Raw genomic sequence first — 55,251 nt, 5'->3', positions numbered from 1 at the left:
AATGAATTTGAATCCGATTAACTATTTGAACCCGTTTAGTGCCCTACTATAACACCCGGTAAATTTCATATTAAATTTCATATTTTATTTACTTGAAATTATTTTTGCACTAAATTGTAAAACTTGGAAACTTAAAGGGTTCAGATGTAAAAAAGTGCAATACTAAAAAAAATAAAAAAATAGAAAGATTAACCAAAGTGGCATTATTGCCACGTGGTCAATAGTGGATCATCCTTAATATCTTCTAAAGGAAGCCATCTCTCTCTTTAAGACTTTTCATTTTCATTTATATTTTTCTTTCCTCTTTCCGTTCGGCAACAGACATGAATATTTCTTGAAAAGAAACTATGTAATTAGATTGGTGTTTATTCTTTGTTTCCCTTTGAAAATTCAAGGTTGGCACTATATAGGTATTTCATTTCTTTCTCTATATCGTTCTTCCATAATTTAATTTAGATTTTTAGTGAAATATGAAAAATTAACAAGTTAAAGCTTGCTCTCGGTGTTGAAATAAATAAAGAAAATTAAAGAATGGTTGTTTAGGAGGCTGCTAATGCTTGAAGGATTATTGAACCTCTTTGTCTTCTCTTGTTTTCTTGTCAGGTTTGAACTCAAGTATAGTATCACATTTTATCCCTATTCTGATTATAAGGGCTGATTTGTAAGAACATAAAAAAAAGGTTAAATTTGCTAAATGATACTTAAGTGATAATAATTTGTCAAGGGTTTAATTGAAAAAGAAAATGGAAAATAAGTGTGGATTGATTTTGGCTTTCGGAACTGTATTCTGATTGAAAATATGTGGCTTGGTCAAGAAAATATGAAACTGAAAAAGATATAAAAAGATTTAGTTCAATTATGTTATGGTTGATAATAAATTAATTCGGATCTTAATTGATTGGATATATGGACTGAACTGCCGGACTTCGATTGAAATTTTATTGAATTAGGAAGGATAAAGGACAAATAAAAATTAAATAAATATGAACTTGGAAATTAAATATTGGACCATATAAATTATTGAGTATGGCTAATATAACATCAGTGTCATTTCAGTCTATATAACACCAACTCCAAAACCTATCAAATCGAGTTCAAATGGTGAATCCAAACCGTTCAAACCGATATATTTCATTAGTTGTGCGTTTACATGTAAAATTTATAAGTTTTTGAGTTTATTTGGTATCAAGTCAAGCGGTCAAAAGTGTGAGTTTTTAAGTTAATTTTAATACATTCATTTTAAAATATTTTTACCGCTTGATTTGATATTAAAATAACTCGAAAATATAAAAAAAAAATTATATGTAAACGCATCACTCGTAATGTAAATCGGTTTGAACGGTTTGGATTAGTCGTTCGAAGTTGATTTGATAGGTTTTAGAGTTGGTGTTATATAGGTTAAAATGACACTGATGTTATATTAGCCAAACTCTAAATTATTGTGTTATATTATAAGTATTGATCAGAATATATATAATTCTGATATAGGCATATATATTTACGAATGAAACTGACAAGATGAATATTCAAGAAGAATAGATTGCTAAAGATCTCGCCTATTGCCCTACAATATTAGGTGCGAGGTTATTGGATTAGTATGAGATTCATGACTATGAATTAAATTGTAACTCGTTATGCATTTTGAATATTTGATTGACTGCATTGATTGAACTGTTGCATCATATGCATAGTCCAATACAACTAAAACTGAATTTCAGGTAAGTTTGTTGACTGTCATGTTGATATTGTTTATCGATTTGTTGATTTTTATTGTAAATGATTGATTGAGACCATAGTGATTGAATTAATTGAATATAAAATACTGTAATCCTTGAACCTCCATATAGTGGAGAAAAAGGATTAATATATCGTAAAGTCTAGCTAGCTACTAGACTTGACTCCGGGACTTTTATGCGCATATGGTGAATGGTCCCAACTGAATCCAATACAGGTTGGATATGGGATATTGAATAAATGTAAATTATGACTGTAAGACTAATGAACTGTGGTAACTGTCTTATGATTGATTTTCTTTCCGATAATGACAGTATTGTGATATTGATTTCGTATTGTATTCGTTAACAAGTTGTCATGATAGTTAGAATGGTATGAGCCCTAACACGACAGATACATGTTATAGTATCTTTCAATGTTACCAAACTAGAAATTGTAAAGTTAAGAAACCAAACATTTTCAGACTTAGCGGTCCTAAAGATTAGGTCCCAAATATTACCCGACCTTATGGTTTAAAAGATTTTGACCCAAACCATTTATTCTGATAAGATTCTTAGAGTTCTGATTTATTTCTGTAATTTTGGTTATTCAATTGGATATTGTTATTGAGCATTTGCATTCGTCATTATATAATGAACTGTTTATTTCTCGTGCGGTGATTTCATTCTGAATATGGATTTCCTTCGAATTCAATAATCTGAGTGGCAATCAGCACTGAGAAATAATTTATTATTTCTCACTCGTTTCCCTTTGTGGGTTACAAGTTTATTATACGAAGATAAAGAGCGTTTCCGGGTAATTGACAGCAGGGCTACCTAAAGGTATGAGATTTGGGTTTATTATATCTGACAGGGTGCAAAGAGTATATCTTTAGCATCATCCACTATAAAATGTCAGATAATTATTGTAAATAAATTGGGATGTGACAAAAATAATGGATGCTATTGGCAATGCATAAAAAAAGAGATTCATGTCTTGTGTTACGTATATTGAATGGTAAATAGACGCGGTAATAATCGTCGCACCTCCGGATCGGGAGTGTGACACCTACCCTGGCTTCCTGGATCCGCCCCTGTCGGAGGCTGCTCAGAGTGTTGATCGGAGGTTGATCGAAGGTGGATCGGAGGCTGCTCAGAGTGGAGGAAGGGAGAGATGGAGAGGTGAGGCTTCATTGACGGTAAAGGCTGCTCAGAGTGGAGGAAGGCAGAGATGGAGAGGTGAGGCTTCATTGACGGTAAAGACCGGAGACGTGCTATGCGTCGTAGGAATAGAGAGGAGAGAGAATGTACTATCCTCTTGCTGTGCTTTCTATGGCGATCATTATTTAAGCTTCTTTCTAGAAAGTTCACTTTTTCCTTTTTATTAATCAAGCGTTGCCAGTTACTGCTAGTCTTTCCTTTTATGAAAGTTAATTCATCGCGGGGACGATTAGGGGACCAGCCAGCGGGGTACAAAATCTTTACTCTATATAATAAACGTATCGTCTTCGAATTTTTTTGAAAATTACCGTATCGTATCCGATATGATACCCGTAATTGTTTTCATGCAATATAACCGGAAAGTAACAAATATTAGTTTATTTTACACTTTAATTTTTTAAAATTAAGATAATACAAAAAAATAAGAAATTTAATCGAGTTCAAATTAATCTGAACTCGATTGATCATTTCCAATTCATAATAATTTCGGTTGGACGTTTCAAGCAAACTATCCAAGAGTTAGGATCAATTTATTAGCAAAGAAGGGTAGAATTGAAGGTTAGAATTGAAGGTTTATTTGTAAGCATGTCAGTCGCTGCCACAACGAATTGGCAGATTTTTTAGCAAAGAAGGGTAGAATTGAAGGTTGGGATTATATAGGTCATACATATCCTGTTTTCTTAGAAGCTAGTTCCTAATCTTGTTTTTGCTTTATCTTGTATCCTGAGCGATTCTATTACTATGTAACTGATATCCAGTTTGGATACTTGTTTATCAATAAAATGATATGCCTACGGGCTTTGGTTGCAAAAAAAAAAAAAAAAAAATTATTCAAGCTGAATTAATTTGGCATTTCCATTTATTGATTTCCTTTTAGTAAGGATTAATTCTCTGGACCTCCTTAAATAGCATGGCCGACAAATCCAAAATGATTCTCAATAAACAAAAACACCTACCGATCTTAAAAATATATAGGGTAAGGCTAAGGTGCTATGGGTTGCATAGCGACCTACGGTGCTACGGTTCAATATTTGAGTTTTTAAAATTCAAACGGTCGATCTGAACTATTCATCTTGTTCTTCATATTAATATGTATTTGGAGACCAAATTTTACATTTTTTTGGAAATTTTTACTATTTTTTTAGATATGTAAAAAATCAGTTGATTTAAAAAATTTTGCACCATTCAGATATTTGATTTTCTACCTATCTAAAAAAATAGTAAAAAATTTTCAAAAAATGTAAAATTTGGTCTCCAAACACATATTAATATGGAGGAACAAGATGAACGGTTCGAATCAACCGTTTAGATTTTGAAAACTCAAATATTGAGCCGTAGCACCGTAGGTCTCTATGCAACTCATAGCACCTTAGCCTTATCCAAATATATAATACAAACAATGCCAAGGTCAGAAATTGGTTTAGCTAATAATAGAAAATTTTATCCGGTATCATTTGAGGTGTGGTCATATGTCTCCATCCCCATGGATTTCTTTCATTCATCACCAACTAGTTATTAACATTGTAAAGTACGAATGGTCTGCCTTTTGCATTAATACATAAAATTTGGTTTGATTGAAATAATAAAAATGTACTTTTTTATTTTTACAAAATGACAGATGATAGAAGTGCGAATTTTCTTTATAAACCATAATTCATCACCAACTAGGTATTTATTTATTTTTATTTTTTTACAGAAATCATAAGCAACAAATAGGCTATGCATTACATATTATTTAAATCCAAGGTATACCAAATAGCCTCTATTCGGTACCTTCCATCCCATAATTTTTTCGTCACTAACCATGTAACCTTCCGTAGAATGGCCCTATACTGAATAGGTTATTCATTACGGTTTTTTGTTTTGTTTTTTTTCAAATTTTCACTGCCATAATTATGTGGCAAATCCAGATTGGAACGAATAGCCTATTTGGTACATAAAGGATATGGATCTTCTATGGACACTGTCAAATAAAAAGGTAAAACTGGAAGGTACAGAATAGGCAATTCAGTAGTCAGTACACCTTAAATTTAAATGGAAGGTACCGACAGTCTATTCAATACTTGCAATTTTTGTAAAAAAGAAAAAATCATCACGTTAGTTCCCTAATTAATGTAAAAATAATAATTATTTCAGTACTCGCGCTATAGTACCCGCAATGTATCCAAGCTAGAGTATCCGCACTTAGAGGAATGATGTATTATGGTTCTCACTAATTATATGGTCCTTACTAATTATTATTCTAAAGAGATATTATATGGTCCTCATTAATTATTATTTTAAAATTCCAGCAACACCCTTCCTCTATGGTCCCCTTTCATAGTTCCCACAATACCCGCATCAACCTTTATAAATATAAATACCCGCGTCAACCTTCGTAGATATAAATACTTGGAAGATAAGATATTAATATTTTCAGTGTCATATGTCAAAAATACTTGCAAATAGGTATAAATACTTGCACGATGAGATATAAATACTTGTGTGATGACGAGCCTGAAAATACTTTATTATGGATCTCATTTGAAAGATAAAATTGTTTTGGTAGTAATACTTTAGAAATTTTTTTTTTTGAATTTTAGAGTTTTTACAGTCTCTGAAGGAAGTTATCTTTCTACATTTAATTTTCGGTGCCCCTCCCCTCGCCGGTATAGTGCGGGTACTGTTATCTTCGTGCTACAGTACCCACACTATGAATAATTGGTCAACTCATAGATATAGATATTTCCGTTCATAGGTATAAATATTTCCGTGCATAAATATTAATACTTTAGAAGAAAAAAAAATTGTATTGTGGAGTTTTCGCGGTTCCCACATAAAATTATCTTTCCACATTAATTTTTTGATAGTCCCCTCCACAGGTACAGTGCAGGTACTGTAGCGCAGATAGTGTATCAGCTCCTTTGTAAAAAAATCCTAGAAGTGCTCTATAAAATGTTCATTTTTTGAATGGTGTTTTATGTTGCAGTTGCACATTTTTTTGGATCTCTTCCAATTACAACAAAAGTGCTCTATAAAAGTTACATTTTTTTTTTAACCTGTATGCTTGGGCAAAAAGAAACAAAGAAAGTGGGTGGTGTTCTGACTATTCTTGTATAAATAATTTCACCTTTTTTGTTTGTCAAATTAAGAGTGTACTTTTAAGATGAAAGGTGTCTGCAAAGAAAAATTTGCCAGATTTAAGTAATGGGAGTGCTATTGAATTCTAATTTTGAGTGCTATGAGAATTATTTTGATTTTAATCCAATTTTACCTCTTATTAAATACATTCTTATTTTGCTTCTAATTAATTCCTGCTATTAATTAAGAAAGTTAATAATGAGTATTTCTCCGAATAGAAAACTTTAATATATTTGGTAGGAATGACATGCTATGCGCTGCACTGATGTTTGCTTGGCCTTGCATTTTGTCTGTAGTGCGAAATGAGGATTCATCGTATCTAGTTGCTCTTGAAGAAGGGATGCCCTCTCTATTGCGAGCATATTTTAATAACTTCTTGGTATCTATCAGCATATACTGAAGATGCAAAATTTTGGAGGGCATGTTTAAAATGATTAATTAAATGTTAAAACCAAGCTAAATTAATATTTGAGAGTTGCGTATTATTTTTGTTTGAGCTACTCTGTTACTTGAAAAGGCTGGTGAAGGAATATTATGAAAATGATCTAGCTGTCAGAGTTGACTTCTCATGATCTCGAGGAAATTTCTTCATTTTAATTTGTGATATAATTTTGTACGACAATAAATTATATTTATTATATCTTGACAGGAAGGAGGATTTCAATTCTAAAAGTAATAATTTGTTTTGAAAATTTTCAAACCGCAAAGCAAGGTAGAATCTTTGGTCCGAAAGACTTGTCAGAAATAAATCTATAATTAAAGCAAAACTGATCAAATCTTTAAAAACGATGGTAAATTCATATGGAATTTATAATTGTTGTAAAAAAAAAAAGAAAAAAAAAAAGGAAGAATGAGAAAACCGACCCGAGTCTTTGAATCAAAGCAACGATTGAGATCAAATATTTGATTTTAGCTCTAAAATTATAAGGGTTCTGACATGGCCCGTGTCATTTGAACAGCAAAAACTAACCAAAAAAATTGTATACCATGAAGGAGAAGGAGGAGGGAGAAGGGTCTATTTGTCAATTTCATTTATTAAATAATTAAATAAAATGTTAAATAAAATAAAGGAGAAATAAGAAAGGATTTTAAGTTTGTATGGGGATATTGGATATTATGTTGTTTTAATGGACAAATTGGTTATTTTGAAAGTTTGCATGAGTACACCAGAAATTTTTCTCTATATAGAGTTGGGCTAAAATGAGCCATGGAGTAAAATAAGTTTTTACTTCATGGCACTATATTTTCATTTTGAAAATTCAAACAATTGATTCGAACCGCTCAACACGATCTTCATATTGAAATGTGCTTAGAGACTAAATTTTACATTTTTTGAAATTTTTTTACTATTTATTAAGCCATTTTGAAAATTGATGATCCGATGGTCCAGAAATTTTTACTGTTCACAGTAAAATAGTAGTTTTCAAAGTGGGTTAATAAATAGCCAAAAAATTTCAAAAAATATAAAATTTAGTCTCCAAGCACATTTCAATATAAATAACATGTTGGAAGGTTCGAATCGGTTGTTTGGATTTTCAAAATGAAAATATGACGTGGAGTAAAAACACATTTTACTCCATGGCTCACCCAAGTCAACCTATATATATATATATATAGGGTTGGCTATTCTACTTCCATAAGCATATGAGAGCATATGGTTATAACTCGTTTTTGCGTTTTCAATGTCCAAATGGTTGATCTTAAGCGCTCAACACGTTCTCCATATTAATATGTGCTTGGAGACCAAATTTTACATTTTTTTTAAAAAATTTACTATTTTTTCAGAATTTTTCAAAACAGCCATAAAAAATTTTAAAAAAATATATGAAAAACCCTGTTTTGGTCTGAAAAAATAGTAAAAAATTTCAAAAAAAATGTAAAATTTGGTCTCCAAACACATAAATATGGAGAACATATTAAGCACTTCAGATCTACCATTTGAAGATTGAAAACGCAAAAACGAGTTATAAGCATATGTCCACATATGCTTATGGAAGTAGAATAGCCAATATTTTAAGTTATTTAATGATTGCTATTAAAAAAGAATTCTCAAAATAGATACAACTTTTTATAAATTAAATGTATTAGAAGGATCATAATATTTTCTGTATTATCTAGAAGTGACTTTTAAACCGGAATGAATAACTCAGAATTCAAGCATTTTTATTTTTTTCAATTACTCATAAAGAAATATATTAAATTTTTTTACAGCCGCAAAAAAATCCGGCATGAAAAATGTTGATCCGAGTTATTTGTAGCAGACTTTCTAATAAATCAAATTATATAGTATTTCATCTATTTTTAAAGAAATATGAAAAATGTTGATCCGAGTTATTTGTAGCAGTCTTTCTAATAAATCAAATTATATAGTATTTCATCTATTTTTAAAGAAATATATTGAATATTTCTAATATTTCAATACAAAAAATAAATAAATTTAAAATATTTCTATTTAAATAAAAAAATCTGAAAAATGAAAAAAAAAATGGAACCGTTGGTTTTGGTAAAACTGCAAAAAAAAATTTGCAGTTTTCTTTTTAAACCGCTGGTTTTGGAATTCTAAAACCGAAATTTTTTTTTACTGTTTTAGACTGAATTACTGAAATTTTTTTTTGCGGTTTGAGTAGATTTAGAAATCCTACACAACTTTGGTTAGTTTTTGAAATTTAATTATTTTTTTAGATATTTATAAAAAATTCGGTTAAATACTTTTATAGCTGTATATCTTTGAAAGAGAAAGGTATTATATAATTAATTGGATGGACAGTTTTGTAAATTATTTGGATGAAAGAAATCGTTTGATTTGTAAGGGAACAATTGTGTAAGTGTCAGAGGTTTAGGTGGATCTATCATTGTAAAAGTGCCAGTTTTGGAATATTTTATTTTATCTTTTGATATTTACTGGAATGATGTGTTTTCAACTGGATGTAGTCACTGTGTGTATAGGGGTGGAATAAGAAAATTGAAATTGAAGAAGATGAACAAGTTATTATAATGAAATTTTATTTTGTGAAGAGGTTAAAAATATTTATACTTTATAAATATTACAAGTATAATGGACAAAAGAGCAAGGTATAAATGTGTAAATTACTAATTTTCAATTTAGAGGATATTCATATCATTGACTTCATAATGGGTAGTTTTGAAATGAAATTAGAGGATACTATAAAAAAAAATGTCTGTTCTATAAATTTTCTTTTTAACTTTTCTTGGATGGTTTTAAAATGTCTGTTCTATAAATTTTGCATTTTTTTTCTCACAGTACACAACACTCCAAGTAGATATTAGAACCTGCATCTAAATAGTAGATTAAAATAAACATTTGTGTTAGTGTTAAGCACCTAAAGGTGCTTCCACTACATGTAGACAACTAGACATGCCACCCATGCGGCCATGCCAATTCTTAAATATCTTTGTCTGCTTTACCGAGGTTTCGATTCATTTTTTTTTAAAATAATTGTTAACGATGTGACATTGTATTGTTATTATTATTATTTTCTTAAATCTGGTTATTCAGACATTTGCACAACTAATTGCAAGCCCAAGAGGCCATGCCACATACTCTGGAAACGGACAGCGTGCTTTTAGGCCTATTACAAATTTGGAAAAAGAAAATACTAACTAGCTCAATAGTTCTTGGATTGCAGTGACTTACTACACTAATATTATATTCGTTATCGCCACAGAGGACCCAGACTAAAAGAAAGGTAGTGTTCAAGTGAAACTATTATGTCTGTCATTGTCCCAAATGGGGGCATGTTTGGAATTATTGATGCGTCTTTGAAGTTTGAAGCACTATAGAGATACATGGAAGGTAAAAGTAAAACAATACAAATTATTTGGTCGGTGTGGTGTGACTTAATGTACCTTTCTGTGAGTTTGACTGTTTTTAAATCAAATCAAGTTTACTTATAAAATACTACAATGCACTCAATAAGACAACAAACTTGAATAATTTGTTCATTACACTTTTTACCCATTAATTCTTTTAAATAATGTGAGAATTGTATTATAGTAATTCACTGTATTGTATTCTGTATGCATTTATTTATTAATATGCACACGTTTTTGACAAATTATATTTTAATATGGAAATCTTAAGGAAACCATAAGTAAGTACCAGTTTTGACTTATCTAAAATATTTTATAAGAAATGTAACTTGACGCAACTTTACCTTTCTTTTTTTTTTTTCAAGAAAAAGACAAATGCGAGGGTGATATTTGAGTGTTTCTGTATTATAATATCATGCTATTTTATAATTGTGAATCTGTGATAGGACTATTTGACATATTTTAAGATTTTACTGGGTTAATTGATTCTCAATAGGCTTATTTTAATTTCATCAAGTATATATTGTTTTCAGTCCCAATCAAATAATTCATTTATTTCAACAACAAAATGGCATCCGTTTGTTGTAAGTTTTAATTTTATGATCCGGAAAGATGTTCTACCTTAAAACATCTGCATTAAATTTGAATTTATGTCCTATTTATGACATATACCTCTGTGGTACAAGCTGTGGTCCCTTTATTTAAAAGCAGGGTTTAATTCCACCTAATTTGTGTTTTAAATAGTAGGTACAAATTACAAAATTTTGAAGGTTGTGAAATAATGTTTGGGCATCAATGTCTATCCTCTTAACAAAATGATATATAGTTGAGACATATATTTTATAGATTTGGTAATTTCAAAACGTTTCACAAATAAATCCAATTTAATTCAAGAAAGAGTGAGATTAGAGGCTTGGAAATTGAAGGTTGTGTAAGACTTTAGATTCATTTAATAACTGATAATGTGGTCGTTTTCATTTTTTTTCAATTTGGAATGAATTACTCAATTTTACTAGAAGGAATTAATGTTTGAGTGAATGAACAATAGAGTGATGATGAAGATAAAAATAGGATTAACTGATCAAAGATAAATCCATACTCAATAAGATTAAGGAGAGTTGATCTTCCTAACCTCTCATTTGTGCCATATCAACAATATTTTTTTTGTCATTCAACAGATAGATCATAACTCATGCATTGTATGTATCAAGGACTGTTAATTTCGTATCTTTAAAAAAAAAATGAAGATAATAATTAAATTCATTTGAAATGAAACAAAAAGGAACCTATTAGCGGAGCAATGTGAAGCAACCAATTGATACCTCAGAAACATTTGACAATATATATGTTCCCAAGTCCTAACCACTTGCCATTATGAGAAAGCGACATATATATATATATATTAGAGTATTAATTCTTTTTAGGTTTTTTGTCTACTCTGTTGGAGAAAGACACAAGTCTCATATTGTTGCAAATCATTTACAAGTTTTCAATGAGATCTTCACGTAAAGTATTGGTGCTTTCTGTTCTGAGTATACCATCATGCTTCTATACCCACAAAAGATTGAGAGATTTATCTCCAGAACATGGCAATTAACAGGTTTAATATTGCATCCTTAAAATTAATACTTGCAAAATCTGAGGTGACACTTTCTGACAAATTACTAATTATCAAGATTGCTAAATTAGCAATTGTTCTACGTCCTTACAATTCAAATTTGTGATTGCCATAGCCATTTTTTTTCCTTAATTAAGCGCATGAAAAGCTAACGTGTTCAATATAACATTTTTTTATTATTATTTAAGTCCACAGAGCAATACTTCACTATTAACTTAACTTTAAATATTTAATTATTCATCTCACTAACCCATCTTAGTTTACTCATTCTATCTAGACGTGCTCTATCTAATATATCAATTCAAATTCAAATTATTCTGCTCCGGTCCTTATAAAAAGCAATTTTTGTTTTGACTACTTATTAGTTATTACTGGGAGAGTGGGAGATCGCTATCAGATCCACTAATCCAATTTTACCCTTTAATTACAATATTATACTAATAGCATTACAGCAACCATCCCAAAGACAAGACAAACTTCTCCCGGCCATAAACCCCCAAAAGAGACACGACAGCGCAACATAGCCACACTACGCCTCTTCTCCTCTCACGCTTTCCCTCTCAATCGCACGTGATGGGCATGTGCATCTCGACGGAGACCGCCTCCAGGCGGTGGCCGCCGGAGTTGAGATTGTCGCGAAGGAAATCAAAAACCAAAAAGGGGGCGGCGGAGAGCTGTGGCGGCGGCGCTGCTGTTGATTTCATGGATAATGAGCTCAGTCAGGTGTCACAACGGATGATCTCTAACGGCTGTAGCCACGTTGCTTGCCTCTACACGCAACAAGGCAAGAAGGGAACGAACCAAGATGCCATGATTGTTTGGGAGGTAATTTGATCTTTTCTTTTTATTCTCTTTTAGGAGAGCGATTTTTTTTATTTTATTTATTTTCCCCTTCTTTTTGTTTGTTTGCTTTATATTATATGCCTTCCAAGCATTTATTTCTTTTTTCTTTTCTTTTTTTTTTTTTGCGGAAAACCCCTCAATATCTTTTACAGAAGTAACAGAACCTGGAATGCATAATATTATTCTGTGTTTCTGTGTGGGAATTTTGAATTTTTTTTTTTTATTAAAATAATTTTGTTCCTTAATTTCTTGTTGCTACAGTAAAATGTTAGACGAAAGAGTATTTCTTTTCATTTGTATTGTCCAATTTTGAATATATGATGGATTTTGCAGGAGATTTGGTTAACCCAAAACATTAATTGGATAATAGGTTAGTTCAAATTAAGTTTCAAAGGAACTGTCTTTCTTTCCAGATTTTGCCATTTGAATGATTAATTTGATGTAGTTTTCATTTGGTATCAGCTGTGCTTTGGTTTATATGTCGTTATTCTTTTGATCTGGTGAGATGGAGGAGTTGTGTCCTCTTACTTCTTTGTATCTAGGTAAAATGATAAAGCTACCAAGATAAGTTCCTGTCCAGTAATAGTTTCATATGGGTTTAGTCAACTGATTAATTCAGCCTGATGAAAACTTTCTCTTTTAAAATAAGTTTACAAATAAAAGTAAAGAACTTCCACTAAAGTCTTAGGGTGCTAATTGCTCAAGTGCATTAAATAGGCATGTTCTTATTTCACCTAAATCTAAATCAATAAACTGCAAAAAAAAAAAAAAAAAAAAAAATCCATAATTTCCATCTTTTTTTGTTCATAATCCATCCACCTTTTATCTATTCTGGATGTGGAATCAGGACCTTCTCCCTTGCACAAATTCCCCACCAATTGCTGGTCATATCATAATATTCCATTTAACATTTGTTAACAATAAATTACTGTAGGATTATGCATCACAAAATGACTCTGTTTTCTGCGGAGTATTCGATGGTCATGGCCCATATGGGCATTTTGTGGCCCGAAATGTGAGAAATTCTTTCCCTTCGAAATTATTGGCCCAGTGGAAGCCTGAAAATGACAGTGGAAGCACTGGCACACCACCGCATCAGAACGGCAACCTCTCAGGTAGCATGAACTCAGACGAAGCAGTATCAGTTCATAGTGTCGAAGATGAATGGAGTGATGGAGACGAGAAGTTTCCAAAGACATATTTGCCCCTTAAGCGGGCCTTTAGGAAAGCATGTAAGCTGGTGGATAAGGAGTTGAAGCTTCATCCAACACTCGATTGCTTCTGTAGTGGTAGTACATCTGTGACTTTAGTAAAACAGGTGAAGTATTTGAACTTTTTGTTATAGCAAATTCTGATGATGAAATATTTGAACTTTTTGGTATTCTTGTGTTGTGCTTAATTGAGGTACATATGTAATGTATTGACCCACACTGCATCTAGTAGGAAAAAAGAAGTTAAAATTGCTCTAGAACTGATGGTAGGTTCTAACAAAAGTATGAAACCTCTTGTATATTAAATTGTACATCTTGATTTTTTTTAAATTTGCATATTTGTCTCAGTATAATGTTTTCTTTTGTTGTATTGGTGCATATTTGAAAGTATTTGTTTTACCACAGCCATGAAAAAAACTTGAACAAATGCTTTATTGCACTGATCTAATAGTCTGGCAACCAGTTGTACTGATCTGATAGTTTGGCAGCCAAATTTATTGTCCCATTTTAACCCAACTACTTTAGGCACCAAATCTGGTTGGTGGCTTTAAAAAAATTGGTCCCGTCCATCTACCAATTATGCTGGCTATTAAAAATTGTGCAAATTGTAACCATATTAGGGACATGATCTTATAATTGGGAATATTGGAGATTCTAGAGCTGTCTTGGGCACAAGAGATGATGACAACATTTTGTTACCCGTGCAATTAACTGTTGATTTGAAGCCTAATCTTCCTAGTATGTGATTCTCTTGATTAAGGACTATTACTCTGCATGATTCATGTAGGACTTGACCAATTTGGCATGGTACCAGCTAGTATGCATGGCACCAGCTAATGTTCTTTTTGGTTGGAATAAATTGTATGGCTCAATTAGGCCTTAATCAACATCTTTCTGCGGTTTTACACCAAATTAAGCTAAATTGTCTGAATTTTTTTCTACAAGTAGGTTGGACCACTGATTGGTTTTGCAGTATGAATTGACTAGAAAATAAGTAGTTGGCATGACCACCTAAGAAAAGTACATACTCCAACCATAAGACAACAAAATAACACAATTAACCTTTGAAATGCCATTATAAAAGAAAATGAAAAATCAATCATGGGTAGAAGGTTAACTTCTCATACATCTTTGTTTCACTTCCGGAATTCTTCCAGTTATGTAAAACTTTTCTTCCTTGCAATACTTTAGGGGAGGCTGAAAGAATTCAAAAATGCAAAGGAAGAGTATTTGCCCTTCAAGACGAGCCTGATGTGTCAAGGGTGTGGTTGCCCAATAATGATTCCCCTGGTCTCGCCATGGCTCGGGCATTTGGTGATTTTTGCCTGAAAGACTATGGTTTGATATCTGTGCCAGATGTATCATACCACAGACTAACAGAGAAGGATGAGTTTGTGATTCTCGCCACAGATGGGGTAATTGTATATATCTTTATTGAGGACTTAATTTGGTTGCATCAGTTTAAGAAAGTTTGGCTTGTAGTATCGGTTGGTAAAATTCTTTTTCCTGGTGATGTGTTTATGTTGTTTGTCTCCGTTTTGTTTGACCATACAATCCTACCATCCAGCATGACATAACAGTTTGTACTAGTAGGTAAGAACAGCCTTCAACTGGCTAACTACGATTTTCTATGCACGATCGACAGCCTTCATGTTCTTTTGTTGATTGGTATTGTTGATGTCTTACCAACTATAAAATGTCCTACAAGTAACCTACTTACATAATAAACAAGAAATTCTGAGGAAAAATTACTCTCTATAACATTGGTAACAAGTTGACAAAAAGAAGCAAGCAAGAATTGTGAGGAAAAAAATATATGGGATTTTGTCATTTTAAACGTTGTTACAAATGTAGATCTGGGATGCTCTCTCTAACAAGGAGGCTGTGGATATAGTTGCATCAGCCCCGTCACGCAATACTGCTGCCAGAGCTCTTGTAGACTGTGCAGTTCGGTCCTGGCGCCTCAAGTACCCCACTTCAAAAGTAGATGACTGTGCTGTTGTGTGCTTGTTCTTTGACTTCACTCCATCAGAGAAACCTCAAAACCAGAAACAACCTACACCTGAAAAGCAAGAGGAAAAGGCACAAGATCAAGATATCAACCCGGTATCACAAGCCCAGAAGTCCTCTTTAGCAAGATTTGATACCTTGTCAGGCGGGTGCAGTGAGATTGAAATCGAACCGGTGATTGAAGACCAGGAAATAGCATACAAGCAGCCAGAGAAGAGCCAATCTATGAGGAGTCTGGCTGAGTGTATTATGATGTCAGACGAAGAGGAATGGTCAGCACTTGAAGGGATCACTAGGGTTAATTCACTTTTGAGTCTGCCGAGGTTTTTGTTGCGTGACAAGAAGTCAAGGAGCCAGAGGAGAAAGATGTAGTCACCATTGATCTTCAAATTTGTTTTGATTTGTGTAAATTCAGCATCCTGGTCGAAGAGAATAACTGTATATATGGATAATAAGTATTTAAAGTTATATTTGAAAGCAGGTACGTTTTGTTTGGTTTTGTTTTTAAATGTTGTATAACTTTTTTGTTCACACATTCTTCTTATTGTTGATAGGGTTTATTTCTATTCTTTTCATTGCAGAATTTACTCTGTCATTTTAGAAAATGAGTTTTATTGGTTATGACAATAAAAACTATGGAGGCTTAACGCAATGTTTTTCACACTGCAATACTTTGTTCAAACATGAATGCCAGAAGGAATGATGAACTCATTATGTTGCACTGTGAAGGTAGAGCAAACTTTCCAATCTTTCATAGCCAAAATAATATCATTATGTTACAAAAGAATCTGACCCTTCTATGTAAAGACAGTACCCATGTGAAGAATCTGACCCTTGACTAGAAAGATTGGAAAGTTTGCTCTACATTCTGTTGAGAGCAATTTGTACAAGTATCTATTGAAAATATAGAGTAAGACAGTACCAAATCTAACATCTCATGAGAAAAAGGAACGAATGTAACATTTGTTCACCATTTTGTAACCTTACCAGCTAATTATTAGAATCTAAGCGACTTACATTGAGATTGAAGCAGCAGAGGAGGAAGATGTAAGCATGAGCGAACTATCATCTAAAAAACTTGCAGAAGTTTCACCGTTTTCACCATCTTCTTCTTCCTCTGATGTATCTTCGTCTTCTGTATCATTTGATTGTTCCTCCTCATTGGATATTTTGTTTTTTTGTGGATGCAATAATTGATCGCCGCATTCTTCTTCAATAATTTCAATATCCTCTTCATAGGGAATGTGAAGATTCTCGCTCAGAGAATTATGCAACAGCATCTTCATTGTATGGTCGCAACCGCAGATATGCAATTCTTCCAATGAGGCTGGCAGGTTATTAAGTGACTTCATCTTTCTTGCTTTGCATATCTGTAACTTCCAAAGTGATGTAAAACTCGTCATGCTTTCGGGTAGATAATGCAGAGAACCCGCATCATATATCTCTATTCGCTCGAGGGATGAACCATTTTGGAGCAACCAGTCCTCTGGTAGTGGACCTGAAACATGACCAATGCAAAGTGCCTGTACAAAGGTGAGGCTTCGCAATGGATTTATGAGTAGGAGTGAGTCACGATCGATTTTAAGATCAGTGATCTTTGAAGAGTTGCTCTGCTTGTCTGGTTCTGATAAAGAACCCAGAAAAAGCTTATCACATCCTAATATTTTCAACTCTCTCAGGGACTCAACTGCATCAATTCCACCCAACGAAACTAAATTCATGCAATCTCCAATAGCCACAATATCCAGTGATTTCAATTGAGAGAAAACTTCTCTTCCAGGAAGTGAAGTTATGTTTGCACAACCTTCTAGAACCAAAATCATAAGGGAATTTAGATGGAACAATGAGCAAAGAAGAAACACATCAAGAGCGCCGCATGATCCCATATTGAGAACAACCAATGTCTCAGGTAGTAGGCCATCACCTGTCTCATTAGCTAACAACCCCGGGCACTTCATTATATCCATGGATTCAACCACTCGTAGATTTCTGAAGAAATCTAGTGAAATATTCACCAGGTTTGTACAATTTGTTATTCTTAATTTCTTTAGAGATAACTCGTGTTTTTTCTTGCTGACCACTAGAGGGGGAAGTTCACTTGATGATGATGATGGTAAAGAGGATACCTGGTCTCTCACATTGCCAATAGTTCCTTGGTAAAATTCTGGAAATTTAACTATTCCAACATCTTCAACACATAATTCAGTAAGAGCAAAAGGCAAAGTTGGTATTGATTTCAGACCGGGACAATGTTGGATTGTCAAATATTTGAGTTGAGGAAATGGTTGCAAATAATCTATTTCATCCCATTCCTCCCACTTTTTCATGTTTTTAAATTTCAAATCCTTTAGAGAATGAAAATGCGGCCCATTTCTTTCTCCATAGAAGGAACGGTCTATTCTCTTTATGGATGACATGTCAACAAGAACTAGATTTTCAAGAAAGGGTAGGTGGCCAAGAGGGGGGAGTTTCTCCCAGTTGGGACAACCTAGAAATGAGATGGTTATCAAATTAGAACAGCAATTTTCAACCATCCAAAAAGGAGACCTGGTGCCGTTATAACCAATAATAGATAGTTCATTTAGACCCATTTTTGGCTGGAGTTGGTTGATGAGCTCCTCATCTGCCTTTGATTCTCTTGACAAATCTTCAGACCAATCTAAAAGCAATGATTTAAGATTTATTTTCTTCATGAGATTGGCCTCTTTAGCTTCATATGTGTTTCTTATCTTTTCAACATTCCATAGAGAAAGCTCCCAAATGTCAGACAGATTCTTTAGCTCATGTATTGTGTAACCATCCTCTTCTCGAATTTTAAAAACAAGGGAACTCTGAAGATATGTGAGCTTGCCAATCCGAGGAATTTTAACCATCATTTTACTGGGAATGAGCATGTGCCTCAAATTAACCAAGTTACTCATGCCATCCAGCTTAATACCCTTGGAACTTACATGTGCTAGATCTGAAACCTTCATAACTTGTAAGTGGTAAAGTGAGTACACAGTTTCAGGGAACCAGCTTAATTCAAGGCCAGGTATTGATTGCTCAAGTGAGAGATAACGGATGTGTATTTGATTACTAATTTCATGAGGTAATTTATAAGAGAAGTTGGCAATTATGCTAAACAAACGAAGGCTTTTTATGTTTTGTAAAATTTCATGGATAATGGGTAATTGATGTTTCTTTGCATTTTCACCTCTGAGCACTATAACAAGGGTTCTCAAGTTCTTTAAATGGGAAATCTCTCTCAAAATCTTATAATTCTCTGTCTCATTTACATACAAATGGCGAATTGTTTTTGGAACACCGAATCTATGATTATATCCAATCCGCAAGCACTCATTTTGGGAAACATAGCGTGCCAAGTCGTGCAGAAGATCATGCATAACATAAAGCTGTTCTTGTTTTAAATCAAAGAATGATTTCTGAACAAGTTCATCAAAATACACCTCTGCAGTATCCTCCAGTCTTTGTTGATTATACGGGATTAATCCCGAACCCATCCACATAAGGACCAATTCTTTCTTTCGAAACCCATAATTTGGAGGAAATATACTACAATACCTAAAGCAGTACTGCAAGTTTGAGGATAGATGGTTATAACTCAATCTTAATATCCTCACAATGTCATCCGTGCAGTTACGCACCTGACAAATATTTTCCTTCAAGATTTTGTCCCAGTAGTACTCATCCAAGTAGCAATTAAGCTGTCCCCCCAAAACTTTTGCAACCAATGGACAACCACCTAGCTTTTTTGCTATTTGTTTGCCGATTAATTGCAAATGTTTATGCTCTTCAGGATTGACGCCGGCAAAAGCATGCTTATAGAAAAGCAAAAGATAGTTGGCCTCTTCTAAACCCTTCAGTTTGAGGCATTCCTTTTTCCCTTTAGTTATATCTGTGATTATTTCTGCTACTGAGTCCATTCGACTGGTCACGACAATTTTGCTTCCTCGTTTTCCACATTTCAGGGGAGCAAACAATTTATCCCATTCAACCATCTTATCATCATCATCATCCCATACATCATCCATAACAACACAAAATTTTTTAGATTCTAGTTTATCTTTAAGAACTTCTTGCAGTGTTTCTAAATTATCAGTTGAAGGGCACTGCTCATTTGCTGCTTCTAGGAGCCTTTTTGTTATAATTTCCAAATTAAAATTATTAGAGACACAAACCCACATCATAATGCCAAAGTGTTTTTTTACTCTGACATCATCATATGCAAGTTGAGCAAGAGTGGTCTTCCCAATTCCACCAATGCCAACTACTGTTAAAGCAGACAAGTTGTTAACATTTGTTTCAGGTTCTGATTTAATGAGCCAATCTACTAGATAGCTTTTCTCCTCGTTTCGACCAAACACCTTATTTTCAGTTAACAAGGATCCAGTTTCACGAGCACTACTGAGCTTCCACGGTTGTTGGTGATTGGCATCACCACCATGTAGCCCAATTGCAAGTGCAAGAAAGAGATCCACTTCAGCGACAACCTTTTCTAATCCCTTTATTGCCTCCCTCAATTTCTCCAGTGAATCATCTTTAAATGCATGGTTAAAAAACTTGACAAACTTTCTCTTATAGGTATGGAGAGAGCCACGCACCTTATCATCGCGAGAATTCACTCTCTCTTCAATTTCATAGTACTCAAGCTCATCAAGAGCATCCTCTGCAGCAGCAACAGCATCCCTGAATTGCCAGATCCATGCATCTAGCGCCTCGTTTTCCTCCATTATGTGGTTATTGTTCTCAACAGCTGACAAGACCTTTTTGACTGTTGGAAGGTTCTCTTGCAAACTTGCAAGCTCGATTTCAGTGTCTCCTGGTAACTGGCGTGCCTTCAAGAGAGGTGTGGCATTGCGAATGAGGTTATCAATGATTTTTAATGAAACAGCAAAAATCAGAGACATGATGAAACTCTTGTAAGATTATTGCTTGAAATTGATTCTTTTGCTGGAAAGAAATTTTAGAGAGAGGTATGTTTAAAGTCTTTGCAGATGGATGTTGGAAAGAGGATTTCATGCCAAGAACAAATATTTAAAAATGGAAGCCACATGGACTTGCAGAGAGAAATTTAGTTTCGTTGACCTTTGGGGATCATTATTGCCCATATAACCATATTGTATTTCTAAATTCTAATACAGGACTGTATCGCTATGCATTTAATTCCACATTATAAATATAAATATAATCTATGCGGACCATCTCACGAGCACCAACTGCTTTGATTAATAGGTAAATAGAAAGAAAAATGCATAACTCAACTATTTTATTACTTTTTTTAGGAAAATACAATCATGAGATGAACTGAAGAAGTAATGGCCGTTAAAAGGTACACCGAATGCATTGACAAGGAAAAGGTGAACCTTTTAGATTTAGCCAAAAATATATGGAGCAGTTATTGACTTATTGGTTCATTTTAGAATTTGATTGGTGATTTTATGATTGCACAAGCGTTCTGTTGAGGTGTTTCCTGTAAAGATGTCTCTAAGGCATGTTGAGAATAGTATATGAAGCAGTGTGCAATTTTGTGGAGTTGACTCAGGGTTTGGGGCTCGAGCAATCTGTAACGGGTCTTAGCCGGGCCCCATGTGTAGCGGGTCCTAGTAGGGTCGATCTCAGATTCTATCCTCGTCCTCTAGCCGAGTCCAATTTGAAAGGGACCGATCTGAAACCCCTGAACGGTTTTATTATGCTGACAATACGGACGAGGATCCTGAAGAAAGGGAGGCAGAGGCTAATTGGGATGATAATGGGGACGGTGGGGTATCAGATCACAGTGATGAGGATACTGGTATTCCTGTGCTTGGTAGACGGAAGTGGCCTATAGTGGATTGTGGGAAAAGACATCCATTTGAGCAATTTCATGACACATCAGGGTTTGAAGCCGATAGCTCTTTTTTTGCGACTTGTGAGGTATGTTTGTTAATTTATATTTAATTTTAATTTAATTATTAAATTGTTGTTATTAAATTGATGTTGTTTAATTTTTGTTATTTCTTTTGTAAATCAAAAGGGAGAAAGACATGAATTGTCTGAGGGGGTGACATATGACAACAAGGATAAGATGAAAGATACAATTAACCACTGGCACATCAAACAAAATAGGGAGATAAAAAATACACACAACGATACCACCAGGCTGAGGTACAAGTGTGTTAGCGCCCGGTGTAGGTGGGCGTTGGTTGCAAGGGCTACAGACCTTGGTAATACTTGGGTCATCACGAAGAATGTGGCTAAGCACACATGTCACGCATCGACATCCAGGTTAGATCATTCATAATTGACGTCCGCTATGGTCGCCAATTGTATAAAATTGTCATTGGAAAAAAATGCTGATATTTCTATCCTGGTAGTCGCTGACTTATGTGCTGAAAGGAACGAGGGCATCGCTCCAAAGTACAACAAATTATGGCGTGGTAGAGAGTTAGCAATTGCTCAGGCCTTTGGTAGTTGGGAGGGGTCTTACAGGCTGATTGTCCCTTTGTTGGAGGCAATAAAAAGGTCAAATCCGGAAACCCAATATAAAATTGTTTCAAAGCCAACCACTAAGTCAGGGTATCATTTTTTCATGAGAGCAGCATGGGCATGGGGACCATGTATTGCCGCAGTCGGTCACCTCAGACCCGTCATCAGTATCGATGCTTGTTTCTTGTCTAGCTGATACAAGGGTAAGTTGTTAATTGTAATCGGATATGATGCAGAGAACCAGTTAATCCCGTTAGCATTTGGACTGGTAGAGAACAAGGATTTTGAGAATTGGGGATGGTTCATGAAGTGGGTGCAGGAGTTTGTAATTGGGCGAAATAGATACATGTGTGTGGTATCTGCCGATATAAGGGCATAAAAAAGTTTTTATTCAAGATAATTTGGGTTGGTGTGAGGAGAAAGGGGAGTGTGCTCACCGCTACCGCTCTCAACATGTGTTTGAGAATTTTGGAAAGCACACTAAGGATAATGTAACTTCCCCTTTTTTCAAGGTTATGGTTAAAAAGAAGAAGAAAAGAAGATTGCAAGAAGGACTTGATGCAATCGGGAGGCGAAATCCTGCTTGGTTGGCTTATTTGGATACATGTGGCAAATATAATGAAAATGACGAGGAAGAAACGCCTAAGCCATGGAAGGTGTATCAAGCTATGGATGATGGATCTCGTTGGAAAATAATGACTAGCAACGATTCGAATCGCTCAACCATGTCTTCAAAACTTATCGCAGGTTTGTATTTTGTAATCCTCCTATTTTTATTATCATTTTCTTCATTTAATTATAATTTTTAATTCTCGTAGGTTACCAGTTGCCGCAATCATCGAGGAGACATTCTACAAGTGTGTTAGCTGGTTTGAGCAAAGAAGAGAGATGGCTGTGCAATTGCAAGCAGCAAGTCAGCTTTTTTCCACTCGCATGCATAATAAGCTGGATAAGCATATTGAAAAGACTAAAAAAATGTCAACGCTTGCATTCGGCCATCATGAGTTTATGGTGACCTCACATGGCGAAAAGATTAATTTTAACATGGAGAATGGAAGATGGGTGCACACGTCTAGCGACTGCAGGTACAAGGTAATTCTGAAGAACGACCATGAGGTGGAATGTCTATGCCAGAAGCCTCAGATGGGCGGAATACCATGTGTTCATATGATGGCGGTGTGTCGTTTAAGATAAAATTATGTTTTATTTAATTTGAAACTTCATATTAGGGACGTTATTACTTACTAATGTGTTAACATTATAGGAACTTGAATCCAAATTACTTCGTCAATTATTATTACAACATTCAAACACTCATCGACACATAGAGTGGTGAATTTCATGTGTATGACAATCAATGTGATTGGCCGGTGCACGAAGGAGATCTCTTAGTTCCAGAACATCGGTTGGTGAAGTTGGGTAGGAAACAACACAACTGGATCCAAATGTGGATGGATGTATTGGAAGAACGACAAAGGGGTCATTGAACCATTAGAGAAACTCTCGAGAGGAATGCGAGAAGAAGAATAGATGCGAGAGGAAATACACAATAGGATAAGTTTTAAAAAATAAATAATTTTTATGAATTAACAATTGCTTTAACATATATATTTTTTCATTGCAGTTTCATCGTTCGAGAGGTGGTAATTTTAGCCAGGAATTTGTATGTTAATTTTTATTGTAGACTTGTGTGTTTTTTTTATCCGAATCTATGTGTATTTTTATTGTAGTAGAACTTGTGTTTTTTCTTTATCCGAACTTATGTGTATTTTTATTATAGTAGAACTCATGTTTTGTTCGAAGTCGAATTCTAAGAAATATAGTAGCAGACGTAATAAGCTCATAAAAGACAAGCAAGCATAAACCAAATAACAGTCAAAATAACATGATAACTAGATAATGACTAAATAACAGTCCAAACAGTACGAATAGCATAAAAGTCCAAACAGTCCAAACAGCCCGAACAGTCCGAATAACTACATAAAAGTCTGAATAGAAGCTACAGAAATAACAGTCAACTACTTGGTCGGTGGTGTTCCCAGAGGAATCTGAATAGAAGCATACAAACAGGGACGGTGCTCCCAGAGAAATCTGGGAATAACTAGCAAGAGAACAGCTCCATTATGTAAGCCCGTGTCCACCGATCTATCATCTCCTCAGACGCCTCTTCTTCTAATTTTCCACTACAAATACGAACTAATTTAGTACAGAGTATGAAGCATCACAATCAAATACTTACTATTAGAAAAATGCAACTTACTTGAATGCCGCCCACAAATAAGGGATATTGATGTCATTCTTCGATGCAAACTTTGACCTCTTGAGGGACCTTTCCTTCATCAGGTTAGGTCCCAACAGTTCTTCAACGTCCTTTGTGAAGTCCCCATACTCTACACCCGTCACAGCCCGTCCAGTAATAGGCAGTCCCCAGAGACAACTGACATCCTGGAGAGACACCGTAATCTCTCCAACGGGTAGGTAGAATGTGTGTGTCTCTGGCCGCCACATCTCGACCAACGCAGATAGAAGAGCGGCATCTGTGACAATGGGGATCAGTTGTGAGACATGCCACATACCCAAACTCTTCAACGCAGGAGCGTATCACTCGTCGTAGAGGATACTCATCTAATTGTTCCACGTCCCCGTCAAGGTATGAGTCTGCATTCAATTTCAAAACAAACAAACATATAACTTACCTATTTTTATCTAAATGAAAATGAAAATTATTTGCATTTCTCAAAACGTAAACTTACATATGCGTTTCTGATCTTGTGCGCTCCTCGAATTTATACCAGCAAAGAGGGCTAATACTCTCTTTCGTCATATTTGAAAATATGTTATGGGCCAGTGATAAATCCAACTGTAAATCATCTTGCGTACGGTTTTGATTGGTACTGCTGGTTGACGCCATACTAACATCAAATTTATCAATTTTGGCAATTTTGGCCTCTATCGATAATTTCAAACAATTACAAATCTAACAATAATACAAATATATATGGTAATTCAATAATATATCACCATTTTTGGATGAATCGGTAAAAAATCATACAATCTACGCTAATTTAGAAAAAAAAATTCTGAATTGGTGCATTTCTACTCTATTTTGGTCTAAATACAACAATGTAATAATAATAATAATAATAATAATAATAATAATAATAATAATAATAATAATAATAATAATAATAATAATAATAATAATAATAATAATATATTACAATTTTTGGACATTTCTAAATTTGTCGATTTCTAAATTGGTACATTTCTAAATTCTGAATTCTAAATATAATTTCTAAATTCTAAATACAATTCACAATTCTAAATTGGTCTAAATACACAAATATTTTGGTACCCAGCTAAACTAAACTAAACTACTATTTTGGTTTAATTTACAATATACTACTATTTAATAAAAAATATACACAAATAATAGTATATTGTAAATTACACAAATATTTACAAATATACTACAATATACTATTTTGGTCTAATTTACACAAATATTTACAAAACTAAAAAAAAAAATTGGTCTAATTTATAATATACTACTATTTTGGTACCTAACTAAATTAAACTACTTAATAAAACTAAACTACTTAAAAAAGAAGAAGATAAATTTACCTTTTACTGTGCTCTGGTGCGCAGACAGGGACGGCTCGGCTCAAGGTGGTAAAAATGAGTGCGGAGCGCCTTTTATCCGTATCTACCACGTGCGCAGATTCATGGTGCGAACGGGTCATCGGGAGCAGGTCAGTCGAGCGGGTCAGTCCGCAAATCCATTATGCGAACGGGTGGCGATCCGTCCGCAGATTTATGGTGCGAACGTGGCGGAATTTTAAATTTAGTAATTCGGGTGGTATTCATTTAATTCTAATTTATTGGGGTGGTAACTAAAAAAACGAAGGAAACTTTGTTTCATGTTTAACGAAACAAGTAGTGTTATTTTATTTTATTTTTATTTTTTTTTAAAAAGAGATATTCCATATATATCCTTAAAAAACCTAGAAATTATATATTTTTCCTTCTTAAATTCATAATATCTTATTTACCCTTCTAATTTTTAAAAACTCACAAATTTATCTAATTTATTATTATTACTAAATTAGATAAATTTGCAAGTTTTTGAAAATTAATGACATATTGTGGACACTCACAAATTTATCTCATTCAAGCTGGAGTACACTTTTTTTTTTCAATTTTAAGAACATAATATTGTGGACCTAAAATTATTGACATGTTATTAATGATCGCTTTCTCGCACGCTTACAGAGGCTTAGAGCATCTACATCCCTGAAACTATTAGAGTTTCTAATCTGACGTGACAGTTTCTAATCCAGTTTCAGGGATGTGTGAGAGTTTCTTATTTAGAAACTATGCAGGAAAGTTTCTTATTAAGAAACTGTTTATAAACTCTATGTTGGTCAAATGATTGGCTCAAATTGTTTCTCCTTTTTAATTTGTTGCTAACGTGGCTTAATAGAAACTCTAAAATGAGTTTCAGAGATGTGAGAGTTAGAAACTTTAAAAACCATAATTTTTAAAAAGTAGTTAATAGTTATTTAAAAATTATTTTGAGTTTTAGGGATGTAGATACTCTTATATAAGACATTACAAGATTTATGACTCCATTTGGGTTGTTTTACATGTAGTGGTTGATTTCCACTATTTCTCTCGACATGGATAGCATAAATAGGAGGATCGATGTTTTGAACTGAAAGATTTGGAATTGGGTCTGGGTATACCTGATTAAAAGCCTACTTAAGAAACAATAATTGTGCGGACCCTATCTGCCTCTTTTCAGTCATACGAACCTGATCAGGATAGCAAGTCGCTCTCTGGTGGGAAAGCTAATTTAGATTAATTAATTGCGGTCCAATTAATTTGTTTGAGTACACAAATCCTGTGGATATGTCCTTTTATTTTCCTTTTATTAATTACGAAATGCCTGTTTAATTCTCACAAAAAGATACCCGACTTAGAGCATCTACATCCCTGAAACTCTTAGAGTTTCTAATCTGATGTGGTAGTTTCTAAACCAGTTTCAGAGATGCAGATGAATTTCTTATTTAGCAATTTTGCTCCAATATTTTTTAATAAGAAATCGTTTATAAATTCTGACATGGCCAAATAATTCGCTGAAATTTTTTTCTCCTGTAATTTATTTGCTGATGTGGCAATTAAGAAACTCTAATTTTAGTTTCAGAGATGTGAGGGTTTAGAAACTTTCAGAGACAAAATTTCTAAAAATTAGTTAACAGTTATTTAGTACATATATCATAATTGATACATAAACATATATAGATCGAGTCATATGTTTTTTTATCCAATAAAAATGATTTCTATTTTGCATGTCTAATTAGAAATTCTAGAAATTATACAATAAGTTAGATAGAAAACTAGTCTAATTTTCTATAAAGAATATGTTTTCATTGTACTGAAATAGTTTTTTTTGACAATATAGTACCTAACATCTCACGCACTCTCGGTTGTCGGCATTTCACATGAAGTCTTGGCATTACTTGTGGTTATGCATGCAGCTCTGCAACAAGTGAAATTCTTGCACGCCCACGGGCTTTCCCTAAAAAAAAAAGCAAAAAAAAAAAAAAACTCTCTTTGGAATTTCCTGTAGTATACCAATGCTGGCAACAACTCTCTTTGGAATAACTAGAAGGTGGATAAAAGGAGTCCTTAGTAAGAGTTTGATATGGTCAACAGATAGGCGATTTAAAACTTTCAAATTAATGAAATTCATCGCAATATCCACAAAACATCTGTGAGAAAGAGCAGTGTACTTTAAAGGTCCATATTTTGGCTGTTTTTTATCTGAAAAAAAAATGAATAATCCTAATTAGAAAAGTTTCTGAAAAAAAAAAAAATTAAATAAATATAAATTGAAGGAAATGAAAAATGCAAACTGAAATCTAAGTGAAAACAAAACAAACTAACAATGTCCATTCAAAATCGAACGCGCATAATTTACATATTATATAGAATCAGTAAATTACCCTTAGAAACAGTCGCCAATTTCTGGACAGATTCACTATCGCCAGAAGGGTCATAAGGAGGATCATCTGTTTTCTTCATTCTATTATAATTCCTAATACAAAAATATATCACTCGAATATATCGGACAAATGATATCTGTTTATAGAACAATAGCGGAGAAAAACCTAAACTTCGAAAAGGTCGCGAGTTTATAGAAGAACGGCGGAATAAAACCTAAGTCGAAAGGTCGACACTTTTAGAAAATATTAAAATATTATTATTCTTTTATTTTTATTTTTATTTTAAACGAAAAGACTGATGTGGAGTTGCGCACCAATAAAACAATAAAATAAATAAATACATAAATACAGGAGCGATAATATGAACATACACATATAATTCTATGAAAATTCATAAATTGACCTGTGAACATTCACTTATAATCCTATAAACATTCACATATTATCCTGTCAACATACATTCAGTAATTCAGATTATATTTTTTTTATTTAGTTCATTCTTTTTGCAATGTAATTCACATATAATTCTATGAACATTCACATATTGTCCTGTGAACATTCACTTATAATCCTGTGAACATTCACATTCAATCCTGTGAACAAACATATTGTAATTGAAATTAGATATTATATAAACAAATTGTCTTAATCCTGTAAACATTTAGATATAATCCTGTGAACATTCACACAAAATCCTACAATTATCCGTTGAACTTAGATATTATACTTGAAATTTTATTTTTAATATTTAATATGTTAAAAAACTGTAAGTTAATTAGTATATATCATTGATTTTGAATAGTTGTGATGCACATATAAAAAACACAAATAACATGTGTTAAATTCTATAAACATATTATCCTAATCCTGTGAACACTTACATATAATCCTACAATTATTCGTTGAACTTACTTATTATACTTGAAATATTAATTTAAATATTTATTATATTAAAAAAATGTAAGTTAATATGTTGAATCCTGTTAAAATACAAAAATTATCCGTTGAGCATACATATTATATTTGAAATTATATTTTTTTACTTCGTCCTTATTTGGTCATTATTTTTTTACATCTTTTTATTACAATAAAATATAATTCCTACAAATATATATTTCTATTTGGTCATTATTTTTTTATTTGGTCATTACTTTCCAAATGTAGTGATTTTATAAAATTCATTAACAAAAAAAAAAATTCCTAGAATTATATATATGTAACGTGGTAAATAAATAAAAAAAACAAATAAACATATAAAAATCTATGAGAACATTTATTAAATTCTATAAACATAAGATATAAATTCTGCAATAGTACATATCTTATTTGCTAAGATAAACTCCAAATACAACAACATGTTTTAAAGAATTGATGTTATTTTAACCAAACAAATAATGGCTTTACTTCTTCTTGTCCATGGGATTCTTATAAGCTGATTGCCGTGGCCGACCCTTCGAAATGGATGCAAGTGGAGGAAGAATTTTTTTGTTTGGTGCAGAATTCAAAACTTCATTCTCACTACTTGAGGAATATTGGTTCTCATTCTGCGTTGCTTTGGACTTCCGTTTTTTAACAGCTTCATCGACTGTGAAGATCAGCAAAACAAAATAATTTTAAAAAAATAAACAAAAACAACTTTACAAAAAAATGCAAATAACATGGAGGAGTTACCTCCTGCTGTACGTGTAGTCAACATGGCTACTGTTCGAAAAATGGCATCCCAATCACAATTTAATGTGTCACCTATTATATCATATGGAAAATAGCATCATAAATATCATTCTTTAAGAAAAAATTATCTAAGGGTACAAATATATTACAAGTGACTGTTATACATACTTGATATTTTGCCTGTAGAATTATTAACAGCCTTACCTACAAAAATTTTGGCACAAGTTAGGTAAAGAATATAAACAAATGAACTAAATAGAAGAAAGTTATTACTGTATTACCCTTTCCTCTTCCTGTAGGTTTTTTCCTTTGAATTGTTGAACAATGTTCTTCTATAATGCCACTAGCACTACCTGTTGTAGTAACCATAGCTTCCGTATTTTTTTCATCAATCAATTGCTCAACTAATATAAGAAAAAACACCAGTGCTAATTAAGCATACATACCCAAGTGATTCTGTAATTTATATTAGTTGAAACTACAAACTATTTCACAAAAATATGAAAATTGCTTGATATTAGTTGTGCAAATTAAGTAATATATTACCTTTTACTTTACGTCCGGACATTTTCTTTGGATTAGTGGAACTACCCTTCAATCTACAAACACTTCTTTGAGAGCCAACATTATTATTCCTGTTAGTTGCATTCACAACCTCTTCATCTCCAGACCCAGAAACAATATTTCCTGATATTAATTGTAAAAAATTATAAAAAAAATACACTAATACACAGAAACAACTTTACCAAATCTTCACATTACTAAAATAAAATAGTATTAATTAAAAACAAAAAGAAAAACCTCTTAATAGGTTTCTAAAAGCTTCCAACCCATTGAAAACAATATTCTGCTGCTCATCACTGGCACACCCAAAGCTTATCAGGTCATCAATTATTGGATTAATTGACCTTGTCAAATCATACCTCCTACAAACAATATAAAGTAAACAAATGAAAATAAATGTCTCATAATAACTGGTAACCACAATATATTAATTCCATATAAAAAATAACATACAAAATTAGTAAAAAATAAGGGAAAAATACCTGTTATTCTCAACACTGTTAGTAGTGTCACATCCAGCCAAAATCAAACCTAATCGATTCTTGTCTTTCCTCCAACGATCAAGTATGTACTTATCATTAATACAATTTTGCTTTTCATGCTTTAAAACCATCAAAGCATGTGAACAAACTATACCAGAAGCCTCAAACAATTTGCAAATGCAAGAAAATTCTTTATACTCCTTGTTGTAACGCACCTCAAAAATATGACCCCTAATATCTTCAACTTCATAAATGTTCGTAGAGTCAGGTAGTTCCAATTTAAATACACAAGTCATATTAACAGAGTTTCTCAACTCATGTTGAAACCTGTAGAATATGGTAAGAGTATAAACCTTGGCAAACTGCTTCTCGAAAAGTAACTCTGAGTACATGGCAGTTGTTTTTGTCTTTGATTCGAAATCCTTGTCATTTTCTTTCTGCCATATTCTGTTCAAAGCACTATCAAAACTACCAACAAATTCAGCTAGAGTAGCCTTAGCTCTGAGATATTTGTCAAGAAAATGATTCATACCCTCCACACGTTGGGTAGTATTCATTCCAGCCCAGAATCGGTCATTTAAATAAATTGGAACCCATTTATGCCTCTGTGCAAACATACTTATAAACCACGGTGCATTTTCGTAACCAATTTCTGACATTAATGTTAACCAAGATTCTTCAAATTGTATAGGTGTTTTCGCATTGTATACAACATCTTTAACAAGCAGAATTATACCATCCTTGTTATCAGCACCACCCAATTTTTCAGGCAATTTGCGTAAAATGTGCCATGCACAATACCTATGCACTGTCTCATCACCAAAAACATGACTAATCCCTGATGCAATACTCGGGCACTGATCTGTCAAAATGCCACCTGGCTTAACACCTTTCATATAAGCTAGAAACTTCTTCATACACCATTTATAGTCGGCCTCAGTTTCTCTTGAGAGAAGAGCACAAGCAAAAATCACTGATTGCCAATGATGGTTCACACCAACAAAAAGTACAAGTGGCATATGATACCTATAAGTTATAACAGTAAGATAAATCAGTAAAATTAATCTGTAAGTTCAACTTCCTAATTCTGCAAAAAAAAATAACCTGAATTAAGAATATGAACCATGTTACATAAATATAATTTGTAAAGTAACACAAAAATATTACCTATTTGTAAGGTACGTCGCATCCATGACAACAACATCATGAAAATATCTGTAGGCAGCACGGCCACGACCATCAGCCCAGAAAATATTACACAAATGCCCTTCCTTGCTATGCTTGTATGTGTACCAGAAATCCAAATCATACTTCTTCCTTTCATCAAAATAGTCAGAGAGTAACTCAGCATCATGTCCACCTAATGACCTCAATTTACTTCTCTTGTACTGATCTAAATGGTTTTTAGCATCTTTTCGTGTAAAAGTACACTTCAAATAACCACCAGCTATCTGTGTTACAATATCTATATTATCAGCTGCTTTCATTCCTTGGTCTGCATTATATTCCATCATTGCCTTATATCTCAGTGGAATAAACCGATAACAAGGGATAAGGAAAGATGACTCCGGATTGAGATCATGGTTATGAGTTAGCTCCATGTCACTCACTTCCCATCTATCAGTAATAGTGGAATACATAATCCTCATATGCACCGGGCATTTTGTATGTACTAAAGGTCTCCGTCTCTTAGGAAAAGGTGCAATATCAGGAATACATTCCTTTACATCCTTGAATTTATTGCATGCAAATTTATAATCCACAAAAATATCACCATTCTTGTGAAATGTTCTCTTGTTTACTCCAAAACCAGTTTGGTACCCATACATTTGCCAGTATAAGTAAGCTTCTGCAATAGAGTCCAACTTATCACCTATTGCAGGTGGAGCGATGAATCGGATCTCATCAGGATCAGCTTCGCTTTCTATCTGATGGCCAACATTAACAACTTCTTCCCCCTCATTCTCAGCCCTATTCTGATTTTCACCAAGATTCACATTCTCAGTAGGCTTCTCATGAGAAAATTCAGAAGGATCCTTGTTCAGATCCCATTCATGAATAGATGATCGGGAAACTGTATCATCCACACATTCTTCATTCGGGTCAACATCCATTATATCAACCTGCCTTTACACAAACCCAAACAAACCTATAAGGACATATGTTAAATTCTATAAATACAACATATAATTCTATAAACATAACATAATAGATATCATATGGAAACAATCAGTCCTATTACCAAATAATCACAATTTATCAATTTATACTTCATCAACCAATGCATAATAAAGTTTCAAACTTCAGTTTATGTATACATAACACATTCAAATCACAATGTAAGCTAATGTATTAATTCCGTTCTACTAGAAAACTACCAGACTGAATATGTAATTGAAACATAAAAATGACAATCTAATGTAATCAATCCTATTAACACAAAAATTGAATCCTGCAAACAACAATGATCTACAAAGGAATATTAAATGAGAAAAATGACCTGTAATTTTCAAAACTTCAATGCTGTTCGTCAATGCTTAATTCAAACAACTATAGAAATCGCTACTCTTCGATTTCTGAGATTCAATACTTGATTGAAACAAAGAAGAAAAGGAAAAAAATCATATCAGAAAAGGAATGAAGTTTCAAAATTATACGAAATTGAAAAATTACATCAATACCAGAATATAACGAAGAAAATGTAGCTCTCAAAAAATCGATGCTGTTCGTCAATGCTGATGCTCCTCGATTCTGGCACTAAATAATCGATTGAAACAAAGAAAGGAAAGGAAAAATCAGATCAGGAAGGTTCAAAATCAGATAAGGAAGGTTCAAAAAAACAATTCAATTTTCAAAAAAAAGGAAAGCGATACAAGAGGAATGCCTTAAATAGGGAAAATGTCGGCGGAATTAGTGGGGACCGCGTCGCTGCCGGTTATGGAAGTTGAAAACGCGTGCGCAAATTGTACTTCTTCCGTTATTGGAGGTTGAAAGCGCGTCCGAACGACGCTAAAACGGGAAGGATTTATTAAGCGGGGATTATCCGGGGACTGAACGTCGGGGGACGTTACCTTTTCTCAAAAAAAAAAGCAAAAAAAAAAAAAAAGTGAGATTCCTGCACTTCTATAGGTTTTGAACAATGGGTTCAATTGGGCTTATATGGCCCAGCAACATCTGCCTTTTGCAAATAAAAGCAACAGATACAAATGTTACATTTAGTTCCTAAGAGAGACGAAGGGGAGGAATGGGTTAATACTAAATGTTTACGACTTTACGGTGATGCCGAGACAAACATAATTAATTCTCTCCCTATTGTAGAAGGTGCTATGGGTATTAATAATATCGTATTTATTTTTTGTTTGAATATCTGCTTGCTTAATTTGTTTGGCAATCCTGGCAGTTCTCGCAACAAAATGACAATAGAACTTCGGTACCTGTTGTCAATCTATATTTTTTTTTTCTTTTTAATCTAACCCAAAAATAATTATCGATCATTGTTGTAACACAAAGGAAATGTTTGTTGGATGCATCCAAGCTGTTCCATAAAACAATTGTTAGATCGCCATTCGCCCATGAAGTTTACAACGTATTGCTACAAAGACATTTTTTTTCATTTAAACTTTCTAGTAATACAAATCTATATTATATATATATTTGAGTGTAACCTATAGATATACAAACACCTGGTGAAAATTATTTCTCTAATAGTTCAAACTCACAATAAAAGTTTTGTACGAAATTTTAATTATAGAATCTGATCAAGACAATAAATTTGTATATGCTAGTAGATCACAAGTCTTATGAAATCCTCCTACCAAAAAAAATAACAAAGAATTGGCAATGTTATGCGACAGCATACAAAAAATAACAATTTTGTAAAAACAAAAGGTAAACAACAGAACAAGTTGAAATTACAAAACCAAAAGCATTAGTGAAAAAGCAAAATTCCAGCACATTTTTTTTTAAATGTTGGAAGAGGCTGCCGTTTAACTGCATTGAAATGTAAAGGCTACAGCACGTACAACATGCTCAACTACAAACCAGTACCACATGTCCAATTACCACCGGTACTATAAACCCAAAACCCCATTACAGCAAACCCAAAACCCAATTACAGTAAAATGGAAATTTACACTTTAGTCCAACAATATTAAAACATTGCAGTTCCTGTAATACCCCTAAAAAAGAAGTCTCAGCAAAACTTACAATCTCATTTACAGTACTTCAACAAGAGGTCTCCAAAATTCTAGCATTTGCCATCTCCAATCTTTCTTTTTCTCATATCACTGTACCTTGCTCGTCATTGCTAGGTCAAGTCACTCCGATCGAACTCGAGGTCACTCATGAATGATTGGTGATTGATACATTGGTCTTGCCGGAACTCAACAGAACTTATGTTAGACACCGCACCATTTTGGTACTGGTGCAGTGATTGATTCCCAGCACCAGTACCACATATATGTAGACTCTGCAGTGAAGTGGGAAAATTTGGAAGGGAATTAACCTGAGTTGCATTGCATATGTACAATCTCCTCAGAGAAGGAAGGTTTCTCATGCTCACTTCAAGAGCCAGTAAGGTGCTTGCATCTGAAGCTTTTCCGACTTTAATCTCTTCAACTGCAATTAGATTCCTTAGAGGCTCCATGGACAGGAGAGATTCTTTGTCAATATTCAAAATTTTGAGGGTCAAATTCGAGTTCATATTCCTTTCATCTATGAGGTTGGTACCAATATATGAATGGAGCTGTGCAGAAACATCGTTCAGTTTATCACACCCGAAAATTGTCAAGAAATGTAAGGAGGGAAGTGCTTCTATTCCTCCCAATGATTCCAGCGCTATGCACTTCTTGATCTTTAAGGTCATCAATGCTGTGAGTTTTGCAAAAACATCTACATTCGGAAGGGTAGTTATAGTTGCACAATTTTCCAAACTCAAGCTTTTGAGGGAGGTTAGGTGTACCAATGAGTTGAGTAGTGGAAGTTCAACAGTTCTACCGGATCCAATTGAGAGGTGTTCCAATATCGTGGGAAACAACAATTCAGCATTAGCTTCCGGTATAGTCAGATTGGGGCACTCACCAATACACAGTGACCTGAGGGAGTTTACATTCTTAAACCCATTTCGGCGTAAATTCTTGAGTTTCTGACAATATTTTATCTCTAATTTTTCAAGAGATGGTGAGGCTTCCTGGTTTGAACTAGTGGCCCCAGATATCTTGGGAACAGAAATTAAACCAACATCTTTGATTTGAAGAAATTTGAGTAATGGTAGTTGTGTGAGATCTGGTAACTCACTCCAATTGCAACATTTAATTAAAGAAATGGATGTCAGAAAAAACGTTTTCTCAGAAAACATTGTCACCCAACTCGGTGACATCTTACCATTGTATCCTTTAATGGTTAGCTCCCTAAGTCTTACAGGGGAACATAGCACATCAGCTACACGCTTATCATCTTCTGCGTCTCTATTAGAATCATTTGACCAAATTAATTTCAAAGACCTAAGTCTTTCTTTCTTGAATAAATTCACTTCTTTAGCTTCTCCAAAGCTCCCTATTTCCTCAAGGCTGAATATGCAAAGTTCACGGATACCTGTTAAATTCTTCAGTTCGGTTATCTTGTAACCATCATCCTTTCTAACATGAAAATTTACTGAACCCTGGAGCTGTGCTAGTTTACCAATATAAGGAATCCTGTCTTTTATTGTTCTAGGAATTTCCAGGTGTCGCAAATTAATCAAGTTGGTCAGGCCCTTAACATTTACCCCTGCATAGTCTCCACCCGACCCGCCTGAAAATCTCAATACTCGCAGGTTATAGAGCTTATACACTGCTTCAGGAAACCAATCTAGTTTTGAACCATTTGTAGTTTGATGAATAGATAAATGGCGAAGGTGTATCAAGCTACCAATTTCATCTGGCAATTTACAAGAGAAAGATGATGTTATACCTAGCACCCGTAAACTGTTTAACTCGGCCAGAATAGTACTGAGCAAAGCCACATGACTTTCCTGAGGATCATCGCCCTTGAAAGCTATAATAAGGGTGCGCAATTTCTTTAATTGCTTAATTCTTCCATGGAACAAATTGTTATCTTTTGCATCAGCAGATATGTACAAGTGGCGAATTGTTTTAGTAAAGGTTGTATTGGCTGGGTCATCTTCAATGCTCGAGCATTCTTCGACTGACACTGATCGTGCCACATCATGCAAAAGGTCATGCATGACGTAGCATGAATTGGATCCATTTAATTTTCTAAAAAATGATTGTTTTGCAAAATAATCAATGTACTCCCGACCATTGTCTTCTGAACTTCGACTCTCCGGAATTAAGCCAGATCCAATCCACATATAGATCAATTCATCTTTTTCAAATATAAAATCTTTTGGAAAGATGCTGCAAAATCTGAAGCATCTTTGCAAGCTAGTGTCCAGCTTTTGATAGCTTAATCTTAAAATTGCCTTGTACCTATCCTCTTTCTTATCGGCATTTATTTTTATCTGCTCATTTAGAATGCTATCCCAGTAATCCTCACATTTATTTCTGTTTAGTTGGTCACCCAAAATCTTTGCTGCTAAAGGACAACCTCCCAATTGCTTTGCTATTTCCTCTCCAATTAACTTCAAATCATTATGGCATTCTGGATTAGAGCTAGCAAAAGCATAGCTATTAAAAAGCGGAAGATAATCCTCATCTTCTAACCCATTTAAGATTAAAACTTCCTTTTTCGTTTCTATTACATTAGCAATAGTTTCTGCTACTGAATTCATTCTGGTGGTGACTAAAATTTTACTTCCTTTTTTGGCAAATTTTAATGGGGCCATTAGTTTGTCCCATTGAAGCCTATTATCAACATTCCAAACATCATCTAGTACCAGAAAAAATCTTTTCAACAACAACTGACCTTTAAGAGTTTCTTGAAGTGCATTAAGACTTTCAGGCAAAATTTGTTCTTTATTAATATCTTGTATGATATTCCTAGTAATCCTTGAAACATCGAATTTGGTAGAAACACAAACCCACAAAATTAGATCGAATCGCCTTTTTAATCTTGAATCATTTTTCACAAATTGAGCAAGGGTGGACTTTCCCATTCCACCTATGCCAACAATTGTATATGCATGAATCCTTCTAGCCACATTAATTTGAGGGTTCTCATCTTCATTTTTCATAACCCAATCAATTATCAGTTCCTTCTCCTTCTCTCGCCCAAACACCCGCTCGGTTTCTAATCCGGTAGATTCACGGGCATTCAAAAAATTCTCATGCTCTTGGCACCTCGCATCTTTGCTTGGTAATCCCATCTCAAGGAATGGCTGCATATCTCTAATAACATTATCTAACAGGTCAACAACCTCCTTTAACCTCTCAGCTGTTTCATTCTTTGCAGATCTATATTCGTCAAACTTTCTTTTGATGCAAGGATAAATTCTAGAATTACTCAAATATTCATCAAGCTTCCTTTTGGTGCCAGAACAATACTCACCAACCTTTTTAGAAAGCCAGCTGTCACTAGTATTACTTACCGAAACATCTTTCGGATGCAACTGCTCGCCGATCTTGTTATACTGCATCTCGTCAAGCACATCCTCTGCGGCCTCCACAGCATCCTTGAACTGCCACAACCATTCCCTAAGTTCATTATCACTTTCTCGCAATCCAAGACCTCCGTTATTGATTGCGTTAACGACAGCTTTCACCTTTGGAAGTTGGACATTCAGTGATTTTAGCTGCTCCTTGAATTTCTTCCCGCAGTAGAAGTGATCCTCTACCAAGGAATTAGCGCTATTATACAGTCCGCCGATGAAATTTTCTGCAAATTTATCGATAACGAAATTCAAAGAATGTTCCATCAGAGAGTATGTTTAATTTGATCGGTATGTAAAGGGAATAGGGAGGATCTCCTTTTTTTTTCCTTTAATGGAGATATTTAGTTGAGACAGACGAAAGGGAGGTGGGAGATGAAGTTTTTTTGCCAATCAATTTCCAAAATCAGATCTCAAAAAGTACACGAAAATGCAAATACCCAACCAACCCCTTGGCCGAGAGTTTTATTAATACCCTACAAAATAAAAAAAAATTATCAAATCAGTCCTCAAAATTATTTTTAAAATTAACCTGACCGCTAAAAAGTGGGACAGTGAGCTTTTTCTACCAAACCGCCCTGCGTTGGAGCGGTCAGCTTCTTTTTGTTTTTTTGATCAAGCCGTCTAGGGACGGAGCGGTCAGCTACATTAATTGTTTTTTTTAGAAATCTTAATATTTTCATCTAAAAATGAGAATGAGATTTTATTTTAAAGTAATTTTTAGTAAGAGAAATGAGAAATGATATTAGTCAAAAGATTGTATGTGAAATAAGATCAAAAGCATAGAAAATAGGTACCGGTAAGAATCAGATCAAAGATTGGAAGAAAAACTGTAATTTTATAGAGTTTTAGTTTTTTTATTTATGGTGTATGCCAAACAATAAGGCATTTGATATCATCTTCAATATAAAGATAATAGTATATGAAAGAATTATTTGTATTAATTTCCTCATTATTTACATGCATGTACATAGAAGGATCTTTATAGCCTTGCAAGATACTCTAACAAACTTCTAACAGAAATGTTAACAACCTTTGACTATATAGTCTTAATGTGTGTTGTCTCTAACAAACATAATTTTTAGTTTCTGAAAATAAAAAACAAAATAAAAATTTTGTATGCAAAACTTTCTTAAAGTTAGATCTACAAAATAATTGTTTCATTTTTTTTTTTGTATATCTGTAATCGAACTCTTTGATATAAAAAGACTATGATTGACCATGATTCAAATGGTTATTAAATCATGGACATGATCGATTATTATTTTTTTCCATGAATAAAATCTAAACTTATAAAAAGATTTGTCATAAACACTTCCTAAATAATATGCCATAAATTACTTTAAAATAAAAGCCACTTACCTTTCACATAAATAAACGAAGAATATGTGGATATATGCCTTTGTATATGAAAATATTAAAAAATTTATCTTCATTGATATAAGAAATGAGATTAGTAAAAATATTGTAACTTTAGTTTTGACTTTTTATATTCTAATTTATGGCTATGCCTTTGTATATGATGCGGCTTATAGGGTGGGACAAAAGAGTTACTTTCATATATATATATGTTAAATGTTTAAAGGTTTTTTTTATTCAAATAAATAATTGGATATGTTATATTTTATTTATTATTGTTAAAATTGAATTCTTTTGTTATTATGGTCTCGTACATATTAAGTCATTTTCTTTTATAGTTGATCTAATATGCGTGTACTTGAAATTTAACAAATAATCTTAATTAAAAATTGATATATTAAAAGTTAACAAATAATTTTCATTAAGGGCCTGTTCGGCCAGATCACTATTCAAGTGGGAAAAAAAAATTCAGTTCAACTGAATTTTTTTTTTCCACGGGAACAGTGTTTTTCAGTTCAAATCCCGTGCCCGCGCCCATTCCCATTTGTCGGCCAAACAGGCCCTAAAAGTTGATATAATCTTCATTTCTCATTTCTCATTTTTAGATGAAAATATTAAGATCTCAAAAAAAAAATTACTATAGCTGACCACCCCGCTCCTGGGCTATTTGGTCAAAAAAAAAAAAAAAAAGATTACTTGTTGTTACTAATTCTTAAAACCATTTCATATCCACTATTTTTAGACGAATTTTTACTAATTTGTTGTTACTAATTTTTAGACGAATAATTCGCGAATTAAACGCAAATGTTGTTTCTAATTCTTAAAACCATTTCATATCCACTATACGATTGGTTACACGGTACGTCAATGAAATTGTTAGCAAATTTTTAACGTTCGATCAAAGCGCGGGGACGAATCTGAGTGCGTATCCTCTGAGATATCTCAACTTTTGCGTGACCGACGTATCCGGTGCCTATTCGGGGTGATGTAGGGGGTCAGTGTCGTGTGGGCTTTGAGATTCGTGCATAACGTCTTTAAACGGTTAGGATTTTCCATAAAGTCACGCAAAGTTTGAGATATCTCGGAGGATACGAATTCGACGAATCTTGACATAAATCAGCGACAGAAATATATATACATACTTCTTCCCTGCTCTGAAGTCTGAATATCCGAGTACGTGTTCTCTGAGATATCTCATATTTTGCGTGACCGACGTGTCCGGTGCCTATTCGGGAATAGCGCAGGGGCCCTATTATTAAAGCTTAGAGATTTGTGTAAGACGTAATTAAACGGTTCAGATTTTCCAGAATGTAGCGCAAAATATGAGATATCTCAGAGGATGCGAATTCCTGAATATCCTCCAGGTTTTAGGGAAAATAATGAATAATCTTCCTATTTTTCATGAATTATAATGTAAGTTAAACTCATACCTTTATATTGAATTAATTCAAATTAAGGGTTAATAGAAAGGCAAATGCTTCTATGGACATAAGGACCTATTTGTAAAATGAACATATTTTTATTTTCAAAGTTCAAACAGTCGATCCGAACCGTTCATCTTGTTCTCCATATTAATATGTGCTTGGAGACAAAGTTTACATTTTCTGATTTTTTTTTACTATTTATTAAGATGGGTACAAAATTCAATGGTCTGAATTTGATATTTTTTTGTACCCATCTTAATAAATAGTAAAAAAATTCATAAAAATGTAAAATTTGGTCTCCAAGCACATATTAATATGGAGAACAAGATGAACGGTTCGGATCGACTGTTTGAACTTTGAAAATAAAAATATATTCATTTTACAAATAGATCCTTATGTCCATAGAAACATCACTCAGAAAGAAATATATAAATAATTATATTCTTTGAAGAAAAGAAAAAAGATATAGCGGCGTCCTTAATATATATAGAACAATTTTCATGGCCTTATTGGGCCCATTGGGCTTCAAGTAAGAGCAAGGAAAAAAAAAAAAAAAAGGAAAAAGGCAAACTAAACATTGCAATTACAGTTTCCTATTCTGACGGTTATTAATTACTTGTAGGTAGGACTAAATTCGACACTTCTAATTTTAGTAGCAGTAAACATGATACTTGACTGCATTGTATTAACGGAAACAAACAGCAGTTCAATAATTAATTTTAGATTAATCTGTTTATAGAAGGGTTAATTTGCATCCCACGAAATCACTAATCCACGATGCACCACAAAATGCATGTTCCCGCTATATAAACCCCTCCCTTTTCTACGCATCTTTCATCAACTCCAGATCTTCTTACAAGCTCCTCTCGCTGATATCTAGCTACTCCATCTACAAATCAATTTGTTTCCAACCATGGGTTCTCTTGGAGTTTGTTTCTTCTTCCTCTTCTCCATCCTCTCCGCCTCCTTCTCAGGTAATATATACTTACATTAATTTCCTTCTTTAGTTGATATTATTGTTGTTATTTGTTATTTGTTATTTTTGTTTTCCCGTGTGTTTGTTTTATGTTTTTAACTTGTTTAACTTGCATTAGTTTCTGCGCGCTTTAGTATGATATGATGATTAATTTTCTCCGCATCCTTCATGTAATATATACATGCATTAATTTACCATGGATCCTCTGATTTTGTACTGCAATATATACTTAATTCTTACATTATTAATTTGCATTTTTTAATTATTTTATGATATTATTGTTGTTATTTGTTTTTCCGTGTGTTTTTTTATAAAAAAAACAAACTTAAAGTGTTTGTTTTGTCTTTTTAACTTAAAGAATGTCTTGTTTTTCAGAGGGAGGAAAGATCGGGATAAATTATGGCCGGGTGGCGAACAACCTCCCGTCGCCAGCGAGCGTTGTGCAACTCCTCCAAACCAACAACCTAACACATGTCAAGATGTACGACGCCGACTCCACAGTGCTCAAGTCTCTTTCTGGCTCCGGCATCACAGTCACCATCATGATGCCAAACAACCTCCTCCAAGCCACTGCCACAAGCACCTCTTTCGCTGCCTGGTGGGTCCAGCGCAATGTTGCCGCCTATTACCCCTTGACCAAGATCCGAACCGTCGCTGTTGGTAATGAAGTCTTTGCCGACCCCACAAACCTCACATCGTATCTCGTGCCGGCCATGATCAATGTGCAAGCAGCTCTTGTAAAACTGAACCTCGACAAGGCCATCAAGGTCTCTTCTCCCATTGCACTGACAGCCTTACAATCCTCCTACCCACCTTCAGCCGGTGCATTTCGATCAGACCTTGCCGAGCCTGTGATGAGGCCCATGCTGCACTTCCTTCGTGAGACCGGGTCGTATCTCATGGTGAATGCTTACCCGTTCTTTGCATACGAGGACAACGCGAATGATATTTCGCTCGACTATGCCTTGTCCAGACCTAACGCTGGCGTGCTTGATCAGGGTAGTGGGTTGACTTATTACAGTCTTCTCGATGCACAAATCGATGCAGTTGCATATGCCATGTCAGCCTTGAAGTACGATGACGTGCGCATCGTCATATCAGAGACTGGGTGGCCGTCAGCTGGTGATGCCAACGAAATTGGTGCTAATGTCATGAATGCCGTTGCATATAATGGTAATCTGATAAGAAGGGTTCTATCTGGCACCTGTGGCACGCCGAAACGGCCGGACTGTAACATGGATGTGTACCTCTTTGCTCTGTTCAACGAGAACCAAAAACCAGGGCCCACCTCAGAACGCAACTACGGGATGTTCTACCCCGACGAGCAGAAGGTTTATGATGTGGACTTTGTGCTAGGAAATAGCAACAGCAGCACCACCAAAAACAATGATGGCAACAACAACAGCACCAAAAACAACAATGGCAACAGCAATAACAGTACTGGCAGCAGTGGAAGCGGCGATGCGGGTTCATCAAATGGAACCGGTGAGACGTGGTGTGTGGCAGATCCTAGTGCTGGGAAGGATAAGTTACAGATGGCACTGGATTTTGCATGTGGTGAAGGCGGGGGTGATTGTACTGCAATCCAACCCGGTGCAGCATGCTATGAGCCGAACACGATCGATGCACACGCATCCTACGCATTCAACAGTTATTACCAGAAAAATAGCAGGGAATCCTGGACCTGTAATTTTGGAGGAACTGCTTATGTTGTCTCTCAGGCGCCAACGATTGGGAAATGTACTCTTCCATCCAGTGCTTGACTACTAGTGTATAGACTTTAGAGACGGATAAGAGATCCATTACTGTTAGCTGTTTTTTATTATATCTTTTTCAACTGCGCATGTATTAATTAATTTATAATTTAATTAATTTAGTTATATATGTTATCATGTGAACAATGCTAATGTTGCTGTGGACACTAATTTAGTTTATTTCTTTTATATCCTCTTTTTTCATTAATTAGTTTATTATGCAACTTTTCATGAAATTAAAATTGACCAAATTGCTCATTTTTATATTCGTGACAACTGACAAGTCTTTAATTTTTTTCTTAACGATAAATTATGAATAAAACAAAGAAAAGAAACTATAGTTTTCTGTCAGTTTCTTTAGTTTTATTATTTAATTATAATAGGCTTAACTATGGCGACTCAGCAAACAATAAAAAAAAAAATACAGAAATATATGTACTCTGTTGTTGTGTAGGGGGGCCCGTTGAACTCTCATTTCCCGTTGATTTATAGTCAAGGTTAAATATTTAATATATAATAAGCTGCGAGTCAAGTTGGTCCTTCAATTAGTTTTTCGAGTGTTCCTAAAATACTCGATAAAAGGGCGAAAAATGCCAAGTTTGAAAATTTACAAGTAAATCATATATCCTTCACAAATGACAGACCTTGACCAAAAGTTAACGAACACTTGAGATTTATTTTGAATAATACTCGTTCCACCATATATATATATATATATATATATATATATATATATAGAGTGACTAATATGCATTCGGTAGTATATGGGCTGATATGCATACGGTCTAAATTTGAAATTTCAAAATTCAAAAAGTCGATATGAACCGTTCATCTTGTTCTCCATATTAATATGTGCTTCGAAACCAAATTTTACATTTCTCTGAATTCTTTTTACTATTTATTAAGCCACTTTGAAAATTGCTAATCCAACGATGGCCGCTGATTTTACTATTTTGTTAAGCCACCGTTGGATCAACAATTTTTAAAGTGGCTTAATAAATAGTAAAAAGAATTCAGAAAAATGTAAAATTTGGTCTCCAAGCATATATTAATATGGAGAACAAGATGAACGGTTCAGATCGACTTTTTAGATTTTGAAATTTCAAATTTGGACCGTATGCATATCGGCCCATATGCTACCGAATGCATATTAGTTACTCTCTCTCTCTATATATATATATATTTAGAGATGGGCTATCCTACATTGCAATGTATTGACTCTTATGTGCATTGCATTTTAGACCATTGATTTCGCTTCAGGATCCGTGCTATTTTGATGAGATCAATTCAAATTTTTTTGGGAACCGGATGTCTCCAGTTCACTTTCTCTTCCCCAACCCATTCATTCTCGATATTTCTGAGAAAGAAAAAAGACCTAAGTGACCTTAGGATATGGGCCGAGTTTGAGCGAGTTACCTCCAACTCGAACTCGGCTCGTTTAATAAACGAGCGAGCTAACTTGAATTCAAATGATAATAACGAGTTATAGAGCTAACTCAAATTCAGCTCGTTATTAACTCGAGTTGGCTCACAACTCGTTTAACCAGTGATAGTATTACAACACAAGTTTAAATATATTTTGCACAAATCTCAAAGCACAAATAACAGTCTAGAGATTCGAGTTTAATTATTTTGGGATTTATTGTGACCAATACTATGTAACTTTATGTAACTCCAGTTATAAATGAACGAGTTGGGGCCAACTAGAACTCATCTCATTTATTAAACGAGTTGGCCAACTCGAGTTGTAAATGAGTGAGTTAAAGCAAGCTGTAAATGAGCGAGTTACGAGTTCGAGCTCTTTTGCCCAGTCCTAATAGTCATAGGGGTGAAAACGGAGAGAATACGGAGCGGATAATGCTAATATCAAATTCGTATCCGTCTTTAGTAACCAAATATGAATACGGATACAAATAGTAAACATATATTAAAGTTTAAAATCAAATTCGTTTTAAACGGATACAGAGCGGATAATCAACAAATATGGAACGAATAATTGTCAGATAATTAAATTATAAACTTTAAGATACAAATATTAATTAACAAAATTAAAAATATTAAAAAATAAATTATAAAATAGAAATAAAAGATAAAATGGATGTCTCCATAAATATACAAATGAAGAAGGGGAGAAATTCAATTGAGAATTTGTAATTCACAAGTGCCAGCGAATATGAATGTCAAGAAAAGACAGTCCTAGGCTCCTAGCGTTAGCGTCCGGATCCACACAATTGTTTGTCCCACAATTATTGTGTTAAATATCGCTATATGCTATCTATATAAGTTAGTACGAAAGTTATATGTATGTAGTGAATTCGGGAGAGAAGCATGGTTTCAAAATGGATTTTGGATTGATTCAGAATGGATAAATCAGATCCGTTTTCAGCTAGCTATAGATCAATTCAAATCTTAAACTAAAAATTATAGACCAATTCAAATTTATGTTATCCTGATACTTCTGGGAGGGCTCCGACACCGATACGCCTCCGATACGGCCACTATACGTATCAGATACGTCAATTACCGGTACCTGTTGAATTGCGCCGATACGGTTGGATACGATTGGGACACTTCCAATCTATTTTTTGTCTCTGCAGACTCTGCTCATGGTCCAAGAGATTGCTTTCATAATATTGAATTAATTTTGCTCCTGATCCAATACGCTCCGTCCAAGAGATTATTGCACCCCAATAAATTCCCTTTCAATAGTTGGACTATATTTTTGCTCTCAAAACCACATTTTTGCTCCTGGTCCAATACGCCCCGCCCAAGAGATTATTGCAGCCCAAATTCTCTTTCAGGTCCGCATTATTGTTCTACTCAAGGGCCTCAATAATTAGGGGACCGAATCTCCTGCCCCCTGGGGGCAGGAATTTCCTGCTCCAAGAGTCACTGTTAGTGGGTCCCACCCACCTCAAACCCTAAACCCGGCCCCACTCACTCTAAACCCGACCCCACCCCACAGTGACTGAGGGGACAGGAAAATCCTGCACCCCGGGGGGCAGGTGATCTGCTCCCAATAATTAGACTATATTTTTGCTCCCTGCGTGATTCGAAACCACACCACTTTGTTAAGAGCCAAAACACTTGAATCATGTGATATATTCTAGTAAGTATAGTATATAATTTATATTTGAGTTAAGTCTTTCTACAAATTTAGTTTAAATTTAATATTAATCTAAATATAATAATTAAAATAGAAAAATAACATATATAATAGGTGTATCGTATCCTAGATTTACCATATCGTCGTATCCGATACGATATCCGTACCCATATCTAGTGTTTTTAAATGTGGCCGCATGGACCGCATATGCGTCCGCATATACTTATCCAGTAGTCTTCCGTATACAAAATATCATGCCGTCAAGTTCATGCGGTTTTGAATATACTGACACATATGCGGTCTATACGGATTTGAAAAAGGCCTAAAAATTATTTTGCGGAGGAGATTAGAATCCATAACTTTTTTATAATATGATAAAGAGCACAAACCACTAGACAAAACAAGTCTTTAAATAAATATTAGTTTTATTTTATCTATTTTTCTTTAACAAAGCATAGTAAAACCACATATGTACTTCTGCAAACAAATTCGCATATGTAGCCACATGCGGCATATGCGGTATGTTGTGGACCTTCCGCATGCATGAATAAAACCGCATTTTAAAACACCACCCATATCCATGTAACATAAATTCAAATTAACCGTGATGTGGTGAAATATCTATTGTTATCATAAAAAAAAAATTAAGAAGGATATTTATCATAAATAAAGATTTTGGGATTTATTTATTATAAACCAAAAGTTTAAAGCTCCCTGATTAGTTACCCTATTAAGTATAATATTACAAACTAAAACAAATATTCAAAATTTCAAATACTGTAGTAAAATGAGTAAAAAAAATGTTAAACTATCATTTTACGGTAGTCAATAGTCAATATTTGTAAATTTTGAAAATTATCATTGTTTGAAAATTTTGAAAAGTACGATAATTTGTAAAATTTTCCGGACGAATCGTATTGAATTATAGATGTGTTCGTGAAAAGAAGTAAGGTTTTGCTGGTGAACCAAAACATTTACATGCATTTTATTCTTTTCCACACGCAAACAATATCTTACCTATTTCCTTTCTGTACTCGCTCTCTCTTCATCTCCTTCCCATAATCCCATCCCACCACACTTCATCACTTATCACTTCACCTCACCTCACCTTACCCCACTCCGTCCCTCTTTTCTCCCGCTCTAACAAAACATGGAGCTCTCCTTGCGCTCTTTCCTCTCCATTCGCCATGTCTCCGTCCCAATTCTCTCCTCCTCTTCTCGCAACAGCCTCTCCTTTTCTCACCTATCAAACCTCACCTCATCTTCTCCGCTCCTCTTCTCGCGTAATCTGAGAAGTGTCACGGTTTGCGCTGGGGCAGTCGAGGTCAGAGAGACAGACAAAGAATACTTCCCGGCTAGTGGGATTCGGGTTACAGAGTCTGAGCAGCCTAATTCATGTGTTAGTACCTAGCTTCTCTCTTTTTAGTTCCTTGGTTTCCCTGATTTATATGAATGAGGATTTTATTGGTACATAATAAGTTACGATATGAAGCATAAGCTGATAAGCACTTCTCACCAACAATTGTTTCTGTTATGTGCTCCTGCATGGTAAACAATGTTGATTTTCTGTTTTATTTATAGTTGTCTCTTATCCTTGTTATTATCTTGTACATATTATGTCAGAATGTAGTTAGGTAGGGATGTTCAAATAAATATACTTAGCAGTTTAGTTATTTGTGTTTCGGCATGTCACTGAATTGTCAACTCCCGAACCCCTTGTAACAACAATATAGTTACTGCATTTTGTGCAAATTTTAGTATTTTACCCCCTTTTTTTTAATAACTTAAAATTAGAATTAAATTTGTAAGAAATTGGGATGGGGAATTTGGGACATAGAACATTGTCTGCTTGTGTGTGATCTGGCTCTTGCACACAGCAGAGCAACCTTCAACATGCTAACAAGTTTCATGTTCCTAGCACCACATGCGAACACAATTTGCATGTCGTAGAAAATCCCACATGCAACATAGTTTGCGTGTTAGGCCGCACACAAATTTTGTCATCTCTGCTTCTTTCCTTTGACAATTCATGAAATCATTAGTGACATTTCATTGACTTGTATCCTTTTACAGCTGAAGTTGAGTGTGGAGGTTTCTCCAAGAGTATGTTCACAATGTTATAATTCAGCCTTAGATGAGATTTCCAGGCAACTGAAGGTGCGTTTATTTTTCCTCTTCCTTGGCACATAAATTTGTTGTGCTACAGTCATTCATATATATATTAATCATTGGTTTTTCTCTCATTTCTACATGTTTATGATCCTTGGAGATATTATTGAGTGTTAATGGAGGCATAGTTAACCTTGCTTTCAGAATTTAGTGACAAAGAGAAACGTATAAAGTAGTGCTTACAATGTGCACTTGCCCTGATTTGATCTTGTAGTGCTGTATGTAGAGCAGCAATACTGGTATCTGTGGTAGCGGTTGGTGTAAAGTTGAAGAAATATTTCATGGATATATTGAGTAGTTCCTGAAGTTGATTTGCTATTTAATGTTATGGTTTGTCAGGTTCATGGATTTCGACCAGGACAGAGGCTCCCAGAAAATCTGATAGCTAATTATGTCGGGAGAGAAAACATAACAAAGGCTGCAATTGAGGCAATTCTAAAGAAAACACTTCCTCAAGCCATGTCGTCAGTAAGTGGCCTTTACTAATTGTTAAAGCAAAGTAACTGTAGCTGCCATTATATGCTGACACCAAATATATACAGGTCCCTGAAAAGCATGCAAGAGTAAAAGGAAAATAAGGAGAATACAAAAGTACTATGAACATTAGGTTTTTTATTTGATTAGGCATGTATCAGTGCATCTGCTTTCCTCTGTTTTATTTGTTCTCTTTTAATGCTAAGCAAGTATTAAGAATGCAATTTTCTTGTTTAGGTAGAAGGGCGTGCTTTAAAAGACTCTCTTCAGATATTAAGCCAGTTTGATGATTTGAACGATTCTTTCTCTCTCTCAAGTGTGTTTAGGTATGCAATTCAAACCAGATCTAACATTAATAAAAATAAGAAAAAAAATATATGATGCAAAGAAAATGATAGTCTGTCACCTTTTTTTTTTGGATTGACATGTAATATGGCATATATAACTGCTCATTCATGACACTGAAATGTTTCATTCTTATGGTCTCACGTATAATTTAACTTTACTCAGGTATGATTGTGCTGTTGATGTAGCACCAACTGTCACATGGTTACTGGATACGAAGTACAAGGATCTAAAGATTGTTGTGGAGATAGATGACATAATTGATGCTGAAAAGGCATCTGAGAAAGAATTTAAGCGCCGGCATAAAGGACTGGGGGCACTTCGAATTGTGACTGACAGAGGATTGCAGGTGATTATTTGATCATTTAAATTAATACTTCCCGATTTCTGGTGGCAAATATTTTTATTTTTTGGGATGGTCTTGCTTTCATGTACTAATCTAGAATTTTTGGTCGTTGATGTTATTATATAGTTAGGTGATCTTGTTGTGCTTGATATATATGGAGAGAGTATTGCTGATGGGGAGTCCGAAAGTGAGATGATTCCAAATTCTGAGAGAAAAGGTTAGCTTCTCCTATTCTTACCGTAACAAAGGAATTAAGACTTAATGCATTTGGTTTTGGTGCCATTTCACTATTTCTGCCAGACCTGATGATTTGGACAAACTGATACAATAATGGTACTAGTTTGACTATTGATTCGTGCCCTCAGGATTTGCAGTTGCCATGACTTGGTTTCATACCAATTGATGTTGAATTTTGACAGATTGGGTTGAATAATTAAGTTTAATTCAGGCCTGATTATTGAGTGAAGGACACAATTGAGCACTACTATTGCATTAATACCTTACCAGTACAGCTCATTACTTAACTGTGGAAGTTTTTGAGAAACAAAATAGAAGTAGCTAAGAACATGAGTATTTTAGTCAATTAATAGTAAAAAACCGTACATAACCAGATTGAGAAAGGAGAATAGTCAGGACAAAAGATCGGCTAACTGTTTATTCTTCCTCAGGATTTCACTTGGACACGGAAGAATCAAATAACCTTCTTCCTGGCTTCTTGGATTCAATAATTGGGATCCGACAAGGTGAAACAAGATCCTTTCCTCTCGAATTTCCTCAATCTTGGGAGGAAGAGAATCTCAGAGGCGTCAGTGTTAAATACACAGTGAGTATCTCGCTCCCTCAATCATCTGGCCTTAATTATAGAAGCCATACTGTAGGGAATAAAAAGAAAGAAAAGTACATCAATTTCTTAATTGAAGCCGTTGCTATTGGTAAATGTTAACATTGCTACTTATCTTAGTTATTTATTGGTGTTATTTAGGTCGAGTGTAAAGAGCTCTTTTATAGAGACTTGCCTCCCTTGGATGACTCTATTGCCGGACAACTCCTCCCTGGATGTACCACATTGGATCAGGTTTCTCTCTCTTATCAACTTGCTTTTTTTTTTTCTAGTTTCTTTTTACTTAATGTCAACACAGACTATTTTAATTTATTTATCATTAGTCTTCTTTTTGGAACTGAAATATAGGTGAAGGAACTAATTTTGCAAAGATGTAGAGAGGTGGAGAAAAAAGCCATAGATCAAGCAACAGACAATGCAATTTTGGATAGGTTAGGAAAGGTTAGCTCGGGATTGCAAACATTATGATTAATAAAGCATTTCTGGTACATATTTGGTCAAGTCTGTACTATAATTAGAAATGATTGATGCATAATTGCAGAACTCAGGGTTAACTGAGACACAAGTTCATAACAGGAGTTACAACTGAGATTTAATTAAGAGTCAATTGTTGTTCATTGCACAATTAGAGCTATTGTATAGTTCTTGCCTGTAGCTACCAATCCAGTCACAAACCACTTGTCTGATAAAATGTTAAAGCTTGATTGACAATATTTTTTTTTATTTAATCAAAAACCAATATGGTATGTCTTCATGCACCATGTTTCTTATAGATGGTGTTGTATATCCTTGATTAATCTTAATTTTTTTTTTCCTCTTTCTCTAGATAGTAGAGGTCGATATTCCTCAATCTATATTTGAAGAGCAAGGCAGACAAATATATGCGGATAAGCTTTTGCAGTTGCAGGTGAAATAAGTTGTAACCATATAAAAGAAAAAGAAACCAAGTGATTATATTCTAAGTTCTCCATATTGTTATCTATTATTTAAACAGGCAGAAAGGAGGCTAGACGAAAGCCAACTGAGGTCCCTCTCAAGTGAAGACTTAGTAGCGGAATACTTACTAAAAGAGAGAGAGAATATTTCAGCCATAACAAGACAAATGTTAGCAGTTGGTGAGATTTTCAAGTGTGAAAATTTGCAGGTAAATACAGATTGCTATTGATCTGTGATCTAGGATAGTTATATGATGTTGAACACATTGATATTCATGGGATTCATATTCTGAATTGTTAGAATTTTTTAGTAGGGTTGGGTATACCCTTGGTGGTGACTAGCATAAAATGCAACTACCACTTTGATTAGTACGAGATTAGTGGTAAGCACAATATGTTATTTTCTTGCCAAAACTGTTCCTATACCGTTTCTGGTATTACCACCTTGCCATCTTTTGTTGCACTAAAACCTGGTTCAAAAACAATTGTTGATATTTATAAGATTAGTTTTTGCCATACTCTTACAGTTGTCAACAGAAGAGCTTGTGAATGAAATTGGGAACACAGTAGCAGAGTTTAAGAAGCACAGTAAAGACTATGATGAAGACCGGATCAAAGATCAGGTTTAAAAACAAACTTTTATCAAACTTAAATAAAGTCTAGATGAACTTAAAATATTCTTTTGGTAGGTAATGCTTATAGTAATGTAGTTCTGGAAAAATTTTGTTAGAAATATACAAAGTGCAAATGAGAGACTTTAGTTCCATATCAGTAATGTCTCTGCTGTTACTGTGTAATGTACTGGCAGGCTTTGATGTGGTACTTGTTTGACCCCTTATAATTCCATTTTTCCTAAGTTCATTAATTACACACAGGATTGTAAGCTGAGGTTTAGTTATGTTAAAATATTAGGAATTTTTGCAAAGATGGGATGAATCAGGAAACTTTCACTTTGGTGATGCTTATTATATGAGACTATTAACATACATAATCCAATTTAATGTCCCTTCGATAAATTTTCACGTCTATTTACCATTGTATTCTTAACAATTACTAGCATAACTTGTGGCACTTTATGCATTGAAAATTAGGTCCGGGATGTATTGGAGGGTGCCAAGGTGTTGGAATGGCTAAGAGAGAATGCTCGTATTGAATATATTAAAAGGTGAGGTTTATACATGAGACTTGTGTAACCAACTAGTTGTTGCAATACAGTTGCAAAGTTTGTGTTTTTTTTTTAATCTTTGACAAATTGATTGTAATAAGAATAAGAAATGATACTGGAATTGTTGTATATCGTTCTGATAAAAGTTTTCACTTGTTGTTTCTCTCTCTCTCTAACAGCCACACAAATACTCACATGTGATGTATGATATTGGTTCCATTTGAGTGATATAGGGTACTATTGTTGTTATTTGGTCATACCTTAATATTCAGAAATAAAGCATTTATTAAACAAATTAATCCGAAAAAGGCTATTATAAGACATTTTCTTAATTGTTTCCATTATACCTCTAATTTTTTTATTTTTTAATGACAAATTTTTTAAAACTTATAAGTCAAAATAAAATTTAATTTTTTTATGTTCTAATAACAAAAAAAAAATTAGAAAGAGAAGGTAGCACACTTAGCTAAGAAAAAGGTCTTAAGACGGTTGGTTACCCAAAAGTTGAGAGTTTGATTCCCCTTATTTTCACAGCCTCTGCAATGTTTTAGAAAAAAATAACAATCTTTTTAAAACTTACAAGTCGAAATAATATCGTTAGATGATTAATATTATTTTCTTAACATGCACATAAAAATTATCACCTGTCAATTTTATTTCTACATAAAATAAAATAAAAAGTTGAAAAATCAATGTCGAGAAATGATCTACATCAGTATCTTTAAATTTCGGTTTTATTTTGAGATTTAAATTTAACATTTTAAGTTCGGAAATAGTTGGGAAATAATTAATGATTTTATAATGCAAGTGATATCTCAACATATTTATATTTGTGTAAGTTTCATTAATAATTAATAAATAGCATGTTTTTCCTATAATTTGTGATACTTTTTCTTCCTGTTACAAAGAAATGGCGAATTTGGAAATTTCGGAGAATTGTTGAAAAATAACAATACGGTTATTATTAGGATGATTTTCTTAGTGCATGCTTTAGCTGCTGGATCATTTTGAGTTGAGAAAATCAGATAGTTTTATTTTTATTTAGAAAAGATTTTCTCTTCTTGTAAGTAATGTATGAGACCCATTTTAAATGAAGAAGCTTCCTGCCTAGCTAGTACCTTTAGGCAACAAATTACTGGCAAAGTGTAGAAATATACATATGAATCGTTTATTGTTCACTTTTTGATACGAAATATATAGTACAGCATAAAACTCGATTCAATATATATCAGGCCAGCTACTGGCTGCTATACAAAATTTCCCTGAAAATTCTTCCTACTTGCTATGTTATTTCTTTCTCCAATTGCCATCCTACAATTTCTTACATTTTTGCCCCTCTTCTCCATCTTAACACCGCCAAAGTTGGCTGATCTCTTGTACAAACTAAACCATTTAGCTAGCACATACTTTCTCCTCCTCCATGGCGGTACGTGCATTCCCGCACTTTTGATCGAATCAACTGCAGCTGTGCTCATAACTCTAACAATTGACTTCAAATTCTCCGGTCTACCGATGAAAATTTTCGGTAGGCGTTGAAAGATCATTTTGTATTCTTCGCTCGGCCTGGCAATCTCAAAATTTGATGGTAGATTTGGTTCTATGATGTATCGGGTTTTGCCTCTAGTGATTACATCTATGTACTCGTGTGATCCGGCCAGAGGACCGTCCGACTGCTCCCAAGAGGATTTGCAGAGCCCTTGATGAAAAATGCAGGAAATCAATTTAATTAGTATAAGCATGACATAAAAATTGAAGTAACAAAGAAATTATTTTTTGTTAAAACAAAGTTGTTACATAATTATTTTAATTTATTATAAGAGTTTTTCATTATTATTTTTATATCATTGTTGGAATTTGGACTGGAGCTTTTATGCGAGTATTCACAAGTTCAAAATTCAGTTGAAGATTCTTTTATGAATATTTAAATTAAGTTGAAAAATTATATTCCTTTTATATTTATCTAATTAAGAAACCTTTTTTTTTTTTATAAAAATGCTTACTGAGAGCTGAAAA

General features: G+C 34.0%; 6 protein-coding genes and 1 pseudogene across 6 annotated transcripts in view; 3 read left to right on the top strand and 4 right to left on the bottom strand.

The window, feature by feature from the left end:
• The first annotated feature begins 11,957 nt into the window (after positions 1-11,957).
• LOC144560565 (putative protein phosphatase 2C 66) lies at positions 11,958-16,141 on the top strand. Its single transcript, XM_078309795.1, has 5 exons — positions 11,958-12,327; positions 13,280-13,663; positions 14,177-14,294; positions 14,748-14,971; positions 15,411-16,141. Exons 1-5 carry the CDS (start codon positions 12,076-12,078, stop codon positions 15,936-15,938), a joined length of 1,506 nt encoding a protein of 501 aa, XP_078165921.1. The 5' UTR covers positions 11,958-12,075; the 3' UTR covers positions 15,939-16,141.
• Positions 16,142-16,570: 429 nt separating this feature from the next.
• LOC144561056 (putative disease resistance protein RGA1) lies at positions 16,571-20,655 on the bottom strand. The gene has a single exon (XM_078310266.1). It carries the CDS (start codon positions 20,474-20,476, stop codon positions 16,580-16,582), a length of 3,897 nt encoding a protein of 1,298 aa, XP_078166392.1. The 5' UTR covers positions 20,477-20,655; the 3' UTR covers positions 16,571-16,579.
• Positions 20,656-29,442: 8,787 nt separating this feature from the next.
• On the bottom strand, positions 29,443-35,063 carry LOC144560307 (protein FAR1-RELATED SEQUENCE 6-like). Its single transcript, XM_078309468.1, has 8 exons — positions 35,052-35,063; positions 31,927-32,882; positions 30,760-31,785; positions 30,515-30,639; positions 30,260-30,400; positions 29,882-29,917; positions 29,714-29,785; positions 29,443-29,627 (listed from the first exon to the last, which is right to left on the bottom strand). Exons 1-8 carry the CDS (start codon positions 35,061-35,063, stop codon positions 29,443-29,445), a joined length of 2,553 nt encoding a protein of 850 aa, XP_078165594.1.
• A 2-nt stretch (positions 35,064-35,065) lies between these two features.
• LOC144560306 (putative disease resistance protein RGA4) lies at positions 35,066-38,611 on the bottom strand. The gene has a single exon (XM_078309467.1). It carries the CDS (start codon positions 38,609-38,611, stop codon positions 35,066-35,068), a length of 3,546 nt encoding a protein of 1,181 aa, XP_078165593.1.
• Positions 38,612-42,040: 3,429 nt separating this feature from the next.
• Positions 42,041-43,866, top strand: LOC144560305 (glucan endo-1,3-beta-glucosidase 12 pseudogene; annotated as a pseudogene).
• A 4,147-nt stretch (positions 43,867-48,013) lies between these two features.
• Positions 48,014-53,403, top strand: LOC144560355 (trigger factor type chaperone family protein). The gene is made up of 13 exons (XM_078309523.1): positions 48,014-48,362; positions 49,037-49,120; positions 49,472-49,600; positions 49,844-49,932; positions 50,117-50,300; positions 50,424-50,514; positions 50,966-51,120; positions 51,280-51,372; positions 51,487-51,579; positions 51,965-52,045; positions 52,133-52,282; positions 52,601-52,696; positions 53,165-53,403. Exons 1-13 carry the CDS (start codon positions 48,114-48,116, stop codon positions 53,240-53,242), a joined length of 1,572 nt encoding a protein of 523 aa, XP_078165649.1. The 5' UTR covers positions 48,014-48,113; the 3' UTR covers positions 53,243-53,403.
• A 1,000-nt stretch (positions 53,404-54,403) lies between these two features.
• LOC144560534 (uncharacterized) overlaps positions 54,404-55,251 on the bottom strand; it is a 1,384-nt gene continuing 536 nt past the window's right edge. Inside the window, exon 2 of the mRNA XM_078309757.1 lies at positions 54,404-54,934. Within this exon, the coding sequence (XP_078165883.1) occupies positions 54,486-54,934 (449 nt within the window). The 3' untranslated portion in view covers positions 54,404-54,485. The remainder of the gene's footprint in view (positions 54,935-55,251) is intronic.

This window comes from Carex rostrata, chromosome 10 (genome assembly GCF_964058835.1).
Source record: "Carex rostrata chromosome 10, lpCarRost1.2, whole genome shotgun sequence".
In the NCBI taxonomy this organism is placed as follows: Eukaryota; Viridiplantae; Streptophyta; class Magnoliopsida; order Poales; family Cyperaceae; genus Carex; species Carex rostrata.
Note: the sequence above shows the minus strand (reverse complement) of the source record. Positions and strands in the feature narration are given on the sequence as shown.

Excerpts from the sequence above, each read along its gene's own strand:
- LOC144561056 (XM_078310266.1), bottom strand. The coding sequence starts at position 20,476 with ATGTCTCTGATTTTTGCTGTTTCATTAAAAATCATTGATAACCTCATT.
- LOC144560306 (XM_078309467.1), bottom strand. The coding sequence starts at position 38,611 with ATGGAACATTCTTTGAATTTCGTTATCGATAAATTTGCAGAAAATTTC.
- LOC144560307 (XM_078309468.1), bottom strand. Across the intron at positions 31,786-31,926 it reads GCGACGTACCTTACAAATAG|GTATCATATGCCACTTGTAC; the intron begins GTAATATTTTTG and ends TATAACTTATAG. Across the intron at positions 29,628-29,713 it reads GACTACACGTACAGCAGGAG|TCGATGAAGCTGTTAAAAAA; the intron begins GTAACTCCTCCA and ends TGATCTTCACAG.
- LOC144560565 (XM_078309795.1), top strand. The coding sequence starts at position 12,076 with ATGGGCATGTGCATCTCGACGGAGACCGCCTCCAGGCGGTGGCCGCCG. Across the intron at positions 12,328-13,279 it reads ATGCCATGATTGTTTGGGAG|GATTATGCATCACAAAATGA; the intron begins GTAATTTGATCT and ends AAATTACTGTAG. Across the intron at positions 14,295-14,747 it reads TTTGAAGCCTAATCTTCCTA|GGGAGGCTGAAAGAATTCAA; the intron begins GTATGTGATTCT and ends GCAATACTTTAG.
- LOC144560355 (XM_078309523.1), top strand. The coding sequence starts at position 48,114 with ATGGAGCTCTCCTTGCGCTCTTTCCTCTCCATTCGCCATGTCTCCGTC. Across the intron at positions 52,283-52,600 it reads TCAAGTGTGAAAATTTGCAG|TTGTCAACAGAAGAGCTTGT; the intron begins GTAAATACAGAT and ends ATACTCTTACAG. Across the intron at positions 52,697-53,164 it reads AAGACCGGATCAAAGATCAG|GTCCGGGATGTATTGGAGGG; the intron begins GTTTAAAAACAA and ends ATTGAAAATTAG.